This window comes from Crinia signifera, chromosome 3, assembly GCF_055691185.1.
Source record: "Crinia signifera chromosome 3, ASM5569118v1, whole genome shotgun sequence".
Classification (NCBI taxonomy): domain Eukaryota; kingdom Metazoa; phylum Chordata; class Amphibia; order Anura; family Myobatrachidae; genus Crinia; species Crinia signifera.
The window spans coordinates 336,523,195-336,595,283 of NC_139219.1; the positions used below are offsets into that span (position 1 = coordinate 336,523,195).

The 72,089-nt window shown below is 46.8% G+C and overlaps 1 protein-coding gene across 1 annotated transcript; it reads right to left on the minus strand.

Moving 5' to 3' along the window:
• Window positions 1-30,497: 30,497 nt before the first annotated feature.
• On the minus strand, window positions 30,498-45,560 carry LOC146063098 (uncharacterized). The gene is made up of 5 exons (XM_083175112.1): window positions 45,404-45,560; window positions 45,064-45,213; window positions 44,850-44,984; window positions 44,558-44,698; window positions 30,498-30,647 (listed from the first exon to the last, which is right to left on the minus strand). Exons 1-5 carry the CDS (start codon window positions 45,558-45,560, stop codon window positions 30,640-30,642), a joined length of 591 nt encoding a protein of 196 aa, XP_083031238.1. The 3' UTR covers window positions 30,498-30,639.
• Window positions 45,561-72,089: the final 26,529 nt, after the last annotated feature.

Below are 72,089 nucleotides of genomic sequence, written 5' to 3' on the forward strand. Positions count from 1 at the left end.
CTATAGGGTTAAGATAGCAGTTCTAAAAACACATACTTATCAGCTAACTACCATACTGAAGGGAGACATACCCTGGGGCCCCGCGGTGTGAGGATTCTATATCCTTTTTATATGTCATTGCTTTGTTTCATGTGTACAGTATATGTGTTTTATATTTCGCAGTTTTTAAAAAATTATTGAATAAAAGTTAAATTTTAGAAACTCTATAGTCACACCTGCCCTGCGTATAGTCACAGCCGCCCTGTGTTTAGTCACACCTTCCCCATGTATAGTCACACCTGCCCTGCATATAGCCACACCTGCCCCGCATATAGTCACACCTGCCCCACATATAGTCACACCTGCCCCACGTATAGTCACACCTGCCCCACGTATAGTCACACCTGCCCCATGTATAGTCACACCTGCCCCGCATATAGTCACACCTAACCCACGTATAGGAGGTTATTCTGGTTGGTGCGTAAATTTCCGAATTATTTCGGAGTGGTCCGCACGCCATGCTGTGCGGACATCGTACGAAGAAACGCCCACCGATCCTCCGCATTCGGACGGACTCACACTTTAAGAAGAGGGCGTGTTTACGGACGACATCCAAACCATGCGTGTGTGGTGGACACACACATATTCTGCACGGTCTTACAGCGTCTGCACGGTCTTACCGCATCAGAACGGACGGGAACGTGCCAGTACGCATCGATGCAGTGTATTTTCGCAAAACTCACCACTATTATCTGAACACCGAAATCGGTCACATGACACACTTATGCAATTAGGCAACCTCATTAAAAAGTGTTTGTTTGGAATTGGAATGAATTAAATCCTAATAGATACTTAAACACATTACTACCACATCCATTACACACATTAACCCTTACATCATGTGAAGTGCTATTTATTCATTGTTACCTATATCTAGGTTTTATGTATGCATATTATATTATATTATAATTATATTAATTTGTTGCAAGTGTCCAAAAACATGCTTTTTCAATTTTCTGTTTGACGTTAGTGTAATAAATTTATATTTGGATCCCCAAATGTGTGGTTTTATTGGTAAATGTACACGTGACATGTATATTTATATTAGTGATAGGAAGTTCTGTCCATTGCTTGCAGTGTAAATGTGTGTCAAAAATGCAGCATATATTTGTGTGTTTAGTAATGGTCCATTTAAGCTGCAATGGTTCCAATTGAAGCAATGACAAGAGTGTAATTAATGAGTAATGAGTAGAGGAGTGGATTGTATTGTGTTCAGCTGACATTGGTTGAGGTGCGGCCGTCCTGATTGGGCATTCCGAATGCCTAGCGCATGACCGAGTGGTGTCCGCAAAGCAATACTTGCTTATGAAGACCGCATGTTTCCTGCCTTTTTGTTCGCGTGCATTCGGTGTGCTGTCCGAATGTACGCGTACCAGAATTAGTGCACTCCCTCGTGTACGCCCATGTTTACGCCCAGTTTAGCCCACTTTGAAACTACGCCCCTGTGTACTTCCTAATGACGCCCATAATACGCCCATATTTTACGAGTGAATGCGGTGCACATTTCTGTACGGTATTGGTGAGAACAAGTACGGAGACCTTGCGTGGCACATGCGCATAGCGTTGCCCAAGCATGTGCAGACGGCTAAAAAACGCCATCCGAAAGAGTTCGGGAAAGTACGCACAGACCAGAATAAGGCCCATAGTCACACCTGCCCCACATATAGTCACACCTGCCCCGCCTATAGTCACACCTGCCCCACATATAGTCACACCTGCCCCGCCTATAGTCACACCTGCCCCACATATAGTCACACCTGCCCCGCCTATAGTCACACCTGCCCCACATATAGTCACACCTGCCCCGCCTATAGCCACACCTGCCCCACATATAGTCACACCTGCCCCACATATAGTCACACCTGCCCCGCCTATAGCCACACCTGCCCCACATATAGTCACACCTGCCCCGCCTATAGTCACACCTGCCCCACGTATAGTCACACCTGCCCCGCCTATAGTCACACCTGCCCCACTGCTGAGCGCCACACCAGTAAACATAATTGACTTAATTTAATAATTTTTGATGAATTTCTCAATGAGAAACGTTTGTCCAGGGGGAACATGGGAGGACGCTGATCGTTTGGGGCGCCGCGATGTCAGAAGGTGGAGGTGCAGGCGGATTACCTGAGATGTACGTGCGCTGGGTGTTTCTCTTCTTCTTATTATTAATGCGTTTCTCCTGAAGTCCGGATAATACGACGTGTACACCGTTATATATATTACATGCAGAATATCACCTGAGTGCTGTGCTACATTGTATCTGCACCAGCCCTGTGCCCCATACCAGTATATATATATATATATATATATATTACATGCAGAATATCACCTGAGTGCTGTGCTACATTGTATCTGCACCAGCCCTGTGCCCCTACCAGTATATATATATATATTACATGCAGAACATCACCTGAGTGCTGTGCTACATTGTATCTACACCAGCCCTGTGCCCCATACCAGTATATATATATATATATATATATATATATATTACATGCAGAATATCACCTGAGTGCTGTGCTGCATTGTATCTACACCAGCCCTGTGCCCCATACCAGTATATATATATATATATATATATATATATATATATTACATGCAGAATATGAGTGCCTGAGTGCTGTGCTACATTGTATCTGCACCAGCCCTGTGCCCCTACCAGTATATATATATATATATATATATATATATATATATATATATATATATATTACATGCAGAATATCACCTGAGTGCTGTGCTACATTGTATCTGCACCAGCCCTGTGCCCCTACCAGTATATATATATATATTACATGCAGAATATCACCTGAGTGCTGTGCTACATTGTATCTGCACCAGCCCTGTGCCCCATACCAGTATGTATATATATATATATATATATATATATATATATATTACATGCAGAATATCACCTGAGTGCTGTGCTACATTGTATCTGCACCAGCCCTGTGCCCCATACCAGTATATATATATATATATATATATATATATATATTACATGCAGAATATCACCTGAGTGCTGTGCTACATTGTATCTACACCAGCCCTGTGCCCCTACCAGTATATATATATATATATATATATATATATATATATATTACATGCAGAATATCACCTGAGTGCTGTGCTACATTGTATCTACACCAGCCCTGTGTCCCCTACCAGTATATATATATATATATATATATTACATGCAGAATATCACCTGAGTGCTGTGCTGCATTGTATCTACACCAGCCCTGTGCCCCATACCAGTATGTATATATATATATATATATATATATATATATATATATATATATATATATATATATATATATATTACATGCAGAATATCACCTGAGTGCTGTGCTACATTGTATCTACACCAGCCCTGTGCCCCTACCAGTATATATATATATATATATATATATATATATATATATATTACATGCAGAATATCACCTGAGTGCTGTGCTGCATTGTATCTACACCAGCCCTGTGCCCCATACCAGTATATATATATATATATATATATATATATTACATGCAGAATATCACCTGAGTGCTGTGCTACATTGTATCTACACCAGCCCTGTGCCCCATACCAGTATATATATATATATATATATATATATATATATATATATATATATTACATGCAGAATATCACCTGAGTGCTGTGCTGCATTGTATCTACACCAGCCCTGTGCCCCATACCAGTATGTATATATATATATATATATATATATATATATATATATATTACATGCAGAATATCACCTGAGTGCTGTGCTACATTGTATCTACACCAGCCCTGTGCCCCATACCAGTATATATATATATATATATATATATATATATATATATATATTACATGCAGAATATCACCTGAGTGCTGTGCTACATTGTATCTGCACCAGCCCTGTGCCCCATACCAGTATGTATATATATATTACATGCAGAATATCACCTGAGTGCTGTGCTACATTGTATCTGCACCAGCCCTGTGCCCCTACCAGTATATATATATATATTACATGCAGAATATCACCTGAGTGCTGTGCTACATTGTATCTGCACCAGCCCTGTGCCCCTACCAGTATATATATATATATATTACATGCAGAATATCACCTGAGTGCTGTGCTACATTGTATCTGCACCAGCCCTGTGCCCCTACCAGTATATATATATATATATTACATGCAGAATATCACCTGAGTGCTGTGCTACATTGTATCTACACCAGCCCTGTGCCCCTACCAGTATATATATATATATATATATATATATATATATATTACATGCAGAATATCACCTGAGTGCTGTGCTGCATTGTATCTACACCAGCCCTGTGCCCCATACCAGTATATATATATATATATATATATATATATATATATATATATATATATTACATGCAGAATATCACCTGAGTGCTGTGCTACATTGTATCTACACCAGCCCTGTTCCCCATACCAGTATATATATATATATATATATATATATATATATATATTACATGCAGAATATCACCTGAGTGCTGTGCTGCATTGTATCTACACCAGCCCTGTGCCCCATACCAGTATGTATATATATATATATATATATATATATATATATATATTACATGCAGAATATCACCTGAGTGCTGTGCTGCATTGTATCTACACCAGCCCTGTGCCCCATACCAGTATGTATATATATATATATATATATTACATGCAGAATATCACCTGAGTGCTGTGCTACATTGTATCTACACCAGCCCTGTGCCCCTACCAGTATATATATATATATATATATATATATATATATATATATATATATATATTACATGCAGAATATCACCTGAGTGCTGTGCTGCATTGTATCTACACCAGCCCTGTGCCCCATACCAGTATATATATATATATATATATATATATATATATGTATATATATATATATATATATATATATATATATTACATGCAGAATATCACCTGAGTGCTGTGCTACATTGTATCTGCACCAGCCCTGTGCCCCATACCAGGATGTATATATATATTACATGCAGAATATCACCTGAGTGCTGTGCTACATTGTATCTGCACCAGCCCTGTGCCCCTACCAGTATATATATATATATTACATGGGCAGAATATCACCTGAGTGCTGTGCTACATTGTATCTGCACCAGCCCTGTGCCCCTACCAGTATATATATATATATATATATATATTACATGCAGAATATCACCTGAGTGCTGTGCTACATTGTATCTGCACCAGCCCTGTGCCCCTACCAGTATATATATATATATATATATATATATATTACATGCAGAATATCACCTGAGTGCTGTGCTACATTGTATCTGCACCAGCCCTGTGCCCCTACCAGTATGTATATATATATTACATGCAGAATATCACCTGAGTGCTGTGCTACATTGTATCTGCACCAGCCCTGTGCCCCATACCAGTATATATCTATATAATAAGTTGAAGAGTCTGTGTGCGTGTGTGTGTGTGTGCGTGTCCGACGCATTGCGGACACACCGTGGCACTCAGAGACACCAAATTCAGCAACAAGATACCTCTGGGCCCGGTGGTGTGCACCTCGAAGCCGTTTTTGGGAAATTTCACTTAGAAATTTAAAAAACACCAAGTTGTAATTTTCCTTCATTGATGTTCTGGGGAAAAGATCGATGATCTGGGAAACCGTTTGCGAAGGAACAACTCCACACCTGATTTCAATGCTGTCATTGAGTATGAATGACACATTCTAACATTATGGTGAAGGATTTAAACAATTAGGAAATAATTGAGGATATACATAGACCACACAACACACACACACACACACATACACATTGTACATGCACACACACACAGTACACCACATACGCACACATAGCACACAACACACACATTTATACGTAGAGCACCTCACACAATTACACATTGTACAGATACACACACACACACAACACACCACATGCAGTACAATACAAATCCATACACACTACAACGCACACCCAAAAACAGTACAACAAACACACAGAACACACACACTTAAACATTGCCAGGATACGCAAAGCACACTACACACACATTTATACGTAGCACACATCACAAACATACACATTCTGCAGATACACACAACACAACACTCACAGTACAACACACACCCACATTCACTACAACACACACCCAAAAACAGTACAAAACACAAAACACACACTTAAACATTGCACAGATACACACAGCACACTACACACACACAGATTTATACATAGCACACCTTACGCACTTACACAAAGGGCAGATACACACAACACACACACATAACATACCTCTAACAGCACAACACACACCCACATTCACCACACACACCCAAAAAACAGTACGACACACACAAAACACACACTTAAACATTGCACAGATACACAAAGACACAACACACACATACTGTATATACATAGCACACCTCACACACTTACGCATTGGACAGATACATACAACACACACAACCACATACACTACAACACACACACAAAAACAGTACAACACACACAAACACACAGAACACATAAAAAAATAATTTGCCGTTTATTTAACCGTCTGTACCGGCAAATAAAAACTGTACCTAATGTACCGTTTATACTTTGTTCCCCATATCCGTCTCTCCAGTCCTCTAGCCTGTCACTGCGCTCCCCGGCCAGTTGCACTGAGAAATCTTTGTCCTGGGCAATGCACCCATTGATCAATACAAAGTGGGTACACTGCACTCACCCTGTTAGTCAGTTGGATATCAGGCACTGCTCTGCCTTAAGGGTTTCCCAGACTCTTTTGGTTCATAGATAATGTTTGGTCGATGGGCATGAGCACTGCATGCATTTGTTTGAATTTATGAGTATAAGAAGTTGAAGAATAAGACTGAGATGAAGATTTGTCACGTTATAGTGTACAATTTACTCAATAAATCATGAAGAAAATATGTGTACATAGAAGTACAGTACAATCAAGAAATGAAAGTAGGATTAAAAAATAAATTCTGATTCAAACTGATAATTGTTTGGATGGCGGTGGGTTGCGAAACAAATCTATAGGTGGAGGGGGTATGGATATTGTGGGCATAATTGGTGTTTGGTACACAAACAGGGGGTCCCCAGTTGATGAGAAATTCTCACTACAGTGTCACCGTAGGGGGATTTCCAATTGGGGTTCAGGTGGTCTTTTAGGGACCCCTTTACAATCCCGTTGGTCTCTTCTCCTGGAGCCTACGGTCTCCCTCAATGATTGACTATCATTAAGGGAGACTGTAAGCTCAAGGAGAAGAGACCTACAGGATTGTAAAGGGTCCCTAAAAGACCACCTGGACCCCAATTGGGAATCCCCCTATGGTGACACTGTGACCGTGACACTGTAGTGAAAATCCCATCAATTGAAGGCCCCCTGTAGGTGTAACAAACACCGATTATGCCCACAATATCCATACCCCCACCTATAGAATTGTTTCACAACCCACCCCATCCAAACAATTATCAGTTTGAATCAGAACTTATTTTTTAATCCTACTTTCATTTCTTGATTGTACTTCTATGTACACTTACATTATTTTCACGATTTATTGAGTAAATTGTACACTTTGTAACATGGCAATTCTTTTTCTCAGTCTTATTCTTCAACTTCTTAAACTCCAAACCTTATCAATGCACCCATTGATGATTGTGATGGCTGGATCAGTGGATTGGCTCGGCGGGTGAAGGGAAGAATTTGGCCCATTGCACCCATTCCCAGTGGTGCATTACAGTGGTGCGGATAGTGTGCGTCGCATCATGACATCATGTGGCCAGGCCCGCGGACCTGCTCCCACACTCAGGGGCTGCCCCACTGTTTGGTAGAGATGCCCGGTGCATGTGCTTTACAGATCCCCAGACCTCAGAGACTGCTGCAGGCAGGTTCAGTGAGGGGAGTGGCAGTGGCAGGGAGCAGTGAATTTTTAATTAATTATGGCTTGGTAAGTAACGCCCACCCCGGACCCCACGCACTCAGCGCCTGTAATTAAACACCCTAGAAACTGTACCATTGAAAGTATATAAATTGAGGTGTGGACATGTCCCTTTCTGACTTTGTACCGATTTCTGACCCTCAGATGTTGGAGCATATGTCATACAGTAGGTGCTAAATCTCAGGAGTGGATGTGGAATTCATCAACATATACAAGTTTTCAACTCAGGAGCGTTGTGTTTCAAACAACACCACACCTGATTTCATTGCCATCATTAAGTATCAATGCAAACACATTCTAACATTATGGTGGAATCTACAGTAGGAGCAAGTTTCATCTTTGCTCCTTTGGTCATGGCTAGCCATGGCTAGCCATGGCTATTCTATTGTTCTCAGCTGCAATAAAATACGTATTGCAGCTGAGAACAATAGAATAGCCATGGCTAGCCATGGACAAAGGAGCAAAGATGAAACTTGCTCCTACTGTATAACAAATTACAATCTTAGGTCTTTGTCACAGCATACTGTAAGATTACATTTTTCAGCAATTTTGGAAATAAAGAAACCCCAAGGTTTTCCCGGGCAACGCCGGGCGGGTCAGCTAGTCTATATATATATATTACATGCAGAATATCACCTGAGTGCTGTGCTACATTGTATCTGCACCAGCCCTGTGCCCCTACCAGTATATATATATATATATATATATATATATTACATGCAGAATATCACCTGAGTGCTGTGCTACATTGTATCTGCACCAGCCCTGTGCCCCTACCAGTATATATATATATATATATATATATATATTTATTACATGCAGAATATCACCTGAGTGCTGTGCTACATTGTATCTGCACCACCCTGTGTCCCATACCAGTATATATATATATATATATTACATGCAGAATATCACCTGAGTGCTGTGCTGTGCTACATTGTATCTGCACCAGCCCTGTGCCCCTACCAGTATGTATATATATATATATATATATATATATATATATATATATATATATATATATATTACATGCAGAATATCACCTGAGTGCTGTGCTGCATTGTATCTGCACCAGCCCTGTGCCCCATACCAGTATATATATATATATATATATATATATTACATGCAGAATATCACCTGAGTGCTGTGCTACATTGTATCTGCACCAGCCCTGTGCCCCTACCAGTATATATATATATATATATATAAGGCTGGTTGAAAACTATGAACGGTTTCTTCGCGTGTAATAAATGCAAGGTGTGTAAATTCGCGGATAAGGAGAGATCTACTTTTTGGAATGCTGAACACACCAAATCTTGGAAGGTTAAGAGTAGGATGTCTTGCCTCACTACACATGTTATTTACATGCTTATGTGTAGGTGTGGTAAGAAATATATAGGCAAGACTAAAAGGGTCCTTAAATTGCGTGTGTTAGAACACACTAGGAGCATTACCAACAAATTGCTTACACATAGTGTCCCGAGACACTTTGCTTCATGCTGTTCCTCTGATCTTCAGCACTTCTCCTTTAAGGCATTAGAACATATTAGTCTAGATGAAAGAGGTGGTGACATTCTAACTAAACTGAGTAAAAGGGAGACCTTCTGGATATATACCTTAAATACTATGTCGCCTATGGGTCTAAATGAGGGGGTTGACATTGTGCCGTTTCTGCACTAAGTGACTATGTGTGCTTGACTTTCGCACTGGCTCCATGTTGTTGTTGGGTTGCGGCCCCTTCATGGTGCCTATAGTGCTGAGGTCTTGACACTTGGTCCGTGCAGTTCAATGTACACTTCCCTCATTAATTATTGCTGTTATATTATAGTTTCACGTATCGACTTTCTGTCTGTTGCTGTTTTTTATTCATATCTCTATATATCATATTGTGTCATGCGCTAATTCTTGCTGCTATTTAATATGTTGTGATTTCCAACATTATCTGATTATACTAATACTGTTTTTTATCTATTTTTTCTCCACCCAATTTTTCTTCTTCTCTATCAAATGAGTGTAAAATCATATAGTCATTTATATACATATTTTTAAACTTTATAGCGATATATTCTATGTGTGTATGAATTTTTTATACACATATATATTCTTTGTTTTTATAATAATTATTATTAGTATTGCATTATGTATTTTTGTATCTATTTTTGTACATTGTATATTTTGTATCTTTTATATATTGTAAATTATTAAACATTGTGATTTTTACTGATTGTTTGTAACTCCAATCGGGGCGTATATATTTGTTTTTGCTGCCGTTTGGACTCTGTTAAAATAAATGCACTTTATGCTGTCTCTCTGTAACATTTGCTTGTACTTGATTGGCATTAGCTGTTTACTATTTTACTGATTGAGCTGGCTATATAAACCCTGCCATACTTACCTCAGACACGCCTCCTGACGAAGTCATCAGTGACGAAACGCGTTGGGGCGTGGTCACCCGACGTATCAGATCTTGATTGCAGAGTTACCTGTCCGTCTTGAGTCCGTGTTTGGAGAACGCCGCCGCCGCTGTCCTGATTTCCATTCTGCCGGTCCTCTGGATGTCCTCCGGTGTCCGTGCGATGTACTGGTGTGCTGACGGTGATTACCATTCATGCTGACTGCTGCTTTCCTTAATGTATGTGAGCCTGCACTCTTTTTCTCAGTAAACGCTGTTCAATCCTGCTCACCTGTGCGCTCCTCTTTTTTTCTCTTTTTTTTTCTCTTGATATATATATATATATATATATATATATATATATTACATGCAGAACATCACCTGAGTGCGGTGCTACATTGTATCTGCACCAGCCCTGTGCCCCTACCAGTATATATATATATATATATATATATATATATTACATGCAGAATATCACCTGAGTGCTGTGCTGCATTGTATCTGCACCACCCTGTGCCCCTACCAGTATATATATATATATATATTACATGCAGAATATCACCTGAGTGCTGTGCTGCATTGTATCTGCACCAGCCCTGTGCCCCATACCAGTATATATATATATATATATATATTACATGCAGAATATCACCTGAGTGCTGTGCTACATTGTATCTGCACCAGCCCTGTGCCCCATACCAGTATATATATATATATATTACATGCAGAACATCACCTGAGTGCTGTGCTGCATTGTATCTGCACCAGCCCTGTGCCCCTACCAGTATATATATATATATATATATATATATATATTACATGCAGAATATCACCTGAGTGCGGTGCTACATTGTATCTGCACCAGCCCTGTGCCCCATACCAGTATATATATATATATTACATGCAGAATATCACCTGAGTGCTGTGCTGCATTGTATCTGCACCACCCTGTGCCCCATACCAGTATATATATATATATATATATTACATGCAGAATATCACCTGAGTGCTGTGCTACATTGTATCTGCACCAGCCCTGTGCCCCATACCAGTATATATATATATATATATATATATATATATATATATATATATATATATATATATATATTACATGCAGAATATCACCTGAGTGCTGTGCTGCATTGTATCTGCACCACCCTGTGCCCCATACCAGTATATATATATATATATATATTACATGCAGAATATCACCTGAGTGCTGTGCTGCATTGTATCTGCACCAGCCCTGTGCCCCTACCAGTATATATATATATATATATATATATATATATATATATATATATATTACATGCAGAATATCACCTGAGTGCTGTGCTGCATTGTATCTGCACCAGCCCTGTGCCCCTACCAGTATATATATATATATATATATATATATATATATATTACATGCAGAATATCACCTGAGTGCTGTGCTGCATTGTATCTGCACCACCCTGTGCCCCATACCAGTATATATATATATATATATATATTACATGCAGAATATCACCTGAGTGCTGTGCTACATTGTATCTGCACCAGCCCTGTGCCCCATACCAGTATATATATATATATATATATATATATTACATGCAGAATATCACCTGAGTGCTGTGCTGCATTGTATCTGCACCAGCCCTGTGCCCCATACCAGTATATATATATATATATATATATATATGTATATATATATATATATATATATATATTACATGCAGAATATCACCTGAGTGCTGTGCTACATTGTATCTGCACCAGCCCTGTGCCCCATACCAGTATATATATATATATATATATATATATATATATATATTACATGCAGAATATCACCTGAGTGCTGTGCTGCATTGTATCTGCACCAGCCCTGTGCCCCTACCAGTATATATATATATATATATATATATATATATTACATGCAGAATATCACCTGAGTGCTGTGCTGCATTGTATCTGCACCAGCCCTGTGCCCCTACCAGTATATATATATATATATATATATATATATATATATATATATTACATGCAGAATATCACCTGAGTGCTGTGCTACATTGTATCTGCACCAGCCCTGTGCCCCTACCAGTATATATATATATATATATATTACATGCAGAATATCACCTGAGTGCTGTGCTACATTGTATCTGCACCAGCCCTGTGTCCCATACCAGTATATATATATATATATATATATATATACAGTATATATATATATATTACATGCAGAATATCACCTGAGTGCTGTGCTACATTGTATCTGCACCAGCCCTGTGTCCCATACCAGTATATATATATATATATATATATATATATATATATTGAATACATACAGTGCGCAATAAGTGATAGTAGTAATAGTTAGGGATTAAATATTCCCAGAGTCTCTGATAAAAGAGTCCAGCTCCTGTGCCTCTTTTAATGCACTCAGATCCTTAATCCGGCAGCTCTGTTCTCCTGTGTCCAATACAGGTAAATAGATCTATAATCAGAATAAGAACAGGCGCTCCATAGTGCAGGTAAAAGATGTATTTTATTGGAGACAAGGTAACATGTATAGGGATAGGGTCACGTACCGAGACAGGCGGTATAGGGTACCGCAGACAAAAACAGCATGCATAAGGTGCCCAGCACCGTTCAATCCTTGGCGCAGCTTCCACCACGGACTTCACAGATCTTACTGACGTCGCTAGGCCACGCCCCAACGCGTTTCGTCATCGACTTCGTCAGAGGGCTGGCCTAGCGACGGTCAGTTGCCTCTTTTATCCTCCACCAGTATACACAGGTGTCGGTAATTAATTTAGCAGCATTCAAAAGAGCTTTGCCCCATAGCCTTTTACAAGCCATATCTTTGTACATACAAAACATATCGTACATATAATAACAATAATCCATTTAAAATTACATACATATTCATAAAGGAATTTACAATCATTAAAAAATTGCATTCATTAAGACATGGATATAATAAGAACCGTTTGGTCCACATGCGTTTTATACACATATTAAGGGAAAAATATACATAAAAAATTTTTTTTGGTATGAAAGGTATACATATAAAAAAAGCATACATATAAAACAGTGTTAATAAAAATTAAGCACACTTTAACACTCATATTCTTAAATCGAATTAGTATTCTTAAAGTGAAAGAACCCAAATTTCTTTCACTCTTAAAAGCGTCCATACACACCATCCAATTTCGACTTTGCAGAAAGATTTTTTCGTAATGAGATTTTTTCGCAATCTACACAGAAGCCTTTTTTAACAGATATCTGGGATATATACATTATATCGCTGTTTATTTCGCATACTCCCATCTTTTTAACCGGAATATGCAACCTGTTAGCGTACTAGAACATAATAATAAAACCAAACCAGATAAAGACAATATAATTGAAAACAATATAACTGAGCCAGAGAAAAGGACAATAATTTCTAAGACAATATTAGCAGAGTAGGTCAACCTAGGAACGGAGTGATCTCCAATCCCTCGTTTAGGCCACTTGGTGACACGGTTGCCAGGTGATACATCCACCATGACTCCCTTTTTAGTAACTGTTTTTCCCGGTCACCTCCTCTGATATCCAAATTCACCACCTCTAAACCAACAAATCTCATACCTCCCGGTTCCCCATTTTGACATGTTAGAAAATGTCTAGGTACACTATGATTTTTTATTTTATTCTTTATATTTCTATAATGTTCTAAAATACGAATTTTTAGTGTCCTCTTTGTCTGTCCGACGTATCTTTTCCCACAGGGGCAACTCAGGAGGTATATAACGTGGGTGGTGTTACAATTAATAGGTCCCTTCACTTTGAATTCTTTTCCTCCCCGGCCTGTCACCTTTTTACAGCCTTTCAAACTATGGGGACACATTTTGCATCTCCCACAGCTCGAGAAGCCTGCAAATGGGGCTAGACCAAAATGTGAAACCGAGGGTCCCGTCACCATGGGTAACAAACTTGGTGATAGTTTATTTCTTAGGGTGTCCGCTCTCTTAAAAATAATTTCAGGGTTCATCGGGACTATATCTTTCAAGATGGGGTCCATCTTTATAATGGACCAATGTTTATTCAAGATACGTCTCACATCATTAGTCTGCGCGCTAAACTGTGTGACGAAGGGACAGAATAGGTTTTTTTCTGAAGATTTTTTATCCTTATACCGCAGCAAACTTGTGCGCTCTATTCCCCTACATTTACACAGAGCATTTTCAATTAGCGCCTCTGGGTACCCCTTTTCTTTAAACCGTTGCACATATATACATTTTTTAATGATTGTAAATTCCTTTATGAATATGTATGCAATTTTAAATGGATTATTGTTATTATATGTACGATATGTTTTGTATGTACAAAGATATGGCTTGTAAAAGGCTATGGGGCAAAGCTCTTTTGAATGCTGCTAAATTAATTACCGACACCTGTGTATACTGGTGGAGGATAAAAGAGGCAACTGACCGTCGCTAGGCCAGCCCTCTGACGAAGTCGATGACGAAACGCGTTGGGGCGTGGCCTAGCGACGTCAGTAAGATCTGTGAAGTCCGTGGTGGAAGCTGCGCCAAGGATTGAACGGTGCTGGGCACCTTATGCATGCTGTTTTTGTCTGCGGTACCCTATACCGCCTGTCTCGGTACGTGACCCTATCCCTATACATGTTACCTTGTCTCCAATAAAATACATCTTTTACCTGCACTATGGAGCGCCTGTTCTTATTCTGATTATAGATCTATTTACCTGTATTGGACACAGGAGAACAGAGCTGCCGGATTAAGGATCTGAGTGCATTAAAAGAGGCACAGGAGCTGGACTCTTTTATCAGAGACTCTGGGAATATTTAATCCCTAACTATTACTACTATCACTTATTGCGCACTGTATGTATTCAATTTTTCGTTACTACTTGTCCTAATTTCAGTTGCTTGCATAAAGTGAAATATGTCGAGATTCTCAGAATTAAGAGAACAAAGGTATAAACAAAATGTTAATGTTTTCTCTGACACTGCCACTAACGAGTTAGTGGATAATGCTGTTGTTATGGAGGATGATGACGTATATGGGGAAATGGAACACCTGTTGCTTAAGGAAATGAGGACATGGTGGGATATAGAAACCTTGGAAAACTATATCAAAAATCTAAGAGTACCCAGAGGTTTAAGGTTATATAAGGAACCGACCTTTGGTCAGGGAAATGAAATGTTTTTAAAAGAATGGTATATGATTTTAGAAAAAAGTTCTTTAGATCTGATGCGTTTGATTGTGTCAGAAAAAAAGAAAAATCTTAAAGAAATTGAAAGCACACTTGTAACACTTGAAAAGAAACTAGAGAGTAAGAACTCAAAAGAAGTACTAGAGTTTAAAGAATATATAGAAACAAAAATAACTAAATCAGAAAAAGAAATTATCCAAATCAAAGTTAATAAATTTAAAAGGGATAAGACTGATTATGAATCGAATCAGGTGAGGTCTTGGAATAAAAAACGCCAGGAAACCAGATATAAAAAGCCAGAGTTTAATCAATCCCGTCAAAGAAATCCCCCTAAGTGGAATAGGAGATGGGAGGATAGACTAGATCAACCTGTATATCCACAGAGAGATAGATCGACTGATAGATGGACACAGGTTAAAAAGAAAAATAGTTGGCGTCAAAATCGAGATAAACATGTAAGAAATGATTCACCACAAGTACAAAATAGATTCCAACCTTTGCAAGGACTAGAAGGAAGGGAATCGCAATCTAACCCCAATGTTTCCCAAATTGATTTTTTAGGGAAACACCACAAGGAACCCCTGTCCCCACGGGTTTGGGGAAAAAGAAATCGAGAAGAAGGGGGAAAAGAGGGGGAAAGGGTACCCATGTTCAAACGCAGGTTTATGACATAGGAGTATCACCAAAAGGGATTTTTAATCTTTCAGATACCCCCCTATCAGAACAACAATTGGCATTATTGCAGAAGGGGTTGTCCTTTGCCCCCGCCGCATGTGTGAATAAATTCTCATTGCAGGTGGATTTGAATTTGTATATTCGAAAGCTGACTCTAAAAAGACATTTTTCTAAAAATGATAAAAATAAACCTGAGGGTAGTCAGGATATTGATAATTCCCAGATAAAAAACAATACTGGCCTAAAAAAACATAGTACTTACTACCCCGTGGAATCACGGGGCCCAAATGTAGAGCTTTTTGCTCAATTAGTAAAAAAGGAATTTGATGAGATAGCGGACAATTTCAGAATGTGTGAAAATAATCTAACATATAAAGAAAAAATCGCACTTAAAGAATTGATGGCTGATAAAGATCTGGTCCTTAAACAGGCAGACAAGGGGGGTGGCCTGGTTATTATGAGTAGAGAGAAATACATAAATGAAATGAACCGCTTATTGTCGGATACTGTGTCATATAAACGCTTACCAGAAGATCCCACCGTGAAATTTGTTTGTGAACTAAAAGAATTGCTGGATGAGGGAAGAACGGGAGGTTTAATGCATAGAGATGAATATGAATATATCTTGAATGTACACCCGAGGGTAGCAACCATATATCATTTACCAAAGCTACACAAAAACCCTATCTCTCCCCCTGGCCGCCCGATAGTCTCGGGAATAGACTCCTTGACAGCGAGACTGTCGGAATATGTAGATCACTTTCTTCAAAAATATGTCCCAAAGCTGGACTCGTATATTAAGGACTCCACTGCGGTCTTACAGACTTTGGAGACCATAAGATGGGAGGATGATTATAATTGGGCAACTATCGATGTTAATGCACTGTACACTTCAATCCCTCACGAAAAGGGGTTGGAGTGTATAAGTAAGGTACTATCGAGAGATCCAGCATTGTGTAAAGAAATGGTGTCTTTTTTGGTTAAATGTCTGCAATTTGTGTTAAAATTTAACTATTTTTCATTTCTGGGACAGTACTTCATCCAGCTATGTGGGACTGCGATGGGGACGATATGTGCCCCGGGGTTCGCGAATCTCTATTTGGGGGAGTGGGAACAAGAACATCTGTATACCAATAATCCCTTTGCAACAAATGTTATTAAATATAAGCGTTATATAGACGATCTGATAGTAATATGGAAGGGCCCTGAAAGTATGTTTTTACAGTTTATCGAATATATACATGTAAACCAATATAATTTAAGTTTCACGTACAAATTTGATTCTATGACTATAGATTTTTTGGATTTAACCCTCAGGACTGTGGGCACACATGAGAACAAGAGCATTGAGACAAGCACTTTCTTCAAAGCTGTGGATAGCAACAGCTATCTGAAATATGATAGCTGTCACGCAAAAAAATGGAAGTCGAATCTTCCATATTCACAGCTGTTACGCTTGAGAAGAAACTGCAGTAATTTAGAACTGTTTGAACAACAAGCATCAATATATGTGCAACGGTTTAAAGAAAAGGGGTACCCAGAGGCGCTAATTGAAAATGCTCTGTGTAAATGTAGGGGAATAGAGCGCACAAGTTTGCTGCGGTATAAGGATAAAAAATCTTCAGAAAAAAACCTATTCTGTCCCTTCGTCACACAGTTTAGCGCGCAGACTAATGATGTGAGACGTATCTTGAATAAACATTGGTCCATTATAAAGATGGACCCCATCTTGAAAGATATAGTCCCGATGAACCCTGAAATTATTTTTAAGAGAGCGGACACCCTAAGAAATAAACTATCACCAAGTTTGTTACCCATGGTGACGGGACCCTCGGTTTCACATTTTGGTCTAGCCCCATTTGCAGGCTTCTCGAGCTGTGGGAGATGCAAAATGTGTCCCCATAGTTTGAAAGGCTGTAAAAAGGTGACAGGCCGGGGAGGAAAAGAATTCAAAGTGAAGGGACCTATTAATTGTAACACCACCCACGTTATATACCTCCTGAGTTGCCCCTGTGGGAAAAGATACGTCGGACAGACAAAGAGGACACTAAAAATTCGTATTTTAGAACATTATAGAAATATAAAGAATAAAATAAAAAATCATAGTGTACCTAGACATTTTCTAACATGTCAAAATGGGGAACCGGGAGGTATGAGATTTGTTGGTTTAGAGGTGGTGAATTTGGATATCAGAGGAGGTGACCGGGAAAAACAGTTACTAAAAAGGGAGTCATGGTGGATGTATCACCTGGCAACCGTGTCACCAAGTGGCCTAAACGAGGGATTGGAGATCACTCCGTTCCTAGGTTGACCTACTCTGCTAATATTGTCTTAGAAATTATTGTCCTTTTCTCTGGCTCAGTTATATTGTTTTCAATTATATTGTCTTTATCTGGTTTGGTTTTATTATTATGTTCTAGTACGCTAACAGGTTGCATATTCCGGTTAAAAAGATGGGAGTATGCGAAATAAACAGCGATATAATGTATATATCCCAGATATCTGTTAAAAAAGGCTTCTGTGTAGATTGCGAAAAAATCTCATTACGAAAAAATCTTTCTGCAAAGTCGAAATTGGATGGTGTGTATGGACGCTTTTAAGAGTGAAAGAAATTTGGGTTCTTTCACTTTAAGAATACTAATTCGATTTAAGAATATGAGTGTTAAAGTGTGCTTAATTTTTATTAACACTGTTTTATATGTATGCTTTTTTTATATGTATACCTTTCATACCAAAAAATTTTTTTATGTATATTTTTCCCTTAATATGTGTATAAAACGCATGTGGACCAAACGGTTCTTATTATATCCATGTCTTAATGAATGCAATTTTTTAATGATTGTAAATTCCTTTATGAATATGTATGTAATTTTAAATGGATTATTGTTATTATATGTACGATATGTTTTGTATGTACAAAGATATGGCTTGTAAAAGGCTATGGGGCAAAGCTCTTTTGAATGCTGCTAAATTAATTACCGACACCTGTGTATACTGGTGGAGGATAAAAGAGGCAACTGACCGTCGCTAGGCCAGCCCTCTGACGAAGTCGATGACGAAACGCGTTGGGGCGTGGCCTAGCGACGTCAGTAAGATCTGTGAAGTCCGTGTTGGAAGCTGCGCCAAGGATTGAACGGTGCTGGGCACCTTATGCATGCTGTTTTTGTCTGCGGTACCCTATACCGCCTGTCTCGGTACGTGACCCTATCCCTATACATGTTACCTTGTCTCCAATAAAATACATCTTTTACCTGCACTATGGAGCGCCTGTTCTTATTCTGATTATAGATATATATATATATATATATATATTACATGCAGAATATCACCTGAGTGCTGTGCTACATTGTATCTGCACCAGCCCTGTGCCCCTACCAGTATATATATATATATATATATATATATATATATATATATATATTACATGCAGAATATCACCTGAGTGCTGTGCTACATTGTATCTGCACCACCCTGTGCCCCATACCAGTATATATATATATATATATATATATATATATATATATATTACATGCAGAATATCACCTGAGTGCTGTGCTACATTGTATCTGCACCAGCCCTGTGCCCCTACCAGTATATATATATATATATATATATATATTACATGCAGAATATCACCTGAGTGCTGTGCTACATTGTATCTGCACCAGCCCTGTGCCCCATACCAGTATATATATATATATATATATATATATATATATATATATTACATGCAGAATATCACCTGAGTGCTGTGCTACATTGTATCTGCACCAGCCCTGTGCCCCATACCAGTATATATATATATATATATATATATATATATATTACATGCAGAATATCACCTGAGTGCTGTGCTACATTGTATCTGCACCAGCCCTGTGCCCCATACCAGTATATATATATATATATCTATATATATATATATATATTACATGCAGAATATCACCTGAGTGCTGTGCTACATTGTATCTGCACCAGCCCTGTGCCCCATACCAGTATATATATATATATATATATATATATATATATATATATATATATATTACATGCAGAATATCACCTGAGTGCTGTGCTACATTGTATCTGCACCAGCCCTGTGCCCCATACCAGTATATATATATATATATATATATATATATATTACATGCAGAACATCACCTGAGTGCTGTGCTGCATTGTATCTGCACCAGCCCTGTGCCCCATACCAGTATATATATATATATATATATTACATGCAGAATATCACCTGAGTGCTGTGCTACATTGTATCTGCACCAGCCCTGTGCCCCATACCAGTATATATATATATATATATATATATATTACATGCAGAATATCACCTGAGTGCTGTGCTACATTGTATCTGCACCAGCCCTGTGCCCCATACCAGTATATATATATATATTACATGCAGAACATCACCTGAGTGCTGTGCTACATTGTATCTGCACCAGCCCTGTGCCCCTACCAGTTTATATATATATATATATATATATATATATATATATATATATATTACATGCAGAACATCACCTGAGTGCTGTGCTACATTGTATCTGCACCAGCCCTGTGCCCCATACCAGTATATATATATATATTACATGCAGAATATCACCTGAGTGCTGTGCTGCATTGTATCTGCACCAGCCCTGTGCCCCTACCAGTATATATATATATATATATATTACATGCAGAATATCACCTGAGTGCTGTGCTACATTGTATCTGCACCAGCCCTGTGCCCCTACCAGTATATATATATATATATATATTACATGCAGAATATCACCTGAGTGCTGTGCTACATTGTATCTGCACCAGCCCTGTGTCCCATACCAGTATATATATATATATATATATATATATATATATATATATTACATGCAGAACATCACCTGAGTGCTGTGCTACATTGTATCTGCACCAGCCCTGTGCCCCATACCAGTATATATATATATATTACATGCAGAACATCACCTGAGTGCTGTGCTACATTGTATCTGCACCAGCCCTGTGCCCCATACCAGTATATATATATATATATATTACATGCAGAACATCACCTGAGTGCTGTGCTGCATTGTATCTGCACCACCCTGTGCCCCATACCAGTATATATATATATATATATATATATATTACATGCAGAACATCACCTGAGTGCTGTGCTACATTGTATCTGCACCACCCTGTGCCCCATACCAGTATATATATATATATATATATATATATATATATATTACATGCAGAACATCACCTGAGTGCTGTGCTACATTGTATCTGCACCACCCTGTGCCCCATACCAGTATATATATATATATATATATATTACATGCAGAACATCACCTGAGTGCTGTGCTACATTGTATCTGCACCACCCTGTGCCCCATACCAGTATATATATATATATATATATATATATATATATATATATATATATATATATTACATGCAGAACATCACCTGAGTGCTGTGCTACATTGTATCTGCACCAGCCCTGTGCCCCATACCAGTATATATATATATATTACATGCAGAATATCACCTGAGTGCTGTGCTACATTGTATCTGCACCAGCCCTGTGCCCCTACCAGTATATATATATATATATTACATGCAGAATATCACCTGAGTGCTGTGCTACATTGTATCTGCACCAGCCCTGTGCCCCATACCAGTATATATATATATATATATATATATATATATATATTACATGCAGAATATCACCTGAGTGCTGTGCTACATTGTATCTGCACCAGCCCTGTGCCCCTACCAGTATATATATATATATATATATATATATATATATTACATGCAGAATATCACCTGAGTGCTGTGCTACATTGTATCTGCACCAGCCCTGTGTCCCCTACCAGTATATATATATATATATATATATATATATTACATGCAGAATATCACCTGAGTGCTGTGCTACATTGTATCTGCACCAGCCCTGTGCCCCATACCAGTATGTATATATATATATATATATATATATATATATATATATATATATATTACATGCAGAATATCACCTGAGTGCTGTGCTACATTGTATCTGCACCAGCCCTGTGTCCCCTACCAGTATATATATATATATATATATATATATATATATATTACATGCAAAATATCACCTGAATGCTGTGCTGCATTGTATCTGCACCACCCTGTGCCCCTACCAGTATATATATATTACATGCAGAATATCACCTGAGTGCTGTGCTGCATTGTATCTGCACCAGCCCTTTGCCCCATACCAGTGTATATATATATATGTATATATATATATATATATATATATATATATATTACATGCAGAATATCACCTGAGTGCTGTGCTGCATTGTATCTGCACCAGCCCTTTGCCCCATACCAGTGTATATATATATATATATATATATGTATATATATATATATATATATATATATTACATGCAGAATATCACCTGAGTGCTGTGCTGCATTGTATCTGCACCACCCTGTGCCCCATACCAGTATATATATATATATATATATATATATATATATATATATTACATGCAGAATATCACCTGAGTGCTGTGCTGCATTGTATCTGCACCACCCTGTGCCCCATACCAGTATATATATATATATATATATATATATTACATGCAGAATATCACCTGAGTGCTGTGCTACATTGTATCTGCACCAGCCCTGTGCCCCTACCAGTATATATATATATATATATATATATATTACATGCAGAATATCACCTGAGTGCTGTGCTGCATTGTATCTGCACCACCCTGTGTCCCATACCAGTATATATATATATATATTACATGCAGAATATCACCTGAGTGCTGTGCTACATTGTATCTGCACCAGCCCTGTGCCCCTACCAGTATATATATATATATATATTACATGCAGAATATCACCTGAGTGCTGTGCTACATTGTATCTGCACCACCCTGTGCCCCTACCAGTATATATATATATTACATGCAGAATATCACCTGAGTGCTGTGCTGCATTGTATCTGCACCAGCCCTGTGCCCCCTACCAGTATATACATATATATATATTACATGCAGAATATCACCTGAGTGCTGTGCTACATTGTATCTGCACCAGCCCTGTGCCCCTACCAGTATATATATATTACATGCAGAATATCACCTGAGTGCTGTGCTGCATTGTATCTGCACCAGCCCTTTGCCCCATACCAGTGTATATATATATATATATATATATGTATATATATATATATATATATATATATTACATGCAGAATATCACCTGAGTGCTGTGCTGCATTGTATCTGCACCAGCCCTTTGCCCCATACCAGTGTATATATATATATATATATATATATATGTATATATATATATATATATATATATATATATATATATTACATGCAGAATATCACCTGAGTGCTGTGCTGCATTGTATCTGCACCACCCTGTGCCCCATACCAGTATATATATATATATATATATATTACATGCAGAATATCACCTGAGTGCTGTGCTGCATTGTATCTGCACCACCCTGTGCCCCATACCAGTATATATATATATATATATATATATATATATATATATATATATATATTACATGCAGAATATCACCTGAGTGCTGTGCTACATTGTATCTGCACCAGCCCTGTGCCCCTACCAGTATATATATATATATATATATATTACATGCAGAATATCACCTGAGTGCTGTGCTGCATTGTATCTGCACCACCCTGTGTCCCATACCAGTATATATATTACATGCAGAATATCACCTGAGTGCTGTGCTACATTGTATCTGCACCAGCCCTGTGCCCCTACCAGTATATATATATATATATTACATGCAGAATATCACCTGAGTGCTGTGCTACATTGTATCTGCACCACCCTGTGCCCCTACCAGTATATATATATATATATATATATATATATATATATATATTACATGCAGAATATCACCTGAGTGCTGTGCTACATTGTATCTGCACCAGCCCTGTGCCCCTACCAGTATATATATATATATATTACATGCAGAATATCACCTGAGTGCTGTGCTGCATTGTATCTGCACCAGCCCTGTGCCCCATACCAGTATATATATATATATATATATATATGTAACATGCAGAATATCACCTGAGTGCTGTGCTACATTGTATCTGCACCAGCCCTGTGTCCCCTACCAGTATATATATATATATATTACATGCAGAATATCACCTGAGTGCTGTGCTACATTGTATCTGCACCACCCTGTGCCCCTACCAGTATATATATATATTACATGCAGAATATCACCTGAGTGCTGTGCTGCATTGTATCTGCACCAGCCCTGTGCCCCATACCAGTATATATATATATATATATATATATATATATATTACATGCAGAATATCACCTGAGTGCTGTGCTACATTGTATCTGCACCACCCTGTGCCCCTACCAGTATATATATATATTACATGCAGAATATCACCTGAGTGCTGTGCTACATTGTATCTGCACCAGCCCTGTGCCCCATACCAGTATATATATATATATATATATATATATATATATATATAACATGCAGAATATCACCTGAGTGCTGTGCTACATTGTATCTGCACCAGCCCTGTGTCCCCTACCAGTATATATATATATATATATTACATGCAGAATATCACCTGAGTGCTGTGCTACATTGTATCTGCACCACCCTGTGCCCCTACCAGTATATATATATATTACATGCAGAATATCACCTGAGTGCTGTGCTGCATTGTATCTGCACCAGCCCTGTGCCCCCTACCAGTATATATAGAGCTACAGTATATGTGTTCGCCTCTCTGGGAGGGGGTAATTATAGGGTGTAGTGCTCTCCCTAGGACACAGGTGATTGTGCAGCCTCCGTCATGTATAATCACACGGTCCCCGGTGGGAGGAAATTACATATAATAATAGGGATGTGGTGGAATGTGCTCGGTAAGTGATATCAGTGAATGCTGACTGTTTATTGCCATCTCAGCTGTCTCTGCCATGTAATTACAGCTCTGCCAGTTTCCCCAGAGTGTGCTCCAATCCTGGTGCCCTCCGGCTGCCACTGAACGAGGTTACCACTGGGATGTGCGGCTGGGCAGGAATTGCTGATCCAATGTCACAGTCATAGAAACATAGAATTTGACGGCAGATAAGATCACTTGGCCCATCTAGTCGGCCCCTCTATTAAACCTGTTACCTCAAACCATATTTGATCCTTATTTCTGTGTAACGATATCAATATTCCAATCCCAAGCATGTATAAATTGTACTACTGTGGGAGGCTATTCCACTTATCTACTACTCTTTCTGTGAAGTAATTCTTCCTCAGATTTCCCCTGAATCTTCCTCCCCCTAGTGTCAGTGCATGTCCTCGTGTTCTGCTGCTCCTCTTCCTGTGAAGAATGTCTCCCACCTGTACCTTCCTCCCTCTAGTGTCAGTGCATGTCCTCGTGTTCTGCTCCTCCTCTTCCTGTGACGAATGTCTCCCACCTGTACCTTCCTCCCTCTAGTGTCAGTGCTTGTCCTCGTGTTCTGCTGCTCCTCTTCCTGTGACTAATGTCTCCCACCTGTACCTTCCTCCCTCTAGTGTCAGTGCTTGTCCTCGTGTTCTGCTGCTCCTCTTCCTGTGACTAATGTCTCCCACCTGTACCTTCCTCCCTCTAGTGTCAGTGCATGTCCTCGTGTTCTGCTCCTCCTCTTCCTGTGACGAATGTCTCCCACCTGTACCTTCCTCCCTCTAGTGTCAGTGCATGTCCTCGTGTTCTGCTCCTCCTCTTCCTGTGACGAATGTCTCCCACCTGTACCTTCCTCCCTCTAGTGTCAGTGCTTGTCCTCGTGTTCTGCTGCTCCTCTTCCTGTGACTAATGTCTCCCACCTGTACCTTCCTCCCTCTAGTGTCAGTGCTTGTCCTCGTGTTCTGCTGCTCCTCTTCCTGTGACTAATGTCTCCCACCTGTACCTTCCTCCCTCTAGTGTCAGTGCTTGTCCTCGTGTTCTGCTGCTCCTCTTCCTGTGACTAATGTCTCCCACCTGTACCTTCCTCCCTCTAGTGTCAGTGCATGTCCTCGTGTTCTGTTGCTCCTCTTCCTGTGAAGAATGTCTCCCACCTGTACCTTGTTATAACCCTTGATATATTTGAAAGTTTCTATCATGTCCCCCCTTTCCCTTCTCTGCTCTAAACTATACATATTAAGATCATTTAGTCTTTCCTGGTACGTTTTGTGATGTAGGCCATGCACCATTTTAGTTGCTCTTCTTTGTACAGTCTCTAATGTATTTATATCCTTCTGGAGATATGGCCTCCAGAACTGAACACAATACTCTAGGTGAGGTCGTACCAATGACCTATACAGTGGCATTATTACTTCTTTCTACTGCTGATACCTCTCCCTATGCAACCAAGCATCTGACTTGCCTTCTTCATTGCTTTGTTACATTGCCTACCTGCTTTTAAGTCCCCTGAAATAGTGACACCTAGATCCCTCTCTTCCTCAGTAGTTTCCATTATAGTGCCATTTATACTATATTTAGTCTTTGGATTTCTGAGACCCAAGTGCATGATTTTGCATTTTTTGGCATTAAACTATAGTTGCCATGCTCTTGTCCATTCCTATAATCTACCTAGATCATGAATAATTTGTTTTACCCCTCCTGGTGTGTCTACCCTGTTTCATACCTTTGTGTCAGCTGCAAAAATGCAAATTTTTCCCTCAATTCCATTTGCAATATCACCAATAAAGATATTAAAAAGCCCTGGTCCAAGTACAGATCCCTGGGGTACTCCACTTGTAACCTTTCCCTCCTTTTATTGTACTTTTACGTTTACTACAACTCTCTGTTTTCTGTCCTGCAACCAAGATCTTATCCATTCAACCATCTTCAAATCCAATCCAATCCCAAACTTTCAAGTTTATTTAACAGTCTGTGATGTGGGACAGTGTCAAAAGCTTTACTAAAGTCTAGATAAGCTACATCTTGATCTTTTACTTTAGTCACCCAGTCAAAAAAGTCAATAAGATTTGTTTGACATGATCTTCCCCCAGTAAACTCATGCTGTTTTGGATCCTGTAAATTGCTGGTTTTGAGATATTCTACAATTCTTTGTTTTAAGAGTGTTTCCATCAATTTCCCTACTACTGATGTCAGGCTCACTGGTCGATAGTTGCTCACCTCTTCCTTTCGTCCACTTTTGTGCAGTGAGACTACATTCACTGTTTTACAGTCCTCTGGGATTTGCCCAGTAGCTAGTGACTGGTTGAATAATTCTGTCATTGGTTTTACCAGCTCCCCTTTGAGCTCTTTTAGTATCCTTGGATGTATCCCATCTGGCCCCATTGATTTATCCACTTTTAGTTTTGAGAGTTCTGTGAGGACTTTCGGTACTTATGTATTATCTGGACTCCCATGTTAAATGCACCCCATTTTTTCATACCCCTACTATCCAACTACGCATGGAGTTGATTTTATATAGTGTGGCGAGCGCAGCGAGCCACCGTGCCCGAAGCGTGGCGAGGGGACGCGGTCTCATAAGAAAAACGGGAGTCCAGATATTACATAAGTACCGGACTTTCTCCTCTGTAAATTTACTTATTTCTCCCTCAGTTTTCTGACTACACTTGCAACTTAACTGTGGCCCCTTCCCCTCGCTTTCAGCAGTGAATACTGAGCAGAAATATTTATTAAAATGATCTGTTATTACATTGTCCCCCTAAAGAAGACTTCCACTCTCTGTCTTTAGTCTTATTATTCCACTTTTTGTTTTTCTCCTTTCACTTATATACCTAAAAAAAGTTTTCCCCCCTTTAACCATGGGCCATTTTCTCCTCAGCCTGTGCTTTTGCACATCTGATTACCTTCTTAGGTAATCAGATGTGTCTAACAATCTAACAAGATACACCTCTTTGTCCTCATTATTCTGCGTCTTCTTAAATTTCTTAAAGGCCAACTTTTTTTGCTTTCACAATACTTGCTACTTCTTTCGCAAACCACAATGGCTTTCTTTTTCTTGTGTTTTTCCTAATTCTTTTGACACAAAGTTCTGTTGTTTTTAGTATTGCACTTTTTAATTTTTCCCACTTCTCCTACACTCCTTCCAAGTTACTTCACTCTGCCAAAGAATCCCTTACAGAGTTTCCCATCTCTACAAAATCAGCCTTCCTAAAATCTAACACCTTTGTTTTTGTGTGCGATGAGTCAGTCTCTGTCTTTATTTTGAACCATACTGCTTGATGGTCACTGGATCCCAGGTTTTCACCCACATTTACATCAGATATTCTGTCACCATTTGTAAGTATTAAGTCTAATATTGCATCCTTACGAGTGGGCTCCCTCACCAATTCAGGCTTGCCTACCCTCCCAGAATGACCGGGAGCTTCCCGAAAATTGGGTCCTTCTCCCGGCCCCCCGGGAAGGTGGGCAAGTCTACCACTTTCTGGATATAGCCCCCGCTACCCCCTTGCCCGCTGGTGTAATAACCTGAAATTGCTGGTCCTCAGAGAGGGCGGGACTAAAATGACGTGATCACAGCATTTTGCGTAATTTAAGCCCCGCCCCTCTCCGCGGTCCGCAAATCACTGAATTTTCCGGCATGGGGGGTAGGGCCAAGTGATGTCAGACTTGCTCCCACCCCCCTGACGTGTTGCCTCTCCGGGCTTCTCCCAAGTATGCACGAATTGCTGGAGGGATGCTCCTTGCAAGGAATTCAGAATATCCTCTCCCTTTAATGCCATTTTATTGATGTCCTGCAATAGGCTCTTGTCAAGTTCCTCTTCCTGACCTGGTGGTCTGTAGATCATGAAGAATCGCATTCTCCCCTGTTTCTATGGTCACCCAATGGGCCTCAGTATTTTTTCTTCAATACTTTGGTAGTCTTTATACTTTTATTCACATATATTGCAACCCCTCCTCCGATTCTTCCCATTCCGTCCTTCCTAAATAAAGTATATCCTGGTATAGCTATGTCCCAGTCATGATTTTCATTGCACCATGTCTCTGTAATAGCCACAATATCCAGTTCATCCCTTGTCATTATTGCAATTAGTTATGGGATTTTATTTCCTAAGCTCCTAGCATTTGCACACATACAGTAGCTCTTAATCTTTTGTTTGCGCTTCTCCTGGTGCTAGCTATGTTCACATGATATGCCCCCAGCAGTACCAGATACACATGATATGCCCCCAGCAGTGCCAGCTACACATGATATGCCCCCCCCCCCCACCAGCAGTGCCAGCTACACAAGATATGCCTCCCAGCAGTTCCAGCTACACATGATATGCCCCCCAGCAGTGCCATCTACACATGATATGCCTCCCAGCAGTTCCAGCTACACATGATATGCCCCCAGCAGTACCAGCTACACATGATATGCCCCCAGCAGTACCAGATACACATGATATGCCCCCAGCAGTGCCAGCTACACATGATATGCCCCCAGCAGTACCAGCTACACATGATATGACCCCAGCAGTGCCAGATACACATGATATGCCCCCAGCAGTACCAGCTACACATGATATGCCCCCCCACCAGCAGTACCAGCTACACATGATATGACCCCAGCAGTGCCAGCTACACATGATATGCCCCCCCACCAGCAGTACCAGCTACACATGATATGCCCCCCCAGCAGTGCCAGCTACACAAGATATGCCTCCCAGCAGTTCCAGCTACACATGATATGCCCCCCAGCAGTGCCATCTACACATGATATGCCTCCCACCAGTGCCAGCTACACATGATATGCCCCCCAGCAGTGCCATCTACACATGATACGCCCCCCACCAGTGCCAGCTACACATGATATGCCTCCCACCAGTGCCAGCTAGACAAGATATGCTGGGTGGATCACTAATGTTTTGGGTGGATCACTAATGGTTTGGGTGGATCACTAATGTTTTGGGTGGATCACTAATGGTTTGGGTGGATTACTAATGGTTTGGGTGGATCACTAATGGTTTGGGTGGATTACTAATGGTTTGGGTGGATCACTAATGGTTTGTGCCAATTTAAAAATACCACAAGTTTCAAATCAGATATATTAGGGTGACATCATCCCCTCTAGGTACAATACACATTCTGATCGGAATGGCATACGGATACAAACGAGCGTCGGGAAAAGACAGATCCAAACACTGACTGTGAAAGTTTATTTTTAGAACATTTTTGTGCTGCTCAGCCAGTCACTGACGGTCCTGGAATAAGAAGAAGCGTCATCTTATAGTGACACATAGTACAGAACTGATTTCTCTCTGTATTCCGGTTATTACTGGATCTGGGCCCTGAGAACGTCGGACATTTTGTTATATAATATCTTCATAGACCTGGGGAGACACAAAGAGCGGATATTAGTGCATGAAATGGTGCCACTGAGACTGGCCTGCCATATACCTTACATCTCACTGCTGACTGCTAAGGGCACCACTGAGACTGGCCTGCCATATACCTTACATCTCACTGGTTACTGCTAAGGGCACCACTGAGACTGGCCTGCCATCAGTGGCGTAGCTACGTTTTGGACGCCCCCCCCCCCCCCGGCGTTAGGGGGGCGCCCATACCCACCCCCCGCCGCCGCCCCGTCGAGCACCCCCCCCGGCCGCCCAGTCGCCCCGTCGCCCTGTCGCCCTGCCGCCCATGCTAACCCCCTCCCTCCCCCTCCCCCGCAGTCTTACCTATCGCGCTGGTCCCGGCGGCTCCGTCCGTTCATCTGCTGAGGACCACCACAAAATGGCCGCCCCCGTACAGCAGACAGTTTCAGAGAACTGTTTGCTATATGGGGGCGGCCATTTTGTTGTGGTCCTCATCAGAAGAACGGAGCCGCCGGGACCAGCAAGATACGTAAGTCTGCGGGGGATTGGGGGGTAGGTAACTATAGCACCGCAGCCCCCGGCGCCCCCACATGCACAGCGCCCCCCCGCGGTGGCGGGGGCTGCGGTGCTATAGTTACGCCCCTGCCTGCCATATACCTTACATCGGCAACACTGAGACTGGCCTGCCATATACCTTACATCGGCAACACTTAGACTGCCCTGCCATATACCTTACATCTCACTGCTGAATGCTAAGGGCACCACTGAGACTGGCCTGCCATATACCTTACATCTCACTGCTGAATGCTAAGGGCACCACTGAGACTGGCCTGCCATATACCTTACATCTCACTGCTGACTGCTAATGAAACCACTGAGACTGACCTGCCATATACCTTACATATCACTGCTGACTGCTAAGGGCACCACTGAGACTGGCCTGCCATATACCTTACATATCACTGCTGTATGCTTAGGGCACCACTGAGACTGGCCTGCCATATACCTTACATCTCACTGCTGAATGCTAAGGGCACCACTGAGACTTGCCTGCCTTATACCTTACATCTCACTGCTGACTGCTAAGGGCACCACTGAGACTGGCCTGCCATATACCTTACATCTCACTGCTGTATGCTAAGGGCACCACTCAGACTGGCCTGCCATATACCTTACATCTCACTGCTGACTGCTAAGGGCACCACAGAGACTGGCCTGCCATATACCTTACATCTCACTGCTGACTGCTAAAGGCAACACTGAGACTGGCCTGCCATATACCTTACATCTTATTGCTGACTGCAAAAGGCACCACTCAGACTGCCCTGCCATATACCTTACATCTCACTGCTGACTGCTAAGGGCACCACTGAGACTGGCCTGCCATATACCTTACATCTTACTGCTGACCACTAAGGGCACCACTGAGACTGGCCTGCCATATGCCTTACATCTCACTGCTGTATGCTAAGGGCACCACTGAGACTGGCCTGACATTTACCTTACATCTCACTGCTGACTGCTAAGGGCACCACTGAGACTGGCCTGCCATATACCTTACATCTCACTGCTGAATTCTAAGGACACCACTGAGACTGGCCTGCCATATACCTTACATATCACTGCTGTATGCTTAGGGCACCACCGAGACTGGCCTGCCATATACCTTACATCTCACTGCTGACTGCTAAGGGCACCACAGAGACTGGCCTGCCATATACCTTACATCTCACTGCTGACTGCTAAGGACACCACTGAGACTAGCCTGCCATATACCTTACATCTCACTCCTGTATGCTAAGTATACCACTGAGACTGGCCTGCCATATACCTTACATCTCACTGCTGACTGCTAAGGACACCACTGAGACTAGCCTGCCATATACCTTACATCTCACTGCTGTATGCTAAGTATACCACTGAGACTGGCCTGCCATATACCGTCACCAGCTGCTCGCTGACTGCATCTATACCTGCCCCTGGGCTAGACGTTCTGCTCACCCATCATCAGCTGGGCGCACGTCTATGTTACACTGTGCGGGCGTCTATGTTACTCTGTGCGCGCGTCTATGTAACACTGTCCACTCGTCTATGTTACACCGTGCGCGCGTCTATGTTACACTGTGCGCACGTCTATGTTACACCGTGCGCGCGTCTATGTTACACTGTGCTCGCGTCTATGTTACACTGTGCGCACGTCTATGTTACACTGTGCGCACGTCTATGTTACACCGTGCTCGCGTCTATGTTACACTGTGCGCACGTCTATGTTACACCGTGCGCGCGTCTATGTTACACTGTGCGCGCGTCTATGTTACACTGTGCGCGCGTCTATGTTACACCGTGCGCGCGTCTATGTTACACTGTGCGCGCGTCTATGTTACACTGTGCGTGCGTCTATGTTACACTGTGCGCGCGTCTATGTTACACCGTGCGCGCGTCTATGTTACACTGTGCGCACGTCTATGTTACACCGTGCGCGCGTCTATGTTACACTGTGCGCGCGTCTATGTTACACTGGGCGCGTCTTTGTTACACTTTCCACTCGTCTATGTTACACCGTGCGCGCGTCTATGTTACACTGTCCACTCGTCTATGTTACACTGTGCGCGCGTCTATGTTACACCGTGCGCGCGTCTATGTTACTCTGTGCGTGCGTCTATGTTACACTGTGCGTGCGTCTATGTTACACTGTGCGTGCGTCTATGTTACACTGTGCGCGCGTCTATGTTATACTGTGCGTGCGTCTATGTTACACTGTCCACGCGTCTATGTTACACTGTCCGCGCGTCTATGTTACACTGTCCGCGCGTCTATGTAACACTGTGCTCGCGTCTATGTTACACTGTGCGTGCGTCTATGTTACACTGTGCGGGCGTCTATGTTACACTGTGCGTGCGTCTATGTTACACCGTGCGTGCGTCTATGTTACACTGTGCGTGCGTCTATGTTACACTGTGCGCGCGTCTATGTTATACTGTGCGTGCGTCTATGTTACACCGTGCGCGCGTCTATGTTACACTGTGCGCGCGTCTATGTTACACTGTGCGCGCGTCTATGTTACACTGTGCGCGCGTCTATGTTACACTGTGCGTGCGTCTATGTTACACTGTGCGTGCGTCTATGTTACACTGTGCGCACGTCTATGTTACACTGTCCGCGCGTCTATGTAACACTGTGCTCGCGTCTATGTTACACTGTGCGTGCGTCTATGTTACACTGTGCGGGCGTCTATGTTACACTGTGCGCACGTCTATGTTACACCGTGCGCGCGTCTATGTTACACTGTCCACTCGTCTATGTTACACCGTGCACGCGTCTATGTTACACTGTGCGCGCGTCTATGTTACACTGTGCGCGCGTCTGTGTTACTCTGTGCGTGCGTCTATGTTACACCGTGCGTGCGTCTATGTTACACTGTGCGTGCGTCTATGTTACACTGTGCGCACGTCTATGTTACACCGTGCGCGCGTCTATGTTACACTGTCCACTCGTCTATGTTACACCGTGCGCGCGTCTATGTTACACTGTGCGCACGTCTATGTTACACCGTGCGCGCGTCTATGTTACACTGTGCGCGCGTCTATGTTACACTGTGCGCGCGTCTATGTTACACTGTGCGTGCGTCTATGTTACACTGTGCGGGCGTCTATGTTACACTGTCCTCTCGTCTATGTTACACCGTGCGCGCGTCTATGTTACACTGTGCGGGCGTCTATGTTACATTGTGCACGCGTCTATGTTACTCTGTGCGCGCGTCTATGTTACACTGTGCGTGCGTCTATGTTACACTGTGCGGGCGTCTATGTTACACTGTCCTCTCGTCTATGTTACACCGTGCGCGCGTCTATGTTACACTGTGCGGGCGTCTATGTTACACCGTGCGCGCGTCTATGTTACACTGTCCACTCGTCTATGTTACACCGTGCGCGCGTCTATGTTACACTGTGCGCACGTCTATGTTACACCGTGCGCGCGTCTATGTTACACTGTGCGCGCGTCTATGTAACACTGTCCACTCGTCTATGTTACACCGTGCGCGCGTCTATGTTACACTGTGCGCACGTCTATGTTACACCGTGCGCGCGTCTATGTTACACTGTCCACTCGTCTATGTTACACCGTGCGCGCGTCTATGTTACACTGTGCGCACGTCTATGTTACACCGTGCGCGCGTCTATGTTACACTGTGCGCGCGTCTATGTTACACTGTGCGCGCGTCTATGTTACACTGTGCGTGCGTCTATGTTACTCTGTGCGCGCGTCTATGTTACACTGTGCGTGCGTCTATGTTACACTGTGCGGGCGTCTATGTTACACTGTCCTCTCGTCTATGTTACACCGTGCGCGCGTCTATGTTACACTGTGCGCACGTCTATGTTACACCGTGCGCGCGTCTATGTTACACTGTGCTCGCGTCTATGTTACACTGTGCGCACGTCTATGTTACACTGTGCGCACGTCTATGTTACACCGTGCTCGCGTCTATGTTACACTGTGCGCACGTCTATGTTACACCGTGCGCGCGTCTATGTTACACTGTGCGCGCGTCTATGTTACACTGTGCGCGCGTCTATGTTACACCGTGCGCGCGTCTATGTTACACTGTGCGCACGTCTATGTTACACCGTGCGCGCGTCTATGTTACACTGTGCGCGCGTCTATGTTACACTGTGCGTGCGTCTATGTTACACTGTGCGCGCGTCTATGTTACACCGTGCGCGCGTCTATGTTACACTGTGCGCACGTCTATGTTACACCGTGCGCGCGTCTATGTTACACTGTGCGCGCGTCTATGTTACACTGGGCGCGTCTTTGTTACACTGTCCACTCGTCTATGTTACACCGTGCGCGCGTCTATGTTACACTGTCCACTCGTCTATGTTACACTGTGCGCGCGTCTATGTTACACCGTGCGCGCGTCTATGTTACTCTGTGCGTGCGTCTATGTTACACTGTGCGTGCGTCTATGTTACACTGTGCGTGCGTCTATGTTACACTGTGCGCGCGTCTATGTTATACTGTGCGTGCGTCTATGTTACACTGTCCACGCGTCTATGTTACACTGTCCGCGCGTCTATGTTACACTGTCCGCGCGTCTATGTAACACTGTGCTCGCGTCTATGTTACACTGTGCGTGCGTCTATGTTACACTGTGCGGGCGTCTATGTTACACTGTGCGTGCGTCTATGTTACACCGTGCGTGCGTCTATGTTACACTGTGCGTGCGTCTATGTTACACTGTGCGCGCGTCTATGTTATACTGTGCGTGCGTCTATGTTACACCGTGCGCGCGTCTATGTTACACTGTGCGCGCGTCTATGTTACACTGTGCGTGCGTCTATGTTACACTGTGCGTGCGTCTATGTTACACTGTGCGTGCGTCTATGTTACACTGTGCGTGCGTCTATGTTACACTGTGCGCACGTCTATGTTACACTGTCCGCGCGTCTATGTAACACTGTGCTCGCGTCTATGTTACACTGTGCGTGCGTCTATGTTACACTGTGCGGGCGTCTATGTTACACTGTGCGCACGTCTATGTTACACCGTGCGCGCGTCTATGTTACACTGTCCACTCGTCTATGTTACACTGTGCGCGCGTCTATGTTACACTGTGCGCGCGTCTGTGTTACTCTGTGCGTGCGTCTATGTTACACCGTGCGTGCGTCTATGTTACACTGTGCGCGCGTCTATGTTACACCGTGCGCACGTCTATGTTACACCGTGCGCGCGTCTATGTTACACTGTCCACTCGTCTATGTTACACCGTGCGCGCGTCTATGTTACACCGTGCGCACGTCTATGTTACACCGTGCGCGCGTCTATGTTACACTGTCCACTCGTCTATGTTACACCGTGCGCGCGTCTATGTTACACTGTGCGCGCGTCTATGTTACACTGTGCGCGCGTCTATGTTACACTGTGCGCGCGTCTATGTTACACTGTGCGTGCGTCTATGTTACACTGTGCGGGCGTCTATGTTACACCGTCCTCTCGTCTATGTTACACCGTGCGCGCGTCTATGTTACACTGTGCGGGCGTCTATGTTACACTGTGCACGCGTCTATGTTACTCTGTGCGCGCGTCTATGTTACACTGTGCGGGCGTCTATGTTACTCTGTGCGTGCGTCTATGTTACACTGGGCGCGTCTTTGTTACACTGTGCACGCGTCTATGTTACACTGTGCACGCGTCTATGTTACACCGTGCGCGCGTCTATGTTACACCGTCCACTCGTCTATGTTACACCGTGCGCGCGTCTATGTTACACTGTGCGCGCGTCTATGTTACACTGTGCGCGCGTCTATATTACACTGTGCGCGCGTCTATGTTACACTGTCCACTCGTCTATGTTACACCGTGCGCGCGTCTATGTTACACTGTGCGGGCGTCTATGTTACACTGTGCGGGTGTCTATGTTACACTGTGCGGGCGTCTATGTTACACTGTGCACGCGTCTATGTTACACTGTGCGGGCGTCTATGTTACTCTGTGCGTGCGTCTATGTTACACTGGGCGCGTCTTTGTTACACTGTGCACGCGTCTATGTTACACTGTGCACGCGTCTATGTTACACTGTGCGGGCGTCTATGTTACACTGTGCACGCGTCTATGTTACACTGTGCGTGCGTCTATGTTACACTGTGCGGGCGTCTATGTTACACTGTGCGTGCGTCTATGTTACACTGTGCTCGCGTCTATGTTACACTGTGCGTGCGTCTTTGTTACACTGTGCGTGCGTCTATGTTACACTGGGCGCGTCTTTGTTACACTGTGCACGCGTCTATGTTACACTGTGCTCGCGTCTATGTTACACTGTGCGGGCGTCTATGTTACACTGTGCACGCGTCTATGTTACACTGTGCGTGCGTCTATGTTACACTGTGCGGGCGTCTATGTTACACTGTGCGTGCGTCTATGTTACACTGTGCTCGCGTCTATGTTACACTGTGCGTGCGTCTATGTTACACTGTGCGTGCGTCTATGTTACACTGGGCGCGTCTTTGTTACACTGTGCACGCGTCTATGTTACACTGTGCTCGCGTCTATGTTACACTGTGCCCGCGTCTATGTTACACTGTGCGTGCGTCTATGTTACACTGTGCTCGCGTCTATGTTACACCGTGCGCGCGTCTATGTTACACCGTGCGTGCGTCTATGTTACACTGTGTGTGCGTCTATGTTACACTGTTATTACCTGGGACTGTAGTCACACCACCCCCTCCCATATTACGTGGGACTGTGGTCACTCCTCCCCCACCCCCTATATTACCTGGGACTGTAGTCACACCTCCCCTACCCCGTATATTAGCTGGAAATGTAGTCATGTCCCCCCCACCCCCTATATTACCTGGCTGGGACTGTGCTCACGCCTCCCCCACCCCCATATTACCTGGGACTGTGGCCACGCCTCCCCCACCCCCATATTACCTGGGACTGTAGTCACGTCTCCCCACCCCCTATATTACCTGGGATTGTGGTCACGCCTCCCCCACCCCCTATATTACCTGGGACTGTAGTCACACCTCCCCCACTCCCTATATTACCTGGGACTTTAGTCACACCTCCCCCACCCCCTTTATTACCTGTGACTGTAGTCACGCCTCCCCCACCCCCATATTACCTGGGACTGTAGTCATGCCTCCCCCACCCCTATATTACCTGGGACTGTAGTCACACCTCCCCCACCCCCTATATTACCTGGGACTGTGGTCACACCTCCCCCACTCCCTATATTACCTGGGACTGTAGTCACTCCTCCCCACCCCCTATATTACCTGGGACTGTGGTCACACCCCCCACTCCCTATATTACCTGGGACTGTAGTCACACCTCCCCCACCCCCTATATTTCCTGGGACTGTGGTCACACCTCCCCCACCCCTATATTACCTGGGACTGTAGTCACTCCTCCCCACCCCCTATATTACCTGGGACTGTGGTCACACCCCCCACTCCCTATATTACCTGGGACTGTAGTCACACCTCCCCCACCCCCTATATTTCCTGGGACTGTGGTCACACCTCCTCCACCCCTATATTACCTGGGACTGTAGTCACATCTCCCCATCCCCTATAATACCTGGGACTGTGGTCACACCTCCCCCACCCCCTATATTACCTGGGACTGTAGTCACACCTCCCCCACCCCCCATATTACCTGGGACTTTGGTTACGCCTACCCCACTCCCTATATTACCTGGTATCGTGCTCACATCTCCATCACTCCCTATATTACCTGTGACTGTAGTCACACCTCCATCACCCCCTATATTACCTGTGACTGTGTTCACTCCTTCCCCACCACCATATTTCCTGGGACTGTAGTCACTCCTCCCCCACCCCCCATATTACCTGGGACTGTGGTCACACCTCCCCCACTCCCTATATTACCTGGGACTGTAGTCACTCCTCCCCACCCCCTATATTACCTGGGACTGTGGTCACCCCCCCCACTCCCTATATTACCTGGGACTGTAGTCACACCTCCCCCACCCCCTATATTTCCTGGGACTGTGGTCACACCTCCCCCACCCCTATATTACCTGGGACTGTAGTCACATCTCCCCATCCCCTATAGTACCTGGGACTGTGGTCACACCTCCCCCACTCCCTATATTACCTGGGACTGTAGTCACTCCTCCCCACCCCCTATATTACCTGGGACTGTGGTCACACCCCCCACTCCCTATATTACCTGGGACTGTAGTCACACCTCCCCCACCCCCTATATTTCCTGGGACTGTGGTCACACCTCCCCCACCCCTATATTACCTGGGACTGTAGTCACATCTCCCCATCCCCTATAGTACCTGGGACTGTGGTCACTCCTCCCCCACCCCCCATATTACCTGGGACTGTAGTCACATCTCCCCCACACCCCATATTAACTGGGACTGGGGTCACTCCTCCCCCACCACCATATTTCCTGGGACTGTAGTCACACCACCCCCACCCCCCATATTACCTGGGACTGTGGTCACTCCTCCCCCACACCCCATATTACCTGGGACTGTAGTCAAACCACCCCCACCCCCCCATATTACGTGGGACTGTAGTCACTCCTCCCCCACCCCCTATATTACCTGGGACTGTAGTCACACCTCCCCTACCCCCTATATTACCTGGGAATGTAGTCATGTCTCCCCCACCCCCTATATTACCTGGCTGGGACTGTGCTCACGCCTCCCCCACCCCCATATTACCTGGGACTGTGGCCACGCCTCCCCCACCCCCATATTACCTGGGACTGTAGTCAAGTCTCCCCCACCCCCTATATTACCTGGGATTGTGGTCACGCCTCCCCCACCCCCTATATTACCTGGGACTGTAGTCACACCTCCCCCACTCCCTATATTACCTGTGACTGTAGTCACGCCTCCCCCACCCCCATATTACCTGGAACTGTAGTCATGCCTCCCCCACCCCCTATATTACCTGGGACTGTAGTCACACCTCCCCCACCCCCTATATTACCTGGGACTGTGGTCACACCTCCCCCACTCCCTATATTACCTGGGACTGTAGTCACTCCTCCCCACCCCCTATATTACCTGGGACTGTAGTCACACCACCCCCACCCCCTATATTTCCTGGGACTGTGGTCACACCTCCCCCACCCCTATATTACCTGGGACTGTAGTCACATCTCCCCATCCCCTATAGTACCTGGGACTGTGGTCACACCACCCCCACCCCCTATATTACCTGGGACTGTAGTCACACCTCCCCCACCCCCTATATTACCTGGGACTGTGGCCACGCCTCCCCCACCCCCTATATTACCTAGGACTTTGGTCACACCTCCCCCACTCCCTATATTACCTGGGACTGTAGTCACGTCTCCCCCACCCCCTATATTACCTAGGACTTTGGTCACACCTCCCCCACTCCCTATATTACCTGGGACTGTAGTCACGTCTCCCCCACCCCCTATATTACCTGGGACTGTAGTCACACCTCCCCCACCCCCATATTACCCGGGACTGTAGTCACACCTCCCCCACCCCCTATATTACCTGGGACTGTAGTCACACCTCCCCCACCCCCAATATTACCTGGGACTGTAGTCACACCTCCCCCACCCCCTATATTACCTGGGACTGTAGTCACACCTCCCCCACCCCCTATATTACCTTGGACTCTAGTCACACCTCCCCCACACACCATATTACCTGGGACTGTGGTCACTCCTCCCCCACCACCATATTTCCTGGGACTGTAGTCACACCACCCCCACCCCCCATATTACCTGGGACGGTGGTCACTCCTCCCCCACACCCCATATTACCTGGGACTGTGGTCACGCCTCCCCCACCCCCTATATTACCTGGGACTGTAGTCACTCCTCCCCCACCCCCCATATTACCTGGCTGGGACTGTGCTCACGCCTCCCCCACCCCCTATATTACCTGGGACTGTGGTCATGCCTCCCCCACCCCCCATATTACCTGGGACTGTGGTCACGCCTCCCCCACCTCATATTACCTGGGACTGTGGTCACTCCTCCCCCACCTCATATTACCTGGGACTGTGGTCACTCCTCCCCCACCTCCTATATTACCTGGGACTGTAGTCACTCCTCCCCCACCCCCTATATTACCTGGGACTGTAATCACACCTCCCCCACACCCCATATTACCTGGGACTGTAGTCACACCTCCCCCACACCCCATATTACCTGGGACTGTGGTCACTCCTCCCCCACCACCATATTTCCTGGGACTGTAGTCACACCTCCCCCACCTCATATTACATGGGACTGTGGTCACGCCTCCCCCACCCCCTATATTACCTGGGACTGTGGTCACGCCTCCCCCACCCCTATATTACCTGGGACTATAGTTACGCCTCCCCCACCCCCTATATTACCTGGGACTTTGGTCACACCTCCCCCACCCCCATATTACCTGGGACTGTGGTCACGTCTCCCCCACCCCCTATATTACCTGGGACTGTGGTCACGTCTCCCCCACCTCATATTACCTGGGACTGTGGCCACGCTTCCCCCACCCCCTATATTACCTGGGACTTTGGTCACTCCTCCCCCACCCCCATATTACCTGGGACTGTGGTCACGCCTCCCCCACCCCCCATATTACCTGGGACTGTGGTCACTCCTTCCCCACCTCATATTACCTGGGACTATAGTCACACCTCCCCCACCCCCATATTACCTGGGACTTTAGTCACACCTCTCCCACCCCCCATATTACCTGGGACTGTGGTCACGCCTCCCCCACCTCATATTACCTGGGACTTTAGTCACACCTCCCCCACCCCCCATATTACCTGGGACTGTGGTCACGCCTCCCCCACCTCATATTACCTGGGACTTTAGTCACACCTCCCCCACCCCCATATTACCTGGGACTTTGGTCACACCTCCCCCACCATCATATTACCTGGGACTTTGGTCACACCTCCCCCACCCCCCATATTACCTGGGACTTTAGTCACACCTCCCCCACCCCCCATATTACCTGGGACTGTGGTCACACCTCCCCCACCCCTATATTACCTGGGACTGTAGTCACATCTCCCCATCCCCTATAGTACCTGGGACTGTGGTCACACCTCCCCCACCCCCTATATTACCTGGGACTGTAGTCACACCTCCCCCACCCCCTATATTACCTGGGACTGTGGCCACGCCTCCCCCACCCCCTATATTACCTAGGACTTTGGTCACACCTCCCCCACTCCCTATATTACCTGGGACTGTAGTCACGTCTCCCCCACCCCCTATATTACCTAGGACTTTGGTCACACCTCCCCCACTCCCTATATTACCTGGGACTGTAGTCACGTCTCCCCCACCCCCTATATTACCTGGGACTGTAGTCACACCTCCCCCACCCCCATATTACCCGGGACTGTAGTCACACCTCCCCCACCCCCTATATTACCTGGGACTGTAGTCACACCTCCCCCACCCCCAATATTACCTGGGACTGTAGTCACACCTCCCCCACCCCCTATATTACCTGGGACTGTAGTCACACCTCCCCCACCCCCTATATTACCTTGGACTCTAGTCACACCTCCCCCACACACCATATTACCTGGGACTGTGGTCACTCCTCCCCCACCACCATATTTCCTGGGACTGTAGTCACACCACCCCCACCCCCCATATTACCTGGGACGGTGGTCACTCCTCCCCCACACCCCATATTACCTGGGACTGTAGTCACTCCTCCCCCACCCCCCATATTACCTGGCTGGGACTGTGCTCACGCCTCCCCCACCCCCTATATTACCTGGGACTGTGGTCATGCCTCCCCCACCCCCCATATTACCTGGGACTGTGGTCACGCCTCCCCCACCTCATATTACCTGGGACTGTGGTCACTCCTCCCCCACCTCATATTACCTGGGACTGTGGTCACTCCTCCCCCACCTCCTATATTACCTGGGACTGTAGTCACTCCTCCCCCACCCCCTATATTACCTGGGACTGTAGTCACACCTCCCCCACACCCCATATTACCTGGGACTGTTGTCACTCCTCCCCCACCACCATATTTCCTGGGACTGTAGTCACACCTCCCCCACCTCATATTACATGGGACTGTGGTCACGCCTCCCCCACCCCCATATTACCTGGGACTGTGGTCACGCCTCCCCCACCCCTATATTACCTGGGACTATAGTTACGCCTCCCCCACCCCCTATATTACCTGGGACTTTGGTCACACCTCCCCCACCCCCATATTACCTGGGACTGTGGTCACGTCTCCCCCACCCCCTATATTACCTGGCACTGTGGTCACGTCTCCCCCACCTCATATTACCTGGGACTGTGGCCACGCTTCCCCCACCCCCTATATTACCTGGGACTTTGGTCACTCCTCCCCCACCCCCATATTACCTGGGACTGTGGTCACGCCTCCCCCACCCCCCATATTACCTGGGACTGTGGTCACTCCTTCCCCACCTCATATTACCTGGGACTATAATCACGCCTCCCCCACCCCCTATATTACCTGGGACTTTGGTCACACCTCCCCCACCCCCATATTACCTGGGACTTTAGTCACACTTCTCCCACCCCCCATATTACCTGGGACTGTGGTCACGCCTCCCCCACCTCATATTACCTGGGACTTTAGTCACACCTCCCCCACCCCCCATATTACCTGGGACTGTGGTCACGCCTCCCCCACCTCATATTACCTGGGACTTTAGTCACACCTCCCCCACCCCCCATATTACCTGGGACTTTGGTCACACCTCCCCCACCATCATATTACCTGGGACTTTGGTCACACCTCCCCCACCCTCATATTACCTGGGACTTTAGTCACACCTCCCCCACTCCCTATATTACCTGGGACTGTAGTCACACCTCCCCCACACCCCATATTACCTGGGACTGTGGTCACTCCTCCCCCACCCCCTATATTACCTGGGACTGTAGTCACACCTCCCCCCACCCCCATATTACCTGGGACTGTGGTCACTCCTCCCCCACCACCATATTTCCTGGGACTGTAGTCACACCTCCCCCACCCCCCATATTACCTAGGACTGTGGTCACTCCTCCCCCACCCCCTATATTACCTGGGACTGTAGTCACTCCTCCCCCACCCCCCATATTACCTGGCTGGGACTGTGCTCACGCCTCCCCCACCCCCTATATTACCTGGGACTGTGGTCACGCCTCCCCCACCCTCATATTACCTGGGACTTTAGTCACACCACCCCCACCCCCCATATTACCTGGCTGGGACTGTGCTCACGCCTCCCCCACCCCCTATATTACCTGGGACTGTGGTCACGCCTCCCCCACCCCCTATATTACCTGGGACTGTGCTCACGCCTCCCCCACCCCCTATATTACCTGGGACTTTGGTCACACCTCCCCACCCCCTATATTACCTGGGACTTTGGTCACACCTCCCCCACCCCCCATATTACCTGGGACTTTGGTCGCACACTGAGTCCCGTCTCCAGAAACGCAGCATTTCCCATCCCCGGCACAGCCTGAGCTCTGGCTGCACTGGATGTACGGACACAGCAGCTCCTTCCCGTCACTGCTGGTGCACACGCCGGCCGGTCCTGTGTCGAGAGATAAGAGCAGCGTCACTTACATTGGACAGGGACTATGCATATTGTGTATGGCCTGGTGTTCCGCAGCACATACAGAAGCCATACAGTGCCCCTTGGGCTGATACATCTGAGGGACACTGATGAGAAGTATCTCCGATACCTGGGTCAGGATTCCAGCAAGTTGTCCCACAGAATCCGCAGCACTTCTGTTTCCCGGTGCAGCAACTGTCGCTGACACAGCGCTGTTCACTCTCTTTACACTTGACTTTTATATCAGGACAGCGGCCAGGTTTGACTGCAGAGAAAGAGAGAACAGAGAATAATGCACACTGAACGCTCTGTGCCATACACGCCAGGGGGGGCCCCGTTATTACCTTGCACTGGGTCCACACATTTCCAGCCACAATTGTAGCAGCAACATTTCTTGGAGCTGGGACACTGGCTGTCATTGCGGCACTCAGGAGCTGTAGGCCTGGAATACAGGCAGATGGACGTATTATACGAAGGACACCCAAGCTGCACATCTGCAAAACACCAGGAAAAACCGTCAGTCAAAGAACAACGACATGTTCCGTCTTTCTTGCAGTTATAATGCAGGACAGTGCAGGAGAGCGACGGGCATTCGGGGGGCAAAAAGTGAGAGGCAGTGGCTGGTACCCCATCATATAAGGGGTCTGTGCAGTAATCACAGGAATGGATTCAGGCCTTGGATACCTTGTACTAAACTAAATGGCAGCAGGGGCTTGGCCTGGTTCAGAATACAGAGATAAATGGTTGCTGTGGTGCAGAGGGACGACTGATTATAGGAACATGCAGAGAAGAAGGGCTCAGAGATGGACCCACGAAGCCTCCGATGACATCTGATCTCCATCCACCAATGATTCCTCAGCCTCACCTATAAAGGCCTCACACACAGCGCACGCTCCCCACACTCTGTCAATCCACTAAGTGCTGCCTCAGCTCTGGTCAGCTACTCTTACTCCCACCCCACTGCCCAGGAACTCACAACCTCACCCTCAGGTTCTCTAGCAGCCTCCACACAGTTGAGCCCGTAAGCCCGTCAGCTCTCCCGATTTATCAGCTCCTCTTTCTGAGCTGCCCCTGCTAGCTATACTTGTCCCTGTTAGACTCCCTCCCGGTACACCGCTGTTCTCGTCTCCTATCATTCCCCTATGGGTGAGGCTGTGTTGTGTAAGAAGGGAAGTTGTCACATGTATTCCATGTGCACTGACCATGTTCAGTTGGTCATTGCTGGGGACTCATAGGCTACAATGGCTGATACAGCAGCATATAGCTCTGATTTCTACAGCTGCTCCCCATATACACATATTTGGGGGTACTTAATATCAGCGGGTATCCCCTAACGACAGCCTGCTCTCCTGAAAGTTGTGGGAGACTCCTGATTTTTTGGGATAGCTCCCCGCACCCATGTAAGAGTAGGCAAATCTCCCAAATCCTATTGAAGAGGGAACGGTGGGTAGTTATTCACAGATATTGCTGTGCTGGCCATAGGGGGCGTGGCTAATTGATGCAAATCACTGCATTTAGTCCCGCCCCCTTCCCATGACACTTCTACGTGTATGCCTGGTCCAGCCCACCAGAAACACCCGTACTATCTCCGATCTCCTCAAACGTTTATCTCATGCTTAATTACATTGTTCTACTGTCTTATTTTAGCCCCGATCGCTGTTGTGTGACTTCGCAAGCTCAATGACAAACATCAGCGAGGCCTTTTCCGCAATCCACTCACAACTTAACTGTCAGTAAGTGGTTAGTGCTGTTAGTGGGAGATAACCGGCCATTATATGGGCGTGTCAGGGAAATGTATGCGTTCCCGGGCGTTGTCAGGGAGGGTCTGTGATGTCAGCATCGGCCATTATCTGGGCGTGTCAGGGAAATGCAGGCGTGCCTGGGCGATATCAGGGAGGGTCTGTGATGTCAGCACCGACCATTATCTGGGCGTGTCAGGGAAATGCAGGCGTGCCTGGGTGATATCAGGGAGGGTCTGTGATGTCAGTATCAGCCATTATCTGGGCATGTCAGGGGAATTCAGGCGTGCCTGGGCCTTGTCCGGGAGGTGCTGTGATGTCATCATCGGCCATTATCTGGGTATGTCAGGGGAATGCAGGCGTGCCTGGGAGTTGTCAGGGAGGGTCTGTGATGTCAGTATCGGCCATTATCTGGGCGTGTCCGGTAAAATGCAGGCGTCCCTGGGCGTTGTCAGGGAATGGTCTGTGATGTCAGCACCGGCCATTATCTGTGGATGTCAGGGAAATGCAGGCATGCCTAGGCGTTGTCAGGGAGGGTCTGTGATGTCAGCACTGGCCATTATATGGGCGTGTCAGGGAAATGCAGGCATGCCTGGGCGTTGTCAGGAAAGGTCTGTGATGTCAGCACCGGCCATTATCTGGGCGTGTCATAGAAATGCAGGCATGCCTGGGCATTGTCAAGGAGGGTCTGTGATGTCAGCATCGGCCATTATCTGGGCGTGACAGGGAAATGCAGGCGTTCCTGGGCGTTGTCAGGGAGGGTCTGTGATGTCAGCACCGGCCATTATCTGGGTGTGTCAGGGAAATGCAGGCGTGCCTGGGTGTTGTCAGGGAGGGTCTGTGATGTCAGCACCAGCCATTATCTGGGCGTGTCAGGGAAATGCAGGCATTTCCGGGCGTTGTCAGGGAGGGTCTGTGATGTCAGCACCGGCCATTATCTGGGCATGTCAGGGAAATGCAGGCGTGCCTGGGTGTTGTCAGGGAGGGTCTGTGATGTCAGCACCGGCCATTATCTGGGCGTGTCAGGGAAATGCAGGCGTGCCTGGGTGTTGTCAGGGAGGGTCTGTGATGTCCGCACCGGCCATTATCTGGGCGTGTCAGGGAAATGCAGGCGTGCCTCTGTGTTGTCAGGGAGGGTCTGTGATGTCAGCATCTGCCATTATCGGGGCGTGTCAGGGAAATGCAGGCTTCCCTGGAGATGTCAGGGAGGGTCTGTGATGTCAGCATCGGCCATTATCTGGGCGTGTCAGGGAAATGCAGGCGTTCCTGGGCGTTGTCAGGGAGGGTCTGTGATGTCAGCATCGGCCATTATCTGGGCGTGTCAGGGAAATGCAGGCGTGCCTGGGAGTTGTCAGGGAGGGTCTGTGATGTCAGCACCGCCCATTATATGGGCGTGTCAGGGAAATGCAGGCGTGCCTGGGCATTGTCAGGGAGGGTCTGTGATGTCAGTATCGGCCATTATCTGGGCATGTCAAGGAAATGTAGGCGTGCCTGGGAGTTGTCAGGGAGGGTCTGTGATGTCAGCACCCGCCATTATCTGGGCGTGTCAGGGAAATGCAGGCGTTCCTGGGCGTTGTCAGGGAGGGTCTGTGATGTCAGCACTGGCCATTATCTGTGGATGTCAGGGAAATGCAGGCGTTCCTGTGCGTTGTCAGGAAAGGTCTGTGATGTCAGCACCGGCCATTATCTGGGCGTGTCAGGGAAATGCAGGCATGCCTGGGTGATATCAGGGAGGGTCTGTGATGTCAGTATCAGCCATTATCTGGGCATGTCAGGGGAATTCAGGCGTGCCTGGGCCTTGTCCGGGAGGCGCTGTGATGTCATCATCGGCCATTATCTGGGTATGTCAGGGGAATGCAGGCGTGCCTGGGAGTTGTCAGGGAGGGTCTGTGATGTCAGTATCGGCCATTATCTGGGCGTGTCCGGTAAAATGCAGGCGTCCCTGGGCGTTGTCAGGGAATGGTCTGTGATGTCAGCACCGGCCATTATCTGTGGATGTCAGGGAAATGCAGGCATGCCTAGGCGTTGTCAGGGAGGGTCTGTGATGTCAGCACTGGCCATTATATGGGCGTGTCAGGGAAATGCAGGCATGCCTGGGCGTTGTCAGGAAAGGTCTGTGATGTCAGCACCGGCCATTATCTGGGCGTGTCATAGAAATGCAGGCATGCCTGGGCATTGTCAAGGAGGGTCTGTGATGTCAGCATCGGCCATTATCTGGGCGTGACAGGGAAATGCAGGCGTTCTTAGGCGTTGTCAGGGAGGGTCTGTGATGTCAGCACCGGCCATTATCTGGGTGTGTCAGGGAAATGCAGGCGTGCCTGGGTGTTGTCAGGGAGGGTCTGTGATGTCAGCACCAGCCATTATCTGGGCGTGTCAGGGAAATGCAGGCATTTCCGGGCGTTGTCAGGGAGGGTCTGTGATGTCAGCACCGGCCATTATCTGGGCATGTCAGGGAAATGCAGGCGTGCCTGGGTGTTGTCAGGGAGGGTCTGTGATGTCAGCACCGGCCATTATCTGGGCGTGTCAGGGAAATGCAGGCGTGCCTGGGTGTTGTCAGGGAGGGTCTGTGATGTCCGCACCGGCCATTATCTGGGCGTGTCAGGGAAATAAAGGCGTGCCTCTGTGTTGTCAGGGAGGGTCTGTGATGTCAGCATCTACCATTATCGGGGCGTGTCAGGGAAATGCAGGCTTCCCTGGAGATGTCAGGGAGGGTCTGTGATGTCAGCATCGGCCATTATCTGGGCGTGTCAGGGAAATGCAGGCGTTCCTGGGCGTTGTCAGGGAGGGTCTGTGATGTCAGCATCGGCCATTATCTGGGCGTGTCAGGGAAATGCAGGCGTGCCTGGGAGTTGTCAGGGAGGGTCTGTGATGTCAGCATCGGCCATTATCTGGGTGTGTCAGGGAAATGCAGGCGTGCCTGGGCGTTGTCAGGGAGGGTCTGTAATGTCAGCACCGCCCATTATATGGGTGTGTCAGGGAAATGCAGGCGTGCCTGGGCATTGTCAGGGAGGGTCTGTGATGTCAGTATCGGCCATTATCTGGGCGAGTCAAGGAAATGTAGGCATGCCTGGGAGTTGTCAGGGAGGGTCTGTGATGTCCGCACCGGCCATTATCTGGGCGTGTCAGGGAAATAAAGGCGTGCCTCTGTGTTGTCAGGGAGGGTCTGTGATGTCAGCATCTACCATTATCGGGGCGTGTCAGGGAAATGCAGGCTTCCCTGGAGATGTCAGGGAGGGTCTGTGATGTCAGCATCGGCCATTATCTGGGCGTGTCAGGGAAATGCAGGCGTGCCTGGGAGTTGTCAGGGAGGGTCTGTGATGTCAGCATCGGCCATTATCTGGGCGTGTCAGGGAAATGCAGGCGTGCCTGGGCGTTGTCAGGGAGGGTCTGTAATGTCAGCACCGCCCATTATATGGGTGTGTCAGGGAAATGCAGGCGTGCCTGGGCATTGTCAGGGAGGGTCTGTGATGTCAGTATCGGCCATTATCTGGGCGAGTCAAGGAAATGTAGGCATGCCTGGGAGTTGTCAGGGAGGGTCTGTGATGTCAGTATCGGCCATTATCTGGGCATGTCAAGGAAATGTAGGCGTGCCTGGGAGTTGTCAGGGAGGGTCTGTGATGTCAGCACCCGCCATTATCTGGGCGTGTCAGGGAAATGCAGGCGTTCCTGGGCGTTGTCAGGGAGGGTCTGTGATGTCAGCACTGGCCATTATCTGTGGATGTCAGGGAAATGCAGGCGTTCCTGTGCGTTGTCAGGAAAGGTCTGTGATGTCAGCACCGGCCATTATCTGGGCGTGTCAGGGAAATGCAGGCGTGCCTGGGAGTTGTCAGGGAGGGTCTGTGATGTCAGCACCCGCCATTATCTGGGCATGTCAGGGAAATGCAGGCGTTCCTGGGCATTATCAGGGAGGGTCTGTGATGTCAGTATCAGCCATTATCTGGGCATGTCAGGGGAATTCAGGCGTGCCTGGGCCTTGTCCAGGAGGCGCTGTGTTGTCATCATCGGCCATTATCTGGGTGTGTCAGGGAAATGCAGGCGTGCCTGGGAGTTGTCAGGGAGGGTCTGTGATGTCAGCTACAGCCTATTATCTGGGCATGTCAGGGGAATGCAGGCGTGCCTGGGAGTTGTCAGGGAGGGTCTGTGATGTCAGCTACAGCCTATTATCTGGGCATGTCAGGGGAATGCAGGCGTGCCTGGGAGTTGTCAGTGTTAGAATGCAGCGCCCAGCGTCTGTCTCCATACACTGTTTAGTGTGCAGCCTATAGACTGCCTTGTCCCCTTGCAGCCACTGTAGCTAGACGTCACCCTGAGTGACAGCTCGCATAGCGAATAGCAGGGCAGAGACCCCTGACCCTGCTGGCAGCGTTTCCTTTCCTGTAAGGAAGTGATTGTGTGATCGTGTGCCTCAGAGAGCGTGTGTGACAACCTCCATGCCTGTTTGCAGCTCCACGTGCACCGGAGCGCGTAAGAGCAAGCCCCGCTGTACTCCCATTACAAGCGTGACCTTTATACAGGGAGATTCATCATTGGCAGCAGCGTCGACTGGGAGAGATACCGCAGCGTAAACCAGTTAATTGCCATTAACCCTGCACAAGCTGAACGCTACAGATAAGTAACGCCTGAGACTGTGATTCCCATGCATCAGTTGTATTACACCTGAAGTTAACTACCGAAGTACTGTTGTATTCTACAAGCCTGTCACTTGAATAAACCTTAAGTCGGTTATATCTTCTAAGTGTGTCGTCTAACAACCACACAGCACGTATTTATAGACACTCTGCCAATAGGTTATGGGCCCAGCACGTCACGTGCGCGAAGATTAACCCCCTAAAGACCAAGTGCTAGCGCAGTACATAAAAGAACACAAAGGAATTATTTCTAAATTGTCATTTGTGGAAGAGTTAACGAGAATGCACAGTACAGGGCATAGCATGAACTTTCCAAAACTCAAAGGCTCAGAGAATTACACTACATGGAAGTTCGCTATGGAAATGCAGCTTAAAAGGGAGAAGCTATGGGAAGTCACAATAGCCCCAGGAGATAGTCCAAACCCAGAAGAGGTAGACAAGGCCATCGGCACAATAGGCCTGGCTGTGGAGCAGCATGTTTATTCTACAATCTGTGGGAAAGAGTCCGCTAAGGACATGTGGACAACTCTACAAGGTGCTTATGAGAATAAAGGCTTAATGAGGAGGATAAGTCTGAGACGCACACTGTATGGAACAAAGTTGAATGCATGGGGCAAAGGGGTTTTGTTTGGATTTCGCACAAAGTCACCCCCACTCGGGATGGGGGGGATCAAGTGAGATCCCTACCCACCGTGTGGGGTTCGGCTTGGGTTGCCTGTTACCAACTATTACACGTGTGTCTGGGTACCTAATTGGGCGGACACTAATCAGTTGGTGGTGCTCCCGTGAGTCCGAAATAAACAATTAGACAAAACTGGGGAGAAAAAGAAGACTCTGTTTTTGGGGCACTCTTATGATATGGTAATAATATAATAAAACTTAGCTTTTATTCAGTATTTTTAAAATAGGGGGCTAAAACTCTCGGATAAGATAGCCGTTAACTTAGATACGTCTCCTAACTGGCAGTGAGCTTTATTTTAATATACGCTATGCCCTGGAGATAATTGAAAAAGTTTTGTTTAGAAAAGGTTTTTTACCGAGAAATTTTTCCGGATTGGTACTTCAGTTGGACCAATTTGAATTATTGATGTGTAGCCTAGTGGCCTTGCGGCAAAAGCTGACTAGGGCTCGTTAGAGGCAAATTATAAAATTGAAAGGGGTAAATTCCCTATAGATATGGAGACTGCTTGCACAATAAGTGTGAGTCCTATCTGTACTAGGGTAAGTAGTACCAATATTAACACCGCAGTGGTTAATTGTGTGGGTAATATCCCTATTTTGGATATTGCAGCATTTGGGTATTTGCACAGATCAATAATTTTGGTGCACAGTTTAAGTATCTGTGCTATCAATACGGGCCTTGCTGTTGTATATGCTGAATTATGCGCTGCGCCCAAGTTACTCAGTAAGGTAGGTTAGAAATAGTACAATGCCTGTATCAGTAGCAATGGCACAAGCTGCTCTGGAAGTGAGCTTAGACATGTGTTTGGCTGTTGATAGAGCCCAGAACAATCTAATAAACACAGACGGTTAAGTAAAGTTCACAGTTTGTTAATATCGGTAGCTGTGCTGTATACTGCTCTGAAGATGAACTTAGACGTATTTGGTCACTGATAGGGCGCTCACAATCCGATCAGCACAGATAATAAACCAAAAATCAGACTGGTATACACGTGATTATTACCAGTCTGATGTCCACTTCACTAGTTAAACATCAATCTCCTGATTATACACAATGTTGCTCTCGTGTGAGAGTTTAAATAGACACTTAGTTGCTCTAATTGTTACAGAGTAAAGGCAGCTGTGCTATATGGAGTGAACATATGTTAGTTTAGTGAATTACAGTTTAATATCCGCTGAAGTAGCAACACACCATACCTATACACGCCCACAGAATTGTTAGTAAGTCACGTTTCAAGTGCACACCTTGCAAGGAGTCACCTTTGGGCTGGTGGGCTACCTTTCTTTCCTTGAAAAAGCCGCTGATACCGTTACCGGAGGCGGGGAAACGCGTTGGATATTACAAAAATTCTTTCTGCACTACAGGGGATACCATACAGGCTTACCATCAGCCCACCAGCCCAAAGGTGACTCCAGATATAGTCGGACCAAGACAGGTGATTCATCACCATCCGCTGGGAGACCGGAGGAATTACAGGTGGCAGCTGTAAGGTACCCCAAATGCAATATTGTCTGGCCAGACATTAAAACCTGGACAGTTATACATACTAATCCATACAAAGACTGCTACTTAACCAGTATTCTAATCACAACTAACATACTAATGTGACCGCGACAAGTCAAAGGGAAGCAAAATCTATTTGGTTTAAACCTATTAACCCGACACGACCGGTTGTGCAATAATCCTTTTTATATAATACCCCCTTTTATGTATTATTATTTAAATTTTTTTCTTTCTCATAATATTGTGTTTTAAATTTCTGTGTATGTTTTATATGTGTTTTTTATTGGTACATAAATAAATTGCATGTACTATTTCCCCCTTATTGCGCAGTTCTACTCTCTGTTTTTTTCTGGTAATCAACTTGGGGAACCGAGCTATCCCCCACAGAACAGCAGCAGTTAACGGGGTGTGATAGTCCGTGCTATATAACGGATTAGGTAGGTCAAACCACCCGCAGCGCAAGACTTAGCCAAAATTGTCTAGGTTACTGGGGTGCTTGGTAATGTCACACTGCAAGCACTGGGTGCCCGGCTAATATAACAGTGACGTTACTGGGGTGTCAGACTAATGTCACACTGCAAGCACTGGGTGCCCTGATAATATAACAGTGACGTTACTGGGGAGTCAGACTAATGTCACACTGCAAGCCCTGGGTGCCCGGATAATATAACATTGACGTTACTGGGGTGCTTGGTAATGTCACACTGCAAGCACTGGGTGACCGGATAATATAACAGTGACGTTTCTGGGTTGCTGGGTAATGTCACACTGCAGCACTGGGTGCCCGGATAATATAACATTGACGTTACTGGGGTGCTGGGTAATGTCACTATGCAAGCACTGGGTGCCCGGATAATATAACAGTGACGTTACTGGGGTGCAGGGTAATGTCACACTGCAAGCACTGGGTGCCCGGATAATATAACAGTGACGTCACTGGGGTGCAGGGTAATGTCACACTGCAAGCACTGGGTGACCGGATAATATAACAGTGACGTCACTGGGGTGCAGGGTAATGTCACACTGCAAGCACTGGGTGCCCGGCTAATATAACAGTGACGTCACTGGGGTGTCAGACTAATGTCACACTGCAAGCACTGGGTGCCCGGCTAATATAACAGTGAGGTTACTGGGGTGCTGGGTAATGTCACACTGCAAGCACTGGGTGACCGGATAATATAACAGTGACGTTACTGGGGTGCAGGGTAATGTCACACTGCAAGCACTGGGTGCCCGGATAATATAACAGTGACGTTACTGGGGTGTCAGACTAATGTCACACTGCAAGCACTGGGTGACCGGATAATATAACAGTGACGTTACTGGGGTGCTTGGTAATGTCACACTGCAAGCACTGGGTGCCCGGATAATATAACAGTGACGTTACTGGGGTGCTGGGTAATGTCACACTGCAGCACTGGGTGCCCGGATAATATAACAGTGACGTTACTGGGGTGCAGGGTAATGTCACACTGCAAGCACTGGGTGCCCGTCTAATATAACAGTGATGTTACTGGGGTGCAGGGTAATGTCACACTGCAAGCACTGGGTGCCCGGATAATATAACATTGACGTTACTGGGGTGTCAGACTAATGTCACACTGCAAGCACTGGGTGACCGGATAATATAACAGTGATGTTACTGGGGTGCAGGGTAATGTCACACTGCAAGCACTGGGTGCCCGGATAATATAACAATGACGTTACTGGGGTACCAGGGTAATGTCACACTGCAAGCACTGGGTGCCCGGATAATATAACATTGACGTTACTGGGGTGTCAGACTAATGTCACACTGCAAGCACTGGGTGACCGGATAATATAACAGTGATGTTACTGGGGTGCAGGGTAATGTCACACTGCAAGCACTGGGTGACCGGATAATATAACAGTGACGTTACTGGGGTGCTTGGTAATGTCACACTGCAAGCACTGGGTGCCCGGATAATATAACAGTGACGTTACTGGGGTGTCAGACTAATGTCACACTGCAAGCACTGGGTGACCGGATAATATAACAGTGACGTTTCTGGGGTGCTTGGTAATGTCACACTGCAAGCACTGGGTGCCCAGATAATATAACAGTGACGTCACTGGGGTGTCAGACTAATGTCACACTGCAAGCACTGGGTGCCCGGCTAATATAACAGTGACGTTACTGGGGTGCTTGGTAATGTCACACTGCAAGCACTGGGTGACCGGATAATATAACAGTGAGGTTACTGGGGTGCTGGGTAATGTCACACTGCAAGCACTGGGTGCCCGGATAATATAACAGTGACGTTACTGGGGTGTCAGACTAATGTCACACTGCAAGCACTGGGTGACCGGATAATATAACAGTGACGTTACTGGGGTGTCAGACTAATGTCACACTGCAAGCACTGGGTGACCGGATAATATAACAGTGACGTTACTGGGGTGCTTGGTAATGTCACGCTGCAAGCACTGGGTGCCCGGATAATATAACAGTGACGTTACTGGGGTGCTGGGTAATGTCACACTGCAAGCACTGGGTGCCTGGATAATATAACAGTGAGGTTACTGGGGTGCTGGGTTATGTCACTATGCAAGCACTGGGTGCCCGGATAATATAACAGTGACGTTACTGGGGTGCAGGGTAATGTCACACTGCAAGCACTGGGTGCCTGGATAATATAACAGTGACGTTACTGGGGTGCAGGGTAATGTCACACTGCAAGCACTGGGTGCCCGGATAATATAACAGTGACATTACTGGGGTGCTGGGTAATGTCACACTGCAAGCACTGGGTGCCCGGCTAATATAACAGTGACGTTACTGGTGTGCTGGGTAATGTCACACTGCAAGCACTGGGTGCCCGGCTAATATAACAGTGACGTTACTGTGGTGTCAGGGTAATGTCACACTGCAAGCACTGGGTGCCCGTATAATATAACAGTGACATTACTGGGGTGCAGGGTAATGTCACACTGCAAGCACTGGGTGCCCGGATAATATAACAGTGACGTTACTGGGGTGTCAGACTAATGTCACACTGCAAGCACTGGGTGCCCGGATAATATAACAGTGACGTTACTGGGGTGCTTGGTAATGTCACACTGCAAGCACTGGGTGCCCAGATAATATAACAGTGACATTACTGGGGTGCAGGGTAATGTCACACTGCAAGCACTGGGTGCCCGGCTAATATAACAGTGACGTTACTGGGGTGCAGGGTAATGTCACACTGCAAGCACTGGGTGACCGGATAATATAACAGTGAGGTTACTGGGGTGCTTGGTAATGTCACACTGCAAGCACTGGGTGCCCGGATAATATAACAGTGACGTTACTGGGGTGCTTGGTAATGTCACACTGCAAGCACTGGGTGCCCGGATAATATAACAGTGACATTACTGGGGTGCAGGGTAATGTCACACTGCAAGCACTGGGTGCCCGGATAATATAACAGTGACGTTACTGGGGTGTCAGACTAATGTCACACTGCAAGCACTGGGTGCCCGGATAATATAACAGTGACGTTACTGGGGTGCTGGGTAATGTCACACTGCAAGCACTGGGTGACCGGATAATATAACAGTGACGTTACTGGGGTGCTTGGTAATGTCACACTGCAAGCACTGGGTGCCCAGATAATATAACAGTGACGTCACTGGGGTGTCAGACCAATGTCTGGGCAATGGATCAGACCTAATATCTAGTTAGCCCACTACAGTATATAATCAGCCTCGGCTCCATACAGCAATAACACCTCTTGCACTATCCATGTGAGTGACCTGCGTATAAGCACTAACCTGCAGCCAGCGCTGTGTACACTGAGCACAGGGAGAAGAGAAGGACGACAATGGTTCCCACAGCTCCTGCCATGCTGGATTCCAATGATGAGTCTCAGGTGCTCTGTACAGTGATAGTTATACCCAGAAATGAGGGTGGGTCAGGTGACAAGCTAACACGCCCACAGCATTGTTAAACCAGTGCTTCAGGTTATTGCTGAGCAAGCATCAGACGCTGACATCCGTATTAGGATTTAATAATAATTACTATTGTGTGATCCTAGTACAGCACAGGAGCAACGATGTACAGAAAAGCTTTGTATAAAGTACAGAGAACATTGTAAAGGGGCATTAGGGAAACACGTGAATAACAGGAAAGTCTTGGGTAGATGTCTGAAGGACACTATAGGGGAGCCTCTGGCACTGTGTTGGGAAGAGAGTCAGAGGCGCATGGCTATAGCCCAACCCCATAGGAGATTATAGTCCATCTACAGTTCGTAGTAATGGAGAGGGGCAGTAAGGAATCAGACGCTGCTTCAGGCACCTTGGGCGCTGGTCATGTAGGGCCGGGTAAGTCAGTAATCCAACCCTGAAGACAATTCTCCACCGTATAGGTAGCAGAGAATGGGTGTTATGTGGTCGGCGCAGCGCTGGTTGATTAATAGCCTGGCAGCTTCATGTTGTACCCCCTGTAATCAGTGCAATATTTTGGGTGACTCAGGTAGAGGACATTGCAGTAGGCAAGGCGCGATGATACAAATGCATGTATGACTGTAGGCCAATCTTCTGAGGGAACGAAGAGCATGGTTCTGGCTATGTTCCTCCGATAGCAGACTGAAGATTTGTAGTGGTAAACCCTCAAGCGTTATCCAGTTGGTTGGATATGCTGCAGTTTTGTCCTGTACGGGTCACCTCCTATCACAGAGACCTCTGGTTTATCAGAGTTCAGGTGCAGCCATCTGGCAACATCCATTCCTGGAGCTCTTCTAGACGCCACGTACGGTTACCATACAGAGGAAGGACAGGTAGAGTTGTATAGCAGTGGTAGACCAGGCCATGGCACCTATGTCACCCAGTGGTAGACCAGGCCATGGCACCTATGTCACCCAGTGGTAGACCAGGCCATGGCACCTATATCACCCAGTGGTAGCAAGTATACTGCAAAATCCATGGCAGATAGTATGGAACACAGAGGAACACCAAATAACAGTGGGGACTGGTGACAATGTATTACTCCAGCCGAAACTCTGTGACCTGCCGGTGGCATATAATGTGAACATCTAAGGACTGTGCCATCCAGTCCACAGAAATTCTTCAGGCACACAGGGCCTTATTCTGGTTGGTGCGGTCGGACCGCTGTGCGTACGGACCCTCCGACCAAAATCCTGCATACTTTTGACGAGCGTGATTCCGACCCACAGAACATCCGCACACGGACGTTGCGAACATCCAACAATGGGGAGTGGCGTGCATATGAACGTATCCTGCCGTGCACGGACAGTTCTTAACCGTAGCGATCGGAGACAGCGCGCTGCTCCGACTGTAAGCGGAAGCGTACGGCCGAGCACGGTTGCGTACACGTCACTTGTATGGAGCATGAATTATTCGGGTAATTGGGAAATTGTTGCTGTTAGACGTGATAGAGGTGTATAAATAAATATTGTGAAGTGTATGTTTGTGTTGCATTGAGAAAGTTGACACATTTCGACTCCTATGAATTGTGTATCCTGTTGTCCTATCATGACAGGCACACTTGCATTAAGTGTGTACTGTAGATGGTTAAAAGACACCTAATTCCACATATTCCAACATGTGTATTTGGAGTAATAAATACTAGACAAAATCCAACCTTGAAGTGTAGAAAGAGAACCTTCCAATGTATTTCAGGGCTGTGTATGTCTTGTAGGTACTCAAATGGGCTATTTCACTAAATTGCCTGCAGCATTGGTTAATATTGGGGTCAGGTGTCTGTAATTTACTTGTGTTTCACCTTAATTAGCAGTCCCAATGCGGCCGTACTCAGGCGGAAGGTCTAAGAGTGGTATGGAGCACTCTTTGGCTTCCGACTGTTTTGGTGCAGAAATGTCGCGAGCGCTCTCGGACCGAGGCGGATGCCCCTCCATGCAGTTTTAGTACACACTCCCGTGTACGCCCAGGTATACACCAAGTTTTGCTCACTTTTCTGGCCTCTCCCCTAAAAAAAGGTCCACATTACGCCCACTTTGACCGTGTGCATGTGGACAGATTTTGATCGGAAAGGTCCGTTTGCAAGCGAGTGTTGTCGTCGCACATGCGATAGGTTTTGTAAGAAGAGTAGAGATGTGCACCGGCCACTTTTCGGGTTTTGGGTTTTGGGTTCTGATTACCTTGAGGTTTTGGGTTCTAATGGGTTTTGGCAAAACACCTCCTAAGTGTTTTGTGTTTGGATTTATTTGGGTTTTGGGTTCTGATTTTTTTGTTAAAAAAAGCCTAAAAACAGCTAAAATTGCACAATTTGGTGTTTTTTTTGCTCTTACGCTATATTGACCTCAATAACATTCATTTACACTCATTTCCAGTGTATTCTGAACACCTCACACCTCACAATATTGTTTTTATTGCCAAAGTTTGCACTGAGGTAGCTGGATAACTATGCTAAGCCACACAAGTGTGCGGCACAAACACGTGGCTCATGTAAGAGTGGCACTGCAGCGGCAGACATGATGGCAGTTTAAAAAAATAGGCCCATAAAAGATACCTATCTGGCTTGATCATGCACTGTTTACCATGTGCAGCCAAGGAGCAGAGTTTGTCTGCAAGTGTGTAACTGTTTCGATCACTTTAACATCCAACAAGACCCCTATCTGGCTTGATTGTGTGATAATGTAATCTGATTGTTTAATTGTGTGATTATTATTCATTTATTATTACCAGTCGTCTCTTAAATCATTGCCTAATGGGTGTAGGGGAGTGGGCTAATCAATTTTAAGGTGGCAGATGGAAGATGTAATGTAATGTAAACCATCACTAGCATTGGTTGCAGCAGTGGCAGTAACTGATGGACCCGGCTGTGCAGATAAGGAGGATGCTGACAGCGATGATGTCAAAGGGAGAGCCAGCGAACTGTTGCTCCATGCAGCGCTGGAAAACTTTGCTGCCCGTAGTGATGCCATAGGGCATGCATAGGAAGACGTAGCACCCAATAGGGGTCATGAAGGCAGTAAGCATGGAAGAGGCTCTGTTTAGAGGGATCTGCCAAAACCCACACTTGGCATTCAGGGTGCTAAAGACCGTTGCACCTGGCATGTCAGTGATCACCTGCTCGATGGTGCAGAGTGTGTATCTGTTTTGGTCAGTTTAATATTTCATAAGACCCCTATCTGTCTTGATTGTGATTATGATTATTTATAATTAATTTCATCTGATTTTTAATTTGGTGATTAGTAATATTATTCATTTATTATTTATTATTACCATTTGTCTCGTCAATCATTGCCTAATGGGTGGAGGGGAGGGGGCTAATCAATGACTAGGTGGCAGCTGGAAGAGTTCTATCTGGCTGCGACTTCTGTAACTCTATTGATCGCTAGGGTGGATTCAGGTGATCTGGCTCGCTAGGCGGGTGTTCCCTTTGCTCACTGCTTCACATGCGTCCCTCGTGAAGCTGCGCGCTCTGTCGAGGAGGATGTCCTTTGCCGGTAGAGAAGTACTGATCTTCTCTCAAGGTGTTACGACTCGTAACACCCTGCTACAACCTCAAAACAAGCACCAAGACCCCTATCTGGCTTGATTGTGCACTGTTTACACAGTGCAGCCGAGGAGCAGTGGGCGATTGGTGCAGCAATCAATTACTCTCATTAGTGGAATGCAATCAGTTGTATGCATTTAAAAGACAAGTCCCTCATACGAATGACTCTCAGCAGTGGGCACCAGACCAGACAGGTAGATGAAGCAGTACTAGACACCACACGGTAGGTAAGTCAGTACTAGGCACAAGACCGGTAGATAAGGCAGTACTAGGAAGTACTAGGCACCAGACGGTAGATACGGTAGTACAAGGCAGTGGGCACTAGACCAGACAGGTAGATGAGGCAGTATTATTTGTGTGTGTATCTGTTTTGGTCAGTTTAATATTTAACAAGACCTCTATCTGGCTTGATTGTGATTATGATTGATTGATTATTAATTAATTTTTTGATGTGATTGATTCATGGTCGAAACCCCGTTTAACAACCTGGCTGATCCTGACCCTGATGTGCAGTTTGTCTCTGTGCTGAAAGATCCCAATCTCAAATGGCAGACTGAACAACCTGTGGATAGCCATATTTCAAAAAATGTGAATGGGCTTGTGTGGCAGCCCACTACAGGATACCCCCTGTGCCCCTGGAGTGCCCCCAAAGAAGTTTAATTGCAGCCAATGCTGCTCAGAGGAAAACTGCAGGGATGTGAGGGGTTAAACAGTCCCAGCTCAGTCCACGTGCAGGGAGCCTGACACCCTCCTGATTGGCTGCCCAGGGAGCGCAAAAGGAGAGGTCAGAGGTGAAATGAAACTGTGCAGCGTGACGGAGGAGGGTTTGCAGCAGCGTGAGAGAGGATGACACGTGCTTAGAGAGAGAAGACAGGCTGGGCACCCTAAAGATCCACAGAGAGGAGAGCAGCAGAGTGCGCAGCCTGGAAGCGTGCAGAAGTGAGACCCGCTAGAGAGGAGAGAGCCGGGCAGCATTTCCGTGCAGGAGACCCGGTGGTGATGGACAGCGGCGCACACAGAGAGAGCCAGCAGCCAGCATCATGAGGAAGGCAAGAGGGAGGCCCTGCAGAGTGCCAGCCGTGACACCAGGGAGACGCTACCGGCCGGAGCCGGCAAAAGCAGCAGAGTACAAGGGTGCCCTACCCCCACTCAGCCTGTACCCTTCCTGCCCCAGCCCTGACTCCCCCAAGTCAGGGAGATCACATTCTCACCCATGAAGATGGTGATGGTGACACAATTTTAAAAGAGGACAGAGAACAATCTCATGCACATGAGACCACTGTGCTTGATACAAGACAGACCAGAGTCCACCTAAAGGTGTCGGCTAGTACAGCATCCATAAAAGTCTCAAGGCTCCAAAAAAAATTATGCAGTGAGCCCCTGACCAGACAGGTACAGCAGTATTAGGCAGTGAGCCCCAGATCAGACAGGTAGATACAGCAGTATTAGGCAGTGAGCCCCAGACCAGACAGGTAGATAATGATACACGGCAGTATTAGGCAGTGAGCCCTAGACCAGAGGGTAGATCCGGCAGTATTAGGCAGTGAGCCCCAGATCAGACAGGTAGATACGGCAGTATTAGGCAGTGAGCCCCAGACCAGACAGGTAGATAATGATATACGGCAGTATTTAGGCAGTGAGCCCCAGACCAGAGGGTAGATCCGGCAGTATTGGGCAGTGAGCCACACACCAGACAGGTACGGCAGTATTAGGCAGAGAGCCCCAGACCAGACAGGTAGATAATGATATACGGCAGTATTTAGGCAGTGAGCCCCAGACCAGAGGGTAGATCCGGCAGTATTGGGCAGTGAGCCACACACCAGACAGGTACGGCAGTATTAGGCAGAGAGCCCCAGACCAGACAGGTAGATAATGATATACGGCAGTATTTAGGCAGTGAGCCCCAGACCAGAGGGTAGATACGGCAGTATTGGGCAGTGAGCCACACACCAGACAGGTACGGCAGTATTAGGCAGAGAGCCCCAGACCAGACAGGTAGATAATGATATACGGCAGTATTTAGGCAGTGAGCCCCAGACCAGAGGGTAGATACGGCAGTATTGGGCAGTGAGCCACAGACCACACAGGTACGGCAGTATTAGGCAGAGAGCCCCAGACCAGACAGGTAGATAATGATATACGGCAGTATTTAGGCAGTGAGCCCCAGACCAGAGGGTAGATCCGGCAGTATTGGGCAGTGAGCCACACACCAGTCAGGTACGGCAGTATTAGGCAGAGAGCCCCAGACCAGACAGGTAGATAATGATATACGGCAGTATTTAGGCAGTGAGCCCCAGACCAGAGGGTAGATACGGCAGTATTGGGCAGTGAGCCACACACCAGACAGGTACGGCAGTATTAGGCAGAGAGCCCCAGACCAGACAGGTAGATAATGATATACGGCAATATTTAGGCAGTGAGCCCCAGACCAGAGGGTAGATATGGCAGTATTGGGCAGTGAGCCACAGACCACACAGGTACGGCAGTATTAGGCAGAGAGCCCCAGACCAGACAGGTAGATAATGATATACGGCAGTATTTAGGCAGTGAACCCCAGACCAGAGGGTAGATCCGGCAGTATTGGGCAGTGAGCCACACACCAGACAGGTACGGCAGTATTAGGCAGAGAGCCCCAGACCAGACAGGTAGATAATGATATACGGCAGTATTTAGGCAGTGAGCCCCAGACCAGAGGGTAGATACGGCAGTATTGGGCAGTGAGCCACACACCAGACAGGTACGGCAGTATTAGGCAGAGAGCCCCAGACCAGACAGGTAGATAATGATATATGGCAGTATTTAGGCAGTGAGCCCCAGACCAGAGGGTAGATACGGCAGTATTGGGCAGTGAGCCACACACCAGACAGGTACGGCAGTATTAGGCAGAGAGCCCCAGACCAGACAGGTAGATAATGATATACGGCAGTATTTAGGCAGTGAGCCCCAGACCAGAGGGTAGATCCGGCAGTATTGGGCAGTGAGCCACACACCAGACAGGTACGGCAGTATTAGGCAGAGAGCCCCAGACCAGACAGGTAGATAATGATATACGGCAGTATTTAGGCAGTGAGCCCCAGACCAGAGGGTAGATACGGCAGTATTGGGCAGTGAGCCACACACCAGACAGGTACGGCAGTATTAGGCAGAGAGCCCCAGACCAGACAGGTAGATAATGATATACGGCAGTATTTAGGCAGTGAGCCCCAGACCAGAGGGTAGATACGGCAGTATTGGGCAGTGAGCCACAGACCACACAGGTACGGCAGTATTAGGCAGAGAGCCCCAGACCAGACAGGTAGATAATGATATACGGCAGTATTTAGGCAGTGAGCCCCAGACCAGAGGGTAGATCCGGCAGTATTGGGCAGTGAGCCACACACCAGTCAGGTACGGCAGTATTAGGCAGAGACCCCCAGACCAGACAGGTAGATAATGATATACGGCAGTATTTAGACAGTGAGCCCCAGACCAGAGGGTAGATACAGCAGTATTGGGCAGTGAGCCACACACCAGACAGGTACGGCAGTATTAGGCAGAGAGCCCCAGACCAGACAGGTAGATAATGATATACGGCAGTATTTAGGCAGTGAGCCCCAGACCAGAGGGTAGATACGGCAGTATTGGGCAGTGAGCCACAGACCACACAGGTACGGCAGTATTAGGCAGAGAGCCCCAGACCAGACAGGTAGATAATGATATACAGCAGTATTTAGGCAGTGAACCCCAGACCAGAGGGTAGATACGGCAGTATTGGGCAGTAAGCCACACACCAGACAGGTACGGCAGTATTAGGCAGAGAGCCCCAGACCAGACAGGTAGATAATGATATACGGCAGTATTTAGGCAGTGAGCCCCAGACCAGAGGGTAGATACGGCAGTATTGGGCAGTGAGCCACACACCAGACAGGTACGGCAGTATTAGGCAGAGAGCCCCAGACCAGACAGGTAGATAATGATATACGGCAGTATTTAGGCAGTGAGCCCCAGACCAGAGGGTAGATACGGCAGTATTGGGCAGTGAGCCACAGACCACACAGGTACGGCAGTATTAGGCAGAGAGCCCCAGACCAGACAGGTAGATAATGATATACGGCAGTATTTAGGCAGTGAACCCCAGACCAGAGGGTAGATACGGCAGTATTGGGCAGTGAGCCACACACCAGACAGGTACGGCAGTATTAGGCAGAGAGCCCCAGACCAGACAGGTAGATAATGATATACGGCAGTATTTAGGCAGTGAGCCCCAGACCAGAGGGTAGATACGGCAGTATTGGGCAGTGAGCCACACACCAGACAGGTACGGCAGTATTAGGCAGAGAGCCCCAGACCAGACAGGTAGATAATGATATACGGCAGTATTTAGGCAGTGAGCCCCAGACCAGAGGGTAGATACGGCAGTATTGGGCAGTGAGCCACACACCAGACAGGTACGGCAGTATTAGGCAGAGAGCCCCAGACCAGACAGGTAGATAATGATATACGGCAGTATTTAGGCAGTGAGCCCCAGACCAGAGGGTAGATACGGCAGTATTGGGCAGTGAGCCACACACCAGACAGGTACGGCAGTATTAGGCAGAGAGCCCCAGACCAGACAGGTAGATAATGATATACGGCAGTATTTAGGCAGTGAGCCCCAGACCAGAGGGTAGATACGGCAGTATTGGGCAGTGAGCCACACACCAGACAGGTACGGCAGTATTAGGCAGAGAGCCCCCGACCAGACAGGTAGATAATGATATACGGCAGTATTTAGGCAGTGAGCCCCAGACCAGAGGGTAGATACGGCAGTATTGGGCAGTGAGCCACACACCACACAGGTACGGCAGTATTAGGCAGAGAGCCCCAGACCACAAAGGTAGAGATATACGGCAGTATTTAATTATTTATTAGCCAGTGAGCCCCAGACCAGACGGTACATACGGCAGTATAGCCAGTGAGCCCCAGACCACAAAGGTAGAGATATATGGCAGTATTTAATTATTTATTAGCCAGTGAGCCCCAGACCAGACGGTACATACGGCAGTATAGCCAGTGAGCCCCAGACCACAAAGGTAGAGATATACGGCAGTATTTAATTATTTATTAGGCAGGCAGTATTTAATTATTTATTAGCCAGTGAGCCCCAGACCAGACGGTACATACGGCAGTATAGCCAGTGAGCCCCAGACCACAAAGGTAGAGATATACGGCAGTATTTAATTATTTATTAGCCAGTGAGCCCCAGACCAGACGGTACATACAGCAGTATAGCCAGTGAGCCCCAGACCACAAAGGTAGAGATATACGGCAGTATTTAATTATTTATTAGGCAGGCAGTATTTAATTATTTATTAGCCAGTGAACCCCAGACCACAGACCGCCAGATTCAGTGCAGGCAGCAGTGCAGCACCAGTGGACTATATATATTTATATTTAATATAATTAATTAATAATTATATATATAATAAATGGCACAGCACAGCACCAGAGGTATGCCCCAGCACAGAGGAGACAGTAGTACTACAGGCAGGTACACAGTTAGACTGTTCTCCTAAGCAGAGGAGAACATAGTACACAGCAGCACTGAGGGAGACAGCCCTAGCAAATAAAATAATTAATTACAGCACAGCTCACCAGAGGTAGACCGCACAGAGGAGACAGTAGTACTACAAGTACACAGTTAGACTGTTGTCCTAAGCTGAGAACAGAGTACACAGCAGCACTGAGGGAGACAGCCCCAGCAAATAAAATAATTAATTACAGCACAGCAGCACACCAGAGGTAGACCGCACAGAGGAGACAGTAGTACTACAAGTACACAGTTAGACTACTACACAGCAGCACTGAGAGACAGCACCAGCGATTGCAAAAGCTCAAGGTCAAGCTCAAGTTTAAGCCCCAGCAGCAGCACCAACACACCCTCTCCCAACCCACTACTTGACTGGAGTGAAGATGGCGGGGCGCGGCAGCTGCTTATAAAGCCTCGCGAAATCCGACGCCGGGAGATGACGTTCTAATCACGCGGACGGACCGAGTCAGGCGGGAATCTCCGAGCGCTGCTCGGAATCGGGCTCGGAATGATGACGTCCGCGGGTGCTCGGATCTCTGAAATCCGAGCCCGCACATCTCTAAAGAAGAGGCCTAATAATTATTTCCTTCAGGGGGTTCAGGAAAATGTCTGCAAAGAGCATTGACCTATATTATCAAATACAGGGCCAACAATACCAATATACTCAACTAGAAGTTTGGGTGAAGAAAGATCCAGGTCCCGGGTGGTGGGACACAGACTGGGCAATTTCTGCAATGTCCTTTACACCCACTGGGTCTGAGCTGGTGCATGGAGGAAAGAGACCTCCATCGGCAGTGCTGGTTGTTGGGAGATCCTTTGATGGCACTAAGGAGATTCCAGCCTGGGGGTTGGGATCATTTGGTCTATTGCATTATGGTAGAAAGTCATTAGGTCGAATCCATTAGGTCGACATGCTAAAAGGTCGACATGATTCTAGGTCGACATGGGAAAAGGTCGACATGATTCTAGGTCGAAAGGTCATTAGTTCGACAGGTCATTAGTTCGACAAGGTCATTAGTTCGACATTGTCTATGTCGACATTCACAAGGTCGACATGGGGTTTTTCACTGTTTTTTTACCTGAATGTCAACACAGTCGACATGGACACAGTTTAAAGTGCACTGCATCCCCTCGCATCGCTCGCTGCGCTCGCCATGCGTCGGGCACGGTGCCTCGCTACGCTCGGCACACTATTTTATTCTCCCACCACGCCCTAGTGGATGGTAGGGCATGAAATACCGCCTGTCGGCACATGTTGGCTCAAAAAACAGTGAAAAACTCCATGTCGACCTTGTGAATGTCGACATAGACAATGTCGAACTAATGACCTTGTCGAACTAATGACCTGTCGAACTAATGACCTTTCGAACTAGAATCATGTCGACCTTTTCCCATGTCGACCTAGAGTCATGTCGACCTTTTAGCATGTCGACCTAATGGATTCGACCTAATGACTGTCGACCATAATGCAGTAGACCAAATGACCGCATCCCCAGCCTGGACGGTGGATACTTTATCTGCAACGGAGCAAGCATGGTGGATTAGGAAAGCAGAGCTAGCCTATTGCTCGCTGCTATGATCTTATTTAACAGAAGGATGCAGTAACAGTATCAGGCCAGGAAGGACACGGGAACCAAGCGGATGAGGGGCTTCTCTGACTTCTTATTAATTGTACTACGTGCTCCTGTCACATGTGCAGAATTAGAGAGGTAGTATATGCTGTCATACGCAGCTGTGCGGCCGCAATATCCGTACGCACCGGCCCTGTCCTTGCTGGGGTAATTATACAGACGCACTGCCCTGTCCTTGCTGGGGTAGTTATACAGACGCACTGGCCCTGTCCTTGCTGGGGTATTATACAGACGCACCGGCCCTTTCCTTGCTGGGGTAGTTACACAGACGCGCCGGCCCTGTCCTTGCTGGGGTAGTTATACAGATGCACCGGCCCTGTCCTTGCTGGGGTAATTATACAGACGCGCCGGCCCTGTCCTTGCTGGGGTAGTTATACAGACGCACCGGCCCTGTCCTTGCTGGGGTAGTTATACAGACGCACCGGCCCTTTCCTTGCTGGGGTAGTTACACAGACGCGCCGGCCCTGTCCTTGCTGGGGTAGTTATACAGACGCACCGGCCCTGTCCTTGCTGGGGTAATTATACAGACGCGCCGGCCCTGTCCTTGCTGGAGTAATTATACAGACGCACCGGCCCTTTCCTTGCTGGGGTAGTTATACAGACGCGCCGGCCCTGTCCTTGCTGGGGTAGTTATACAGACGCACCGGCCCTGTCCTTGCTGGGGTAATTATACAGACGCGCCGGCCCTGTCCTTGCTGGAGTAATTATACAGACGCACCGGCCCTGTCCTTGCTGGGGTAGTTATACAGACGCGCCGGCCCTGTCCTTGCTGGGGTAATTATACAGACGCACCGGCCCTGTCCTTGCTGGGGTAGTTACACAGACGCACCGGCCCTGTCCTTGCTGGAGTAATTATACAGACGCACCGGCCCTTTCCTTGCTGGGGTAGTTATACAGACGCGCCGGCCCTTTCCATGCTGGGGTAGTTACACAGACGCACCGGCCCTTTCCTTGCTGGGGTAGTTATACAGACGCAACGGCCTTGTCCTTGCTGGGGTAGTTATACAGACGCAACGGCCTTGTCCTTGCTGGGGTAGTTATACAGACGCGCCGGCCCTGTCCTTGCTGGGGTAGTTATACAGACGCGCCGGCCCTGTCCTTGCTGGGGTAGTTATACAGACGCGCCGGCCCTGTCCTTGCTGGGGTAGTTATACAGACGCACCGGCCCTGTCCTTGCTGGGGTAGTTATACAGACGCGCCGGCCCTGTCCTTGCTGGGGTAGTTATACAGACGCGCCGGCCCTGTCCTTGCTGGGGTAGTTATACAGACGCACCGGCCCTGTCCTTGCTGGGGTAGTTATACAGACGCACCGGCCCTGTCCTTGCTGGGGTAGTTATACAGACGCACCGGCCCTGTCCTTGCTGGGGTAGTTATACAGACGCACCGGCCCTGTCCTTGCTGGGGTAGTTATACAGACGCACCGGCCCTGTCCTTGCTGGGGTAGTTATACAGACGCACCGGCCCTGTCCTTGCTGGGGTAGTTATACAGACGCACCGGCCCTGTCCTTGCTGGGGTAGTTATACAGACGCACCGGCCCTGTCCTTGCTGGGGTAGTTATACAGACGCACCAGCCCTGTCCTTGCTGGGGTAGTTATACAGACGCACCGGCCCTGTCCTTGCTGGGGTGGTTATACAGATGCACCGGCCCTGTCCTTGCTGGGGTGGTTATACAGATGCACCGGCCCTGTCCTTGCTGGGGTAGTTATACAGACGCGCCGGCCCTGTCCTTGCTGGGGTAATTATACAGACGCACCGGCCCTGTCCTTGCTGGGGTAGTTACACAGACGCACCGGCCCTGTCCTTGCTGAGGTAGTTATACAGACGCACCGGCCCTGTCCTTGCTGGGGTAGTTACACAGACGCACCGGCCCTGTCCTTGCTGGGGTAGTTATACAGACGCACCGGCCCTGTCCTTGCTGGGGTAGTTATACAGACGCGCCGGCCCTGTCCTTGCTGGGGTAATTATACAGACGCGCCGGCCCTGTCCTTGCTGGGGTAGTTACACAGACGCACCGGCCCTGTCCTTGCTGAGGTAGTTATACAGACGCGCCGGCCCTGTACTTGCTGGGGTAGTTATACAGACGCACCGGCCCTGTCCTTGCTGGGGTAGTTATACAGACGCACCGGCCCTGTCCTTGCTGGGGTGGTTATACAGACGCACCGGCCCTGTCCTTGCTGGGGTAATTATACAGACGCACCGGCCCTGTCCTTGCTGGGGTAATTATACAGACGCACCGGCCCTGTCCTTGCTGGGGTAGTTATACAGACGCACAGCTTGGCACATTGATCTTATTAGCAGATGGCGGCTCGGTGCTGAGCAGGACCATGACTCTACCATCAGACTGCAGCCGAGGTTTACATCAATGGAGCCTCATCAGCATTTAACATCATTAATAGACCAGTGATGGTGGCAAACGTCATTTCTATTACTCATATCTTATGACAGTGGGGTTCAGGGGGTAACAGACCTCTCAGAAGAACCTCCCACTATATAACTGAGGACAATGAAACTAATTATCCATCACTGGAACAGAATGTTCTCTGATGAAAATGTCAGTTATAATTTCCGGGTATTACTCCTGCAGGCGTTATACACTTAGCCTGGGACAGTCAGGATTACTCAACTCCCAGACACAACTTTCACAATGTCTGAAATTCATCCAAGAGGAAGACACAGGGAAGTCAGTGAAACCAGTTAGGTCACTCTACCACCTCATCAGGAGACTCACAGTGCTGCTGGGGACCCTGCTCCTCCCACTATATAACCCTCAGTCTGTGGCTTCCTGCTGCCACCATTCCCCTCCTCCATCATGTCACTGACCCTGTCACATGCAGCCCTGTCCTCACTGACACATCATTCATCTCCTGATATACTCTGTGCTGCTGGGGACCTTGCTCTTCCCACTATATCACTCTCAGTCTGTAGCTTCCTGCTGCCCCCATTCCCCTCCTCACATCATGTCACTGCCCCTGTCACATGCAGTCCTGTCCTCACTGACATCACTCATCTCCTGATATACTCTGTGCTGCTGGGGACCCTGCTCCTCCCACTATATAACTATCGTCTGTAGCTTCCTGCTGCCACCATTCTCCTCCATCATGTCACTGACCCTGTCACATGCAGTCCTGTCCTCACTGACATCACTCATCTCATGATATACTCTGTGCTGCTGGGGACCCTGCTCCTCCCACTATATAACTCTCAGTCTGTGACTTCCTGCTGCCACCATTCCCCTCCTCACATCATGTCACTGCCCCCGTCACATGCAGCCCTGTCCTCACTGACACATCACTCATCTCCTGATATACTCTGTGCTGCTGGGGACCATGCTCCTCCCACTATATAACTATCGTCTGTAGCTTCCTGCTGCCTCCATTCCCCTCCTCACATCATGTCACTGCCCCTGTCACATGCAGCCCTGTCCTCACTGACACATCACTCCTCTCCTGATATACTCTGTGCTGCTGGGGACCCTGCTCCTCCCACTATATAACTCTCAGTCTGTGGCTTCCTGCTGTCTCCATTCCCCTCCTCCATCATGTCACTGCCCCTGTCACATGCAGTCCTGTCCTCACTGACACATCCCTCATCTCCTGATACACTCTGTGCTGCTGGGGACCCTGCTCCTCCCACTATATAACTCTCAGTCTGTGGCTTCCTGCTGCCACCATTCTCCTCCTCCATCATGTCACTGCCCCTGTCACATGCAGCCCTGTCCTCACTTACACATCACCCATCTCCTGATATACTCTGTGCTGCTGGGGACCCTGCTCCTCCCACTATATAACTCTCAGTCTGTGGCTTCCTGCTGCCCCCATTCCCCTCCTCACATCATGTCACTGACCCTGTCACATGCAGTCCTGTCCTCACTGACATCACTCATCTCCTGATATACTCTGTGCTGCTGGGGACCCTGCTCCTTCCACTATATAACTCTCTGTCTGTGGCTTCCTGCTGCCACCATTCCCCTCCTCACATCATGTCACTGCCCGTCACATGCAGCCCTGTCCTCACTGACACACCACTCATCTCCTGATATACTCTGTGCTGCTGGGGACCCTGCTCCTCCCACTATATAACTCTCAGTCTGTGGCTTCCTGCTGCCTTCATTCCCCTCCTCACATCATGTCACTGCCCCTGTTACATGCAGCCCTG

Coding starts and splice junctions, on each gene's coding strand:
- LOC146063098 (XM_083175112.1), bottom strand. CDS start 45,560: ATGGAGATCAGATGTCATCGGAGGCTTCGTGGGTCCATCTCTGAGCCC. Junction 44,985..45,063: donor ATGTGTGGACCCAGTGCAAG/GTAATAACGGGG, acceptor CTTTCTCTGCAG/TCAAACCTGGCCGCTGTCCT. Junction 44,699..44,849: donor TTGCTGGAATCCTGACCCAG/GTATCGGAGATA, acceptor CTCTCGACACAG/GACCGGCCGGCGTGTGCACC.